At 51.0% G+C, this 51,984-nt stretch overlaps 2 protein-coding genes and 1 pseudogene across 2 annotated transcripts; all 3 read left to right on the forward strand.

Annotated features, from left to right (window-relative positions):
* The first annotated feature begins 451 nt into the window (after positions 1–451).
* Positions 452–13,305, forward strand: Wnt6 (Wnt family member 6). The gene is made up of 4 exons (XM_005330482.4): positions 452–833; positions 10,126–10,346; positions 10,557–10,891; positions 12,492–13,305. The coding sequence occupies exons 1-4, from the start codon at positions 754–756 to the stop codon at positions 12,951–12,953; spliced, it is 1,098 nt and encodes a 365-aa protein (XP_005330539.1). The 5' UTR covers positions 452–753; the 3' UTR covers positions 12,954–13,305.
* A 6,433-nt stretch (positions 13,306–19,738) lies between these two features.
* On the forward strand, positions 19,739–32,517 carry Wnt10a (Wnt family member 10A). Its single transcript, XM_005330483.4, has 4 exons — positions 19,739–20,342; positions 21,335–21,597; positions 28,646–29,025; positions 31,372–32,517. Exons 1-4 carry the CDS (start codon positions 20,230–20,232, stop codon positions 31,867–31,869), a joined length of 1,254 nt encoding a protein of 417 aa, XP_005330540.1. The 5' UTR covers positions 19,739–20,229; the 3' UTR covers positions 31,870–32,517.
* Positions 32,518–39,981: 7,464 nt separating this feature from the next.
* Positions 39,982–41,611, forward strand: LOC101964301 (heterogeneous nuclear ribonucleoprotein F-like; annotated as a pseudogene).
* The last annotated feature ends 10,373 nt before the right edge of the window (positions 41,612–51,984 follow it).

Consider the following 51,984-nt stretch of genomic DNA (forward strand, 5'->3'; position numbering starts at 1 on the left):
TCCCGCGCCCCAGGCCCACTTCCTCTCCTGGTCCCCGCCAGCACAGCATCTCCCTCTGCACAGCTCTCCGCCCCCCCAAACTCCTTCATTCCTGGGAAGTTTTCTCTCTTTACAGTCAACAAACCTGTCAAACGTCTCCCTTCAAGCCAGCCCCCCCTCCCTCAGCTCTTCTTCTTTCCTCCCTCTCTTACCCCTCTCTACTCTTCTTCCCCGCCCCTCCTTGCCCCCGACTCCTAACGGCCCGGGGCGGCGGGGGGCAGCCCGGAGAGGCGGGATGAGGGGGTGAGGCGGGCGGGTCCCGCAGCTAGGAGCGCGCTGCGGCCCCGCCCCGGCACCCGGCTCCCGCCCTCTGCTGCGCTCTGCGCTCGCCGCCCCGGGGCTCTCGCTCCCTCCCGAGAGTCCCGCCGCCTGACTGTCGCAACTGCCACCCCCACGGCCCCCCTGCCCCCCGCCCCCGCCCACGCCCGGGCCCCGTTCCCCTCCTACCCCCGCCCCCGGCTCTGATTTCTTCTCCCGAGCGAGCTCGGCAGGAGACTCAGGCACTGGCTGCCCGGTCCGCTCTCCGCCTCCGCCGCGCCCTCCTCGCCCGGGATGGGCCCCCCCGCCGCCGCCGCCGCCGCCGCCGGCGGAGCCATCGCCTCCAGACCGCCGCCTTAGTCGCTGAGCTCGTCCTGAAGCCCTGGCGGCCCAGCGCACCTACTCGTTCTGCAGCCTCGCCTGCTGCCCGCGCCTGCAGGCGATAGACAAGCCACGATGCTGCCGTCCGTGTCCTCCCTCCTCGGGCTGCTGTTGCTGTTACTCCTGTGTCCAGCGCACGTCGGCGGACTGTGGTGGTGAGTGCTGCATTGGGGCTGTCCCAGTGCGGCTCCGAACTCAGAGGGTGGGGATCCGTGGACCAGTCCAAGGGCTCCGCACTGTACTCCTGACTTTACGGACTTTATCTGCTCGCGGAACCCTGCTGCAGGACAGTGGCCTGGGGACCCTGGGCAAAGGTGCCTGGAGTTCTCCTCACGGTCTCCGCCGGGGGTGCCTTTTAAGTACCACTTTGACGTCCCCAACCCCTGGACACATTCTATTGTGTTTCCTCCTCCCCGGTCCTCCCCTCCCCCAAAGTACTGAGCTCAGTTCAGATCACTAAGAATTGGCGGGTAGGTAGGAAAGAGTTTCTGAGACCGAGATCTGTAATCAGAGATTTGAAGAAAAGAATGAGTGAGGAGGGTTCCGGAACTAGGGGAGGGGGGCTGGATATTGGGCGCTCCCTCCTCAGAGGAAAAAGGTGGGAAGGCAGAGAGTCAAACAGCTGCCCCTCTCCCCTCTTTGCCTACCAGCCCTCCAGCTTCCCTCTGTGCCTTCTTCAGCGTGGGCAGTAGTATAGAGGAAAGGAATGCAAAGGGGGAAACTGAGTCAGGACCCTGACTTTCTCTACTTTCTCCCCCTAACAAGGAAGAGAAAGAAAAGCAAGAAAGGGATCCAGGCCCCTGGCCCTTCCAGATATGAAGGTCATTGATTAAAAAATAAATAAATAAAAGTGCAGCCCAGGAGATGCGGGAGCCGGGAGGATCCTGGTGGAAGGGAGAGGGACCTGGTTTGCCAAGGAACAGGGGACATCTTCAAAGTCTTGGCATCTAGCCTTGGCCTAGGTAGAGCAGACACTAGCCAGCGAAGGTTGCGGGAGTTTTGAGCCTTGAGGGATGGGCAGGGCGAGGAAGGTGGATGCCCGCCTGGTCTGCTCAGAGATCGAAATCCTGAAGTCTCCCCCCCCCCCCACTACCCCTTTTCTTAAGTCTACGGAGCCTCAAACCCGCGGGGAATAGCTCAGCGTTTAGAGGGGAGGGATTTGGACAATAGTGCTAATGGATCATCCAATCCTAAGAAGGCAGAAGGTTCTCTATTTGCATATTACCAATTCATTGGTTGAACTCCCACACTCCAGTCCTCGCCCACCTCGCTGGTTTGGAAGGAGGGGTTAGGCAGGCAAATCCTCTCTTCTGGCGAGATAAAGTAGGATGCCCACACAGCGAGTTGCCAGCGGTTATCTCTTCCGTGATGCGGGAAAGACATCCCTCCTGGGTGTCAATAAGGGGGCAAACTGAGGATGATCATGGTCTCAATTGGGAACATGTGCTCTTTGATCCTAGTTTAGCACAATGCAGTAGCGCAGACAGACCTGAGATCTAATCTCAGCCATTAAATCAGTGATCTTGGGCAAGTCACTTTCCCTCCCAGTCCGGCAAGGTCTTAATTATAAAGTAGGGATAACGATCTTTCTACCTGGAAGGCTCGCTGGGAGGTTTAGTTGGGGAAATGATCTGACATTCAGAAATACCTTTCACAGCCCAGCTTCTCCAGGCCAAGGTCCCCAGGGGGCAAAAAATGTGATTAATTTAAATTCAAAATCTAGAGTCCCAATTAAAACTTAGTGAAGGGATCTCTCCTTTCTCAAACACACCTATCCTAACTCTGCCTTTTCTCGAGGTCTGGGGTCAGGGTTGTTCTCTGGTGGCAGTTGCCTTCCCTCTCCTCCCTTCTCATCTGTCAAATCGTTCTAATCCTTACAGTTAAAATTCCACTTTCCTCCATGAAATTGTCTCTCTGTCCTTCAGTTGCCTTCTCTTTGCTCCCAGTGCCCCAAGCATTGGGTAATTACTGCATTTTACAGACAACCATCTGCTGTGGGGTCTCTATCCTGCTCCTGGAAGTCAGAGTCTTTATATCTTTAGGTGCTGAAGATAGGTTTGTGGAATATTGTCAAACTGGTTGATTAGGTCTTTCCAGGGGTTGGTATCTGTGGGGGTTTCTTTGTTCAAGAGGGACTGCTGGGTGGAAGCCAAGAGGAGCTTGGTCCCTCAGAGACTGACCCTGAAGCTGGGATGCAGGGAGTGGGGGAGGAGCTGAGGAGGGCAGGTGTGGGAGAACACAGAGGCCTTCATGGCACAGCTGCAGGGTGAGCCGGGTGAAGAGTGAGGGGCCTGGGTGATAAGGTGGCTGAGAATGCCTCACTCAGAGGTGCCTCAGAGAGAGCCTGACCCTCCCACCTGCCTCAGCCCCCTCCCTCTCCTGGATTTCTGAAGATTCATTCCTTTGGTCTAAGCCTTGACTCCCATTCACTTGATCTTTCACTCTGCCTACTCCAGTCCCCACCCCACCTCACCACTGCCCTCCAAGGTCAGGTTTGGTGGGTGGTTAGGCTGGTGGGTGGGATCTGGCTCAGTAGTTGGCCTGAGGCTCTTCCTGTCCCTCCCAGCTCACTTTAGCTGGGAGCTTTCAGGTTGTTCTCCGATGTCCAGGACGCGCTCTGCTGGCCTTCTTCTCCTTACTTCTCAGGATGCTGGTCAGAGCTCCAAATGGTAGCCAGGAAAGCAGCAGGACCTACAGCAGCCACTCTGACATACCAGCAGTGGCCAGGCTGGGATCAAAGGGGCCTTGAGGACCTCTGAGTAGAAAGGAGGGTCTAGGCGGAGGGTGACTCAGGCCCTGAAATTGGCTCAGGGACCTGGCTTCAGGTTCCAAAGAAGTTTCCCTTCTGCTCTCCTTTCCTTTCTGCCTCCCCCTCCCCATCTCAATGCATGTATTCTGGACTCTGCTACCAGCTTTTTTCTATCCATCTTGTAACCATTATCTTTGTGAATCTCAGAATCCCAGATTCCAGGACATTGGCCAGGCTTTCTTGAGGTCATCTTGTCCAGCTCACTGCCTTCAGGCCATCCACCTTATGCTCTAGTACCAGTAGTCTGCAGAGTGGGATAGAGAAGGAGAGGCTCTGGCATCCTGGCTCACCAGCTCCCCCCTCTTACCCTGCTCCTCTCCTGCTCTCCCCCAGGAAGTTCTTCACAATGTCTGACCCATCTTTATTTATACCTTCAATCAGTAAATGTAGAAAAGAGCTCACTCTTATGGAAGTGCTAAATCAATCTCCCTTCTCTTTTCCTTTCTTCTTTCTGTTTTATTTTTTTCTCTGAAAGAGAAAACTAACTCCTCTTGTTCCACTAGGAAAAACACCACCCAGTCCCCTCCCACATCCCATCTTGCCTTCACCACCCCCACTTCACATATGGAAAGGAAACAGGCACCAGAGGCCTAGGATAGCCTCCTCTCTGGCTCCACAGGGAAGCAGGGAAAGACCTTGGCCTCTTCTAACACCCAAGTTTTCCAGCTGTCACCTCCACCCCAGGCCGAACCTGGCCACCCTTTCCAATTCTGTCTTAATCTGGGACCCCTGACCCTTCATGGTCAGTCCTGTTGCTGGCCCCTGCCAAGCTCCAGGGTCGGGTGGGATGGGGGTAGGGTGGCTATCCATTCCCCACTCCAGGCCTCCCGCCTTGGCAGCTTCCCCAAGGGAGACAATGAGGCTGTGAGCAGAAAAGGGCAGGGGCAGAAGGAGGCTGGCTTGATCCAGGCCAGAGCATGCCCTGGGCCCACCAGAGTCCTGGCACTGTGACATTTCCTGGGGGGTGCGGCCCTCCTGCCCCGTTCTCATCAGAAGAGAGGAGTTGGTGGGGGGAGGTCAGTGGGAGGCCTGCTCACCAGGGCCCAGCAAGGGGGATTCCAGAATGAACACTTTGATGGGGAAGTGCAGCTGTGGAAGGGATGAGGCAGGGCTGGGCAGGGCTGGCAGCCAGGCTGGGGGCCAGTAGAGCCAGAACACTAGGAAAAGACCTATCCTCTGCAACTGGTGAGAGTGGCTCCGGACCTCCATGCCCCAGCTGGAACGCCGGAAGAGTTGAGGGAGAAAATTCTGCCACGAGGTTTTCTGCCTGGTTCCATCAGCTCTGAGTCCTCTGTTTAAACTAGAAGTAGATCTAAAAGGAACTCGGAGATCATCTGGTCCAATATTCATGGTGGGACAGGACGCCCAGGGACAGGAGGTGACTTGCCCAGTGCCCCAGAATACTGGTAGCTGAGAGCTGGGGCTGAGAGTTTGCCTTCTGCTCAGCTCCGTCCTTGCGTGCAGTGGCAGGTGGGCATCAGGAAAGGGCCACAAGGCCTTTCACAGGCCCCTTTGCTCCCCTATCCACCCCCAGATGGGTGCTCCCCACCCTACTGGGGAGAGCAGAAGGTGTGCAACAGACTCCTCGGGCATCCACTAAGAGCCAGTCCACTGCTTTGCCTCCCAGAGCCATGACCAGTAGGAAACCCTTTTATATGGTGAGGTCTCTCAGGGAAGGCAAAGCCCAGGCCTCTCCAGGAGCCGTGAAGAGAGAGGCATTGAGGACAGACAGAGGGAACCAAATTGGGTCAGAGTGGAGGAGGGAAGGAATGGGGGTCACTGGTGGACAGTGGGGAGGCAGGGGTTAATGGAGCTGGGGCATCACTGGCTTTGATGTGGTAGTTGGGGTGGGGGTAGGGACTGGGGGAGGGGGAACAGTAATTACTGAGTTAGACAGAGCAGGACAGGACAGGCGGGCGGGCACAGGCCCGGCAGCCTCAGCAGCCGTCAGGCAACATTTTTCTGCCCCTTCTCCACCACCCACCTCCTCCACCTCCATACAGCCCCCACCCACAGCCCCAGGGCTCAGGGCTCCCTCTGCTGGCTCCTGGCAGGTGGGGTCAGTCTAGGGACCTTGGGGGGGGGGCGGGAAATACAGGAAGGCCTGCTGTGAGACCCTCCAGAGGAGGCTGGGCACCCATATGGACTGTGGGCCTTTTGGCCTCAATGATCCCATCAGGAGTGCTTGCTGAGGAAGAAGAGGGGCCCTAGAGGGTACTCAAATACCTGGGCAGGGCTGGATGAAGGAGGAGGTGATACAGATCCAGGCTGAGAAGTGAGGCAGGGAGTTGGAGAAAAGGGTGTTCTCAGGAAACCAAACAGACCACCTGCGCTGTGCAGACCCAAGAGTTAGATGAAGTGAATGGGATGACCAGAAGTCCTTGTCTCAATCCATCCTCTGGACAGGTCTTTGGCACAGGTAACCAGGCAAGGAGGTAGGCATTATTATTTACGTTTTCCAATTGAGGAAACAGGAGCAGAAGGGTAAGTTTTATCATCCACTCAACAAATACTAAGTACCAGCATCACATGTTGGGGACTCACTCAACCTCATAGAACAAGCAAATGGCAGAGCCCAGATCCCACCCCAAGTCTGATCAATCCCCAAAGCCCTGATGGGCCCTGCTGATGACACCATGTCCTTTGTGAGATTTTTGTCTTTTATGAGTTTTCTATCTAATTGAGAGATAAAACAAGCGAATTTGCTTGCAAACCAGTAAACACCCCCAGGTGAGTGACCGCTAGGACACTTGGGGTGATGAGGAGGTGGAGGGCAGGGACTCAGGGGAGGCTCCTCAGGGCCCAGTGGGTTCTGAGTTGAGCTTGGAGAGATGCTGGCAAGGATTTTGACGACTTAGGGGTACACAGATATTGGCTCTGAGTCTAGAAATTAAGTGGTATGGTCTGGATGGATTCAGAACCCTGCTAGGAGGAAGAGGCGTGGGGAGGAAGATGTGAGAGGCCACCTGGGGTCCTCCCATACCTCACAAAAGTCATTTCCTCCAACCTTGTTTAGATTTTTATGTCATCTAACTTTTCTTGCAGTGGGGAAACCTCCAGTGAGTGGCCAGGGCCTGACCCTTATCTGTGTAACAGGGGTGAGGTGGCTAGGGGTGGACTAGTTTCTTTGACCCTCTAAATAAAGGTGAAAAGATAAGTTGGAATCTAGAACCCTGGGGCTTCTGGAGCTTAGGTCTACAGAGGCTACCAGTAGAAACTGGCTGACCTCTGATAGCATCTTCCTGGGCATTGATCCTACCAACCATGGTCCATGGGAGAGAGACTTTAGTGTGATCCAAGTGGCCAAGCTCTTAGACCTTGATCCTTCTTGACTCAATACTGAATTATTTTAGGGACAAGCTCTTTTCTAGTAATGGTAGTTGATTAGAACTGCAGATTCTATATATTGAATATTCCTACCACCACTGCCCTCCAGACTCTAAGACATGCAAATTCCCCAAAGAAACATATATTTTCTGGGCTGATCCAGAGGCCCAAAAAACAGAGTTTAATCCAAATCTCCTGATGGGATCATTGAGGAAGCAGAAGGGAAGGAAGGAAGGAAGGAAGGAAGGAAGGAAGGAAGGAAGGAAGAAGGGACACTGGGGAGAGAGGCAGTTAGTCCTGGATCTGGAATCAAATGTTAAATTTGGGGGTGGGAGGATGAGGCTTTCCTTCTAATTCATTTTTCTGAAGCCCCAAGTGGGAACTGATCTGTTCAGAGTGGCTTAGCTCACACAGAGCTGGCAGAATTCAGGGTTCAGAAGCTCTGTACAGTGTTTTGCCTGGGGTGCCCCTGCCATGCCTCTTCTGTTTCATTTCCTATGTCTCTGGGATGGAAGCAAGGATGGGAAGGCAGGGAGTAAGTTGGTCCCTTGGGATTCTAGCTGCTATCACTGCCCATCCCGCCTCCTGACCAGCTCGTAAACAAGTCCAGTTCCCAGGAAGCCAGCCAACCCGGGAGCCAGACCCAAACCAGGAATGGCTCTGAGGCGGCCCCTGGACCTTGTGAAGGGCCAGCCCCATCTCCTGGAGGGCCCTGCCCTGAAGACTCCCCACGATTCCTCTCCTATCTCTAGCTCCTGGGAAGCAGACAAGGTCAAGAGGTTTCTGCCTTTCTCCCTTGCTTGTTCCCACTCCTTCCTGCCTTCCTAGGAGGAGGAGGAGGAGGAGGGAGAGGAGAGGGATGGGGCAGAGTGACCTTGGAAGATAAGTCCAGTCAACCTTGGGAATGGGAGTCAGCAAAGGGCAAGAGTGGGGGGGGGCTGGGAAACTTAGCAGCAGGGGCTGTGGAGAGTTCGCAGAGCCTCACCCAGCCAGTAGGAAAAAAAAAATATGTCAGGAAGTGAATCAGGAGCCATGAAATAACACATGCACAGTGGCCTGGGCTCAGGGGAGGATTTCCTCCTTGGGAAGATGGTCATTCATTTATTCAGAAACATGTATTAAATGGTATTCATTATTGTATTATATACTACATATGTTATTCATATGTAACATGATTCATAATATGCAAATTTTCATAGTTAACATTGGGGGTAAATAGAAATTAGGCATCTGAAAATCTGCTAGAGAAAGGAAAATGAGACTGTCATAATTTTCATAGTCTTAGCTGCTGACCCTGTATTAGCTATGCTGGAGGCTGCTCAGATTCTTTTTATAACGAGGTGAGATAGGTGAATGGAGAGAGGATAGATAAATTGATAGATGGGTAGATACATAGAGACTGATCAAATCTCCAGGGTCACTGGCATTAAGAACCAGCTTGGGATCTCCAGCTTTTGTCTACTCCCTTCTGCTCCGCCTGTCCCTTCTCTGGGATTGGGGAAAGAGAGGGGCTGGTGTTGGGCCGGTCCTAAGCTCAATGGAAGAGTTGTCTGGAGTAGAAATCTTTCCATTGAAAAGATAGTTCCTGAACTATCCCTGTGTGAGTAGGGATAATGACAGCAACCTAATCCTACCTGAGAGACAGAGGTAGATGATAGACAGATAGATAGATGGATAGATAGATAGATAGATCAAGCGATCATAGATAGAGTGTTAGGAAGCCTTAAAATACTGAGCTTACATATCTTCCTACAACACCTCATCCTTAGTGCTGAGTTCTACCTTAAGACCTAAATTCCTCTTGCTGCTATTTAAGATCATTACATCTCAGAACATGCCTGGGCAGCCTGTACTTGTGGAGCAAATGGGGACAGTGGGGCAGATATGTACTCAAGCAAAGCTGAAAAGTAGGTCACCTTGACCTTTCACCCATCTGCCATGATTCTCCTCTACATTTTCTCTGGAGACCCTTCTTCCCAACCAGTCTATCTCTGCCCTTTGCAGAGGGCTTTGGGATGGTCTCAAATTACCCTTCCAAGTGCTGTGTCCCCATATTTCTTTAAGACAAGGATCCCAGTTAAGTGTTCAAATAGGGGCCATTTGATTAAACGGGTTCCCCCCAGGTGTGAATTCTTGGCTGACAACCTATGGAAACTAAATGTCAGCTCTCTCCTCAGATGGAATGAAGGCAAGGGCGGAGGGATTTCTGAAAGTGTGTGGAACTTCCCTTGAGGTCTTTACCCACCAAGCCAAACACACCCCCATTGCCCAATTGGATATGTCACCCCAGGGCATAGGCCTTGGCTTGCTGCCATCCTGCTCTGGGAAAGCCACAGACCTTGGAGCTGAAGAAGAGTCAGTGTTACCTACTCTGCAGAAATGCTGCAGAGACTCGGTCCCTATTTCTTTCCTTCTGCTCTTCAATTCAGGGAAACGGAGGATATGGGGGTAGTTCTAGGCTCCCACCTTAGAGATCTAAGCCTACCTCTCCCGTTCTACAAAGGAGATACCTGGGTTAAACCTCCCCGGAGGTCCCTTCCCTAGCCATTCTAACATCTCATGACCCTCTATGGCCCTGGGATGGTGCCTCCCTTTCATTTGGTCTGTCCAACATATCCATCTTGTGGTCCACTAAGACCAGATCCTTCCTTGATGCTGTTTACTTTTCTTTGTGTGCCGTCTCTCCCCCTCCTCTCCTCTCTCTTCCCCTCTCCCTCTCTGTGCTAGAGATAAACCCAGGAGTGCTCTACCTCTGAACTACATACCCAGCCCTTTTTTAAATTGTTTATTTTGAAACAGGGTCTTGCTAAGTTGCCCAGGCTGGGCTTGAACTTGTGATTCTCTTGCCTTAGCCTCCCAAGAAGCTGGGATTACAGGTGTGTATTACCATACTGGCTCTTTGGTGTCTCTTTCTGATGTATGCTTTCTTTGACAGCCTTCTTGATCTTTCTTTTGCTAATTTCTTCCTTGTCTCCCTTTTGGGCTAGGCCTGTTGAATTTTAGCCTTGGCCTACCTTGTGCCAACTGCCTTCATCTTGAGTCACGTTCCCATAAGAATTTGTTAATTAAGATGTACACAGAAGGATGAGTGAGACTGCATCTTGCTCTTTAGCAATTTTCAGTCTAGAATGCAGTCAAGAGAGGACACAGACATGGTATGGTAAGGGAACCAGATAGGACAACCTTCATCTCAGCTGATAGGGAGGTACACCATAGCTCCTGGCTATGGGCTGAGTGGGGTTGGTCTCACTCTCTTCCAGGCTTGCTCTTTTCTGAGTTACTCCCCTGACCTGCTGTTTTATGATCCCCAGGGCTGTGGGCAGCCCCTTGGTCATGGACCCCACCAGCATCTGCAGGAAGGCACGACGACTGGCAGGGCGGCAGGCTGAGTTGTGCCAGGCTGAGCCAGAAGTGGTAGCAGAGTTAGCCCGGGGCGCCCGGCTTGGGGTGCGAGAGTGCCAGTTCCAGTTCCGCTTCCGACGTTGGAACTGCTCCAGCCACAGCAAAGCCTTTGGGCGCATCCTGCAGCAGGGTCAGTGTGGGGAGATGGCCTGGTGGGAGAGGGGCTGCTTCCTCTCTGCTGGAAAGCTGGAGGAGAGGGGAGAAGTTTGGGGGAGGATGCCTGAGTCCGACCTCCCCGCTGATCTTGGGCTCCCTGGCCCACCTTGCCCCTCCACACCCTGCATAGACCCTGTCTCCCAGGCCTCTCCCTGCCACTTGACTGTCCCTCCTTCATCCACAGACATTAGGGAGACCGCCTTCGTTTTTGCAATTACGGCTGCTGGCGCCAGCCACGCGGTCACACAGGCCTGTTCCATGGGCGAGCTGCTGCAGTGTGGCTGCCAGGCCCCCCGGGGTCGGGCCCCGCCTCGGCCCTCCAGCCTGCCTGGCACCCCAGGGCCCCCTGCACCCGCAGGCTCCCCAGACGCCACCGCTGCCTGGGAGTGGGGAGGCTGTGGTGACGACGTGGACTTTGGGGATGAGAAGTCCAGGCTCTTTATGGATGCCCGACACAAGCGGGGACGAGGAGACATCCGAGCGTTGGTGCAACTACACAACAATGAGGCAGGCCGGCTGGTGCGTATGGGGAGGGGTGTGCACGGGGTCAGTGTGGAAATGGTGTGCTGGCGAGTACAGTGTGGGTGGCAGCATGTTTATGGAAGTGTGGGCGTGAGTGAAGAGTGTCGGTGAAGGAGTGTGTTGGTGAGAGTGAACAGGACAGAGGAGGCACTTGGGAAGGTTGGGAGGGACATGGATGCCTGTGGAAGGTGAGAGGAGAGGTGTCCAATCCAGAAGTGGACAGGGCTTCGGAGGGCCTGAGGCTGGCTGATAACTCAGAGAACAGCAACCAGGGTCTTTAGGAACCCAAGGTGGGAGAGGACCTCTGACACAAGACAGGTGAGGCAAAGCTGGGGTGGGTAGAGATCTGGATGCCAGGTCAGGAGCAAGAGAAGGAGACAAAGACGGAGGATGGAAGCAAGAATCGAAGCAGGGACAAAGGTATGGGGTCTGGAGGCAGGGAAGTGAGGGAGGCCCAGAAAGGACCCAGAGCAGGCTGGAAGGGAAAGCAGGTTTGGAAAGGAGTGAAGGACCAGAGGCCCAACCTGGCAGAGGGAGGAAGGGGTCAGGTGGAGGCCTGGAAAGCTCTGTTTCTGGGCATTCCAACAGGTTGCCCAGTAACCCCAGATCAGGTCTCACAAGCTCAGAGCCATGGCAGCCCCACCCTACTATTCCCCCTCTGCTGTGAAGAGGGTCCCAGGACTATTGTTGAGGGATAAGAAACCTACCTGGGTCGGATGGTTCTAGAAGTAGGGCAGGTGAGGGTCAGGGAGAGAGAGGTCACACAAATCTGTAGGTCAAGTTAGCCCCTGACCTCTGAGCTTTACAGTTGATTTTCATGGGCCATCTGACTGGTACATGTGGGATTATGGCTCTTAGACCCCAGCCTCAGACCAAACAACAAAGAAGAGGGAAGCCTCCTTGGTTCTGTTCTCAGTAGTGTATTCACTGGGGCCCTCCTGCGTCCTGTGCCCCAATCCTAGAGTGTTCTAGGGAAACACACACACACACACACACACACACACACACACACACACACACACACACACTGTGCGTCCCTTAGGGTTCCAGCCTGAGGCATTGGGCAGGGAAGGAGGAGGGGGCCAGGAGAGGAATGTCCGGACAGGCCCGCATACCTGTCAGGAGGGTTGGGAGGGGTGGTGGGGACAGACGCCCAGGCGGGCTCTGTGTCTGCTCAGCCCAGCCTGGGGCCCTGAGAGGCTGGAATGAGAAGGCCAGGTTGGCAGGAAGGCTAAGCTTCCACAGCTGCCCCCTCTCCCCGCCTCTCCCCTTTTCCAGTGAGAATTTCACCCTTGGCGTCTGTCCATTCTGCTTTCTCCCTGGCTTTGGACGCTGGAATCTCTATGGAACTTACTGTCCCCCCAATTTCCACTTCTCTTACTTCTCCGTCCTGTCATTCTTCCTCTCGCTTCTCGCTGAGCTGTCGCTTCCTCAATTTTCTCCTCCTCGCTTGGCATTCTCCCTTTTTAAATTGTTTTTTAATCCTCCATTCGGTTCACACCTCCTGCCCCCAATCTTTTTTCTGTCTTTCTTATGGGCCTTTCTTTCCCCGCCCCGTGCCCCTCATTTGTCCCCATCCCTCCCCTGCTCCCCTCAGGCCGTGCGGAGCCACACGCGCACCGAATGCAAGTGCCACGGACTGTCCGGCTCCTGCGCACTGCGCACCTGCTGGCAGAAGCTGCCCCCGTTCCGCGAGGTGGGAGCGCGGCTGCTGGAGCGCTTCCACGGCGCCTCACGAGTCATGGGCACCAACGACGGCAAGGCTCTACTGCCCGCGGTTCGCACGCTCAAGCCGCCAGGCCGCGCCGACCTCCTGTACGCCGCGGATTCGCCAGACTTCTGTGCCCCCAACCGGCGCACCGGCTCGCCAGGCACTCGCGGCCGTGCCTGCAACAGCAGTGCCCCGGACCTCAGTGGCTGCGATCTATTGTGCTGCGGCCGTGGGCACCGCCAAGAGAGCGTACAGCTCGAGGAGAACTGCCTGTGCCGCTTCCACTGGTGCTGCGTGGTGCAGTGCCACCGCTGCCGCGTGCGCAAGGAGCTCAGCCTCTGCCTCTGATCCGCTGCCCAGCTCACCATTTACGCAGAGCCGCCTTTCGCCTTTCGGCACCAGCAGGACCTCTGGGCTCCAGTAGGGAGCGCTGCCTGAGCCTAGCCTTTCCTTGGGAAATTCCACCTCCCAGGCTTAGGGAAATTGGAGACAGTGGCCTGGGGTATGCATCCGCCCACGAAGGCCAAGTGCGCCGGACGGATTCTGGAGAGGCGCTCTGGGAGTTTCTGGGGGAGTCTATACAAACCCTCTAGGTGGAAACCAAAAAGGCGGTCTCTAGGCCTCTGGAGAGGGGCTCCTCAGAACCACTGGCCATGGGATGGATGGGTGAGTTTAGCATCAATAAAGATATTTAAACCAATAGGACTAGATGCATGGTTTGAGAGGAGGACTTGCCTCCCTCAGGCTGCCAGAAGGCTCGAGAAGGAGTGTGTAAAGGGAGATGGTTTTGATGGAACTAGCATCTTAAAGGTTGTCACCTGGGTACCTGTATCCTCTGCCACCGTATTGGACTCTCCTGGAAATCCTGAACCTTCACACTTTTACCCTTTTTGTCTCACAATGGGAGCCTCCACTTTAAAGGGACGAGAAGGTCCAGGAAAGGGAGACAAGAAGCCTCTGGTGTGCTCTGCTCTGGGGCCAGCCCTGTCCATCATATTTAGGCATTGTGTTTATTTCTGTGGCCCCTGAGGAATTCAAGGGTAGGCTTTTGGGGCCAGCCAAATCCATGAGATTAAAGCAGTTTATCAACTGTAGAATATGATGAAACTAGGTGATTAGCAACACCAGCTTCTTCTGTGGTCAAAACTAACCTTACCCCTATTAGCACTGAAAAGACTGCCCACACATTTCTAGTCCTGCTTGGAGGGGAAAAGAGTTTTTTCTTGGCACCCAACCACACCACCTTCCTTCTGGCTCCTTTGAAAGTTGGGGGTAAAGGGATGTGAGCAGTTCTGGAGAAACCTGGGGGAATTGTGGGTATTTGAAGTCCTCACTTTCCCCCGTCCAAATAATGCAATGTAGGACAAAGGATGAGCTTTGCATTCAAGAGCTCTGAGTTTGAAGCTGCAACTGCTTAGTTTATAACATAGGCTAACCTAGCCTCAGTTTATGTGCCTATAAACAATGGGAATATCACCCCATTTCAATTATCCCTTGCTGCATAATGAACAATTCCAAAGAAATTACTTCTCAGGATTCTTCAGGTCAGACATTCTTTGGAACTCAGGTGGGTGGTTCTGCTCCATATGGTAGGCCCTCAGGTTGGGGGCTGAGCTGGGCTGGACTGCCTAAGAGTCTTCCTTCCCATATCTAGGGCCTCAGAGCTTCTTTTAGTATTCTTTTGATGTGACTGTCTTGGGCTTCCTCCCAGCATGGTGGCCTTAGGGTTACTCAGATTTCTTACATAAGGCTTGCTTTCTAAGAGAGGGTGTCAAATTAGAAGCAGAAATTGTGTCTTCTTAAAGTCCAGAATCACTGGCACTCTGTATCGGTCACAGTAAGTCATAGAACCAGCCAAAATTGAAGGGGGGGGGGCGGCAGCAAACAGACTCCACCTTTTAATAGGAAACATGGCAAAGAATTTGCAGCCATCACAATACATCCAAAACAGTTGCCTGGAAGGCTTTTATTTATTTTCTTTAGATAGAAAAAACACTTAGTTCAGCTTTTTTCCTTTTTTTTTCTTTCTTTCTTTTTTTTTTTTTTTGGTGGGGCGGGGGGTGGTACCAGGAATTGAACTCAGGGACTCTTGACCACTGAGCCACATCCCCAGCCCTATTTTGTATTTTATTTAGAAACAGGGTCTCACTGAGTTGCTTAGCATCTTGCTTTTTGCTGAGGCTGGCTTTGAACTTGCAATCCTCCTGTCTCAGCCTCCCAGGCTGCTGGGATTACAGGCATGCTCCACTGCACCCAGCTTAATACAGCATTTGATGCATAATAATTTCCTTGAAACTTGCATTTAAGAAATGGTAGCTACTGTGAAAATGGGAATAGAGAATTTATGCTTTGCAGATATTAGCCAGGTCCTGGAGCTGGGGGGTGTGGCTGAGCCCTTGCCTAGCCTATCATGCAAGAGACCCTGGGTCCAATGGAGGAGGAGGAGGAGGAGGAGGAGAAAAAAAAGGGAGGAAGAAGTCTATCAAGTACAGGCTCTGATTGCAAGTGAGAAAACTAACTTTTAGATTAGGCTAAAGGGAGTTAAAGAATGGAAAATCCATCAAGTCTGAATTTAAGCACAGCTGAGCCCAGGGGCTCAAATGGTGTCATAGGTCTCTCATCTCATCAGTCCCCTTCCTCCAGCATCTGCTGTTTCTGCGTATCTCTGCTTCTGTTTGCATACTGCCCTCATCCTCCCCTGCACCCTTTCTCTAATATCACAGCTCTCCTAAAGCTGGGGGTCCAAAAAAGAATAGCCTTCCCAGTTATCCCCAGGAGAAATCCCAAGGAAGACCCTGCCTAGTTGAGCCTAGTCATTTGCCTGACTGAACCAATAACAGTGTCCATGGAGATGTAGTACCATGACTGGGGTTGACAGCCCCCTACGACCACTGAGAGGAGAGCAGAGTTCTTCAAGTGGTACAGAAGGAAGGGGTCCTCATCCTGGATGTGAAGAACCCTAGCCATGGCTTCCAGTACATCCACCATTCCCCCAAAGTGCCTCTGCATCCACTCTGTGATCTAGCCAGGCTCAGGCTTCCAGTTTTACAGTGACAGGGTGTTGAAGGAGGGTGTGCAGCAGGCTGTGGTGGGAAGGAAGGGGCATCTGGTATTCTTTCCTGCCAGCTTCCTCAGATCAAATGCCTGGGATTTGGGAAAAGGTCGTGGAGAATTTAGACACATAACCTCTCAACCAAAGTAGGCTCAGTCAACTTTCCCAGGAGAAGAGTGGAACTGGCATTCGGGCCACACCAAAGAGAAATGAGGCTTCCTGAGTGGCAGTGATTATAATTCACAGCTCTGCCTTCCCCAGAGCTCTACACCGCACTTTTTAATCTCCTGCACCTCTCTCATAGACCACCAGGGGGCAGGCAGCGCCCAGCTTCCCTATTAACAAGGACAGACCCAAGGAGCAGGACATCTGGGGAACTGAAAGCCCTTGGCAGAACTAGAAGGAAGCAGGAGACCTATGGACATCTTAGGTCAAGCTGCCAGTGTTCCAGATTGTCTGGGACCTATGGGCTTGCCAGACCTAGGGCTGGGATGCCAGTCTCCCAGTCTCTACTGTTGCCTGGACCTGGTGGTGAGATGGGTTGGGGTGATGCTGGGTATCTTTCTCCATGATACCACAGAAGGAAATTTGGGACAGTGGCATGAACCAATACTATCACAAGCAGGTTGAAAGTAATTCCAAGGAACTCGTACAACATAGTGAAAAAGACCTAGTTTACAAGCTTAACTTTGGTTGGTCAGTTAACCTATCTGAGTCTCAGTCTTTCCATCACAAAATAGGGCTTCTTAGCACATTGTGAGAGTTCACTGCAATCTGTAAACTGCTAGTCAACTGTCAGTGGCCCATTTTCTGCAACCAAGCTAGCAGGGGTCTGGAAGCTGTTTCCTGTGACTGGTGACAGTGAAGCCTCAGGAAGCACCATTGGGATAATTAGTCTAGTTCTCTTCAAGCCCAGAGATGGCTCTGTGTTCTGCACTGTTGCCTGGGAAGGGGTCAGAAGCAGAACTTGGAAGTGCCCCCGACACCACATTTGCTCACCCAGCTGCTCAGCCCCAGGCACAGTCAAGGTCCCCTGCTGGCTGAGTGGCGTGGGACACGTGGTACTGGGGAGATGGGGGAAGATCAGAGAGGCACCCCAGATGTTTGCGTGACCACACCAGGAAAAGGCAAAATGCAGGCATATGAGTAAAGAAGCCTGGTAGAAGACCCAGGATCAGCCTGAGGCCAAGGACTCTGAAAACATCTCCCTTTCCCTTCAATGGCCAAACTTTAGGAGCTTGGGAAGATGGGAGCAGCAAACTCCCCCCGGCCTAGCTGAGTTCTGGGCAACAGGACAAAGAGCCCCCTTATCGATCTGGGGATCCTTCCCTCTCTTCACCAAGACAAAATTTTACAACTGATCAAGGGGACTGGATTGGGTCAGGCTGGGGCTGTGAGGGTTCCACCTGTTCTCACCCTCGTGCCTCCCTTTCCTCAAGCTCCTCCAGAGCAGCCACAGCTGGAACCATTCTCCAAGCTGCCTTTGATCCTCCGTGCCCCCCCCACCCCCAGTGGCCCTGTAATTGTGGTCTCAGGCAGCGGCTGCGGGGGCTGGGGCTGGGCTGAGGGCCAGGGCTCAGGGCAGGGCGAGGGTGGGGACTGGGGGCTGCTGATAGGGGCTTGGCCATGGCGTGGAGCATACAGGGCTGGGCCTCAGTTACACACTCTCTCTGGGCCTCATCTACCTACAGGTCAAGGCCTTGTGCTCACATACAACACAACACATCCTTGGACTGAGGAGGGGTGCCCCAGATTTGGGCACTCCTAGACATCAGGCCTGAGCTGTGCCAGGAGCAAGATCTTGAGAATCAGTATTTGCCTCCTGGGGTTTTCAAAGAAAAGGTCTTTCTCCTTTGTACCTCCATATTTCATGGATAGTGGAGGTGGCAGGGCACAAAGAGACCTTCGCTCATCAGAGGCAGGCCAAAGGGGGGGGAAATCAGCTGCTCAACCAGGTCAGCAGCATTTCCCAAAGGTGCCCCACCAAAACACTTGGGTTAGGGTGAGACATGCAGACCCAGAGCCCTTGGGCCTGGAAAGGCTGGTTCCGTCACACGGGGTCTGGAGTCTGTACTTTTTTTTTTTTTTTTTTGGTACCAGGCATTGAACTCAGGGGCACTTTTCCACTGAGCCCCATCTCCAGCCTTTTTTATATTTTATTTAGAGACAGGGTCTCCTCACTAAGTTGCCTCACTAAATTGGTGGGATTGACTTTACTTGCGATCCTGATCCTCCTGTCTCAGCCTCCTGAGTTGCTTCACTGACCCCAGTGGCCCCCCTCAGAGGAGACAGGGTGCATCAAGCATGGGAAACACTAGTGTGAGCACTGGGCAGGGAACAAGGAGGTCTGTAGCCTAAGGGTGGTCTTGTCGCCTGCATTGTGTTGGGCCTGTTCTGAAACCTTTCTGGGCCTCAGTTTTCCCAACAGCTAATGGGAGCTTGACCCCCTGCCACCTGCAAAGCCCTCTCCCACCTTGGGCTCCTGTTCCTTCCTGTGTTGAGAGTAGTCTTACCCAGCCCCTACCTCCTTTCCAAACTGTAGTCCCAAGCAGTCCCTATCCCTGTCCCCACAGCATGGTGGGGGAGAGTGGGGAGGACAGGGGGTGGCTAGGGTCAAACCAGGCTCTGGCTGACGCAGTCTGCTTCCTGCCCGGGGCTGTTTTCCTGCTGTCCAGCCAGACTGCTCCCCCATTGCCCCACCCCCACCCCCAGCAGCCTCCAGCCCTTAATTCCTGACAGCTGCAGTGGCTGCCGGCAGAGATTGGGGGGCGGGGAGGGAGTGTGTGCCGTCAGCCTGCTGTTGCTCAGGCCACCCCCACCACCTGACAGTGTGGGGACAGGAACACCCCTCCTCTCTCTTCCAATTCCCCCAGGATGGGCAATTCCAGGAATGGGCCCCTTTTGTCTCTGAGCCCAGAGGCTCCAGCAGTTCTGTCTCTAAGCCAGGAGGGGCTCTCTTCAGAAAGAGGGGGCACTGGGTGGAAGGGGTGTGTATGTGTAGAGTGGGAAGCTTGTGCCCACTTTACAGAGGAAGATGTGGAGGCCACAGCAGGAGTAGGAAGTATCAGGGCCCAGATCAGAACCAGAAACAGAAACCACAGACTCTTCCCCCAGCTCTCTGGTTTTCAGGCCCTTGCCTGGGCCAAACACACTTGCCCCATATGAGGAGGGGCCTGGTGTTCAGCCAGAGCCCGGAGGAAAAAAAGTGGTCCCAGAGGGCCATGTGTGGACAGGGCCAGGGCACACTCAGAGCATCAGTAGGCACAGGCAAGCAACACTCAGTGTAGGGGCCACAGCTGCTGTGCTGGGAGTCACGAGAACTGAATTCAGTTCCCATTGTTCCACTAATAAGCTGTGTTACCTTAAGGAAGTCATGACCCTCTCTGAGCTTCAACATTTTTTCATGACATAATAAGATGACCTCAAAACCCACTTCTTGGATTAAGAGATTTTAGAATCCCTTTTCCCAGCAAGTGCCACCCCCAAGGTGCTAGGCTTCCAAACGCCTGGCATTTTCTCCTTTCCTTGGCTCATTGAACACATGAGGTGGACCTCCTTACCCTCAGTTGGTAAAGGGGCAAAGGGTGTCTCCAGGAGCCGGAGGCACCTGTTTAAGCCAAGCAGCAAAGGAGAGAAAGAGCCAAAGGCTGCCAAACCCCTCCGCAGGACCCCGGCCTGCCTCGCAGGGCAGGCTCGGGGAAGTCCCTCCAGAAGTAGGGGAGGGTGAACCCGGGAGAGGACAGCCCCTCCCATCTCGTCCCAGCAGGTGTGTGCTGGGGTGGGGTGGGGCGCTCCCGGCAGCTGCGTCTCTGCGGGCACACACCTCGCGGTAACACACCTACCCCGCACAAACCAGCGCACTCTGCGCACAGGCAACTCTCTGCGCGCAGGGCGCACAGACCCCGACGCCTCTCCTTCCTCCGCCCTCAGCACGCCCTCTCCCACCGCCCAGTCTTGAACCGACGCGGTGGCTTCGGGACTCGTCCACGCCTCCACACCACCCCTGTCGTGACGTCACGTGGGGTAGAGCCCTTAGACACTACACGCGGCGGGGGGGGGGGGGCAGAAAGGGAGGCGGCAGCGCTCCCTGAGCCGGGACAGTCACTTACTCTCCAGGCTGTGGGGCCAGGCACAGCGCCGCCCCCCGCCCCCGCCGCCTGCCTCGCTCACCTCGGAAGTACAGGCTCGCGGCGCTGCGCTGGGGTGCTCCCCGGCACCCCGGCCTCGAGTCCCCACCCGCTGTACCTCCGGGACCCCCCTCACTCTCGACAGGCACCAGGAGTTGTCGCAAGGGGGCCTTGGGAAATTCCCCGGACCCCTGTGCCAGGAGGTGCCCGGTTCGCCCGCTCCCCCCCCCACCCCCGAGGGCGGTGCCCGGGGGTGCTGCCCCATGGAGCAGGGAGGCGGGCGCCGTCTGCTCTCGGAACCGTGACCCGAGTCTTGTCGGAGCTGTGTGTCGCGTGTCGCAGACGCCCCGACCCCAGCTGATCATGCGCCGCCGCCCCTGGCTCGCCAGGCCCATCGGGCTGTGAGCCCCCCACTCCCGGCCCTTCACGGCCCGGCCCGCGCGCCATGGGCAGCGCCCACCCTCGCCCCTGGCTGCGGCTCCGACCCTGGCCCCAGCCGCGGCCCGCGCTCTGCGCGCTCCTGTTCTTCCTACTGCTGCTGGCTGCTGCTGTGCCCAGGTGAGCCCTCACCTCACGCTCCGCCCTCCTGGAGAGCTGGGACCCCCGGGGCAGGGGCCTCTGGTGCTCTTGCTGGGGCAGGGACCCTGGAATGAGGGAGGGACAAGGCCACTGGAAAGTGCGGGTGCCCCAGCGAAGACAGTGAGCTCTCTCCTAGGAAGGGATTGGACTGGTGATAGAATATGGGCAGTGCAGGGAGACAGGGCAGTGCTCAGAGGGTGATGGCAGTTAGGAGAGGTGTATGTGAGGGGAGCAGGGCCAGCCTGGAGAGTCACTCTGGGGGAGCGCACCCGCACCCCCACCCCTACCCCAGCAGAAAATTCAAACTTCCTCCTTCCACGTTGCAAATCCCCTATCCCTGAAAGAGTAGGAGTTGGGGGGCTGGGAGGAGGTATCCCAGGTGGGGTCAGTGAGCGACTACAGCTGAAAAGACTGTGTCATAGAGTGATCCTAGCAAGCTGGGCTGGTAAACAGCAGTAGTGTATGTGTGTGTGTGAGTTCACAGGTATGTTAAGACAAACATGTGTGGATGTGTGTGTGTAATTATGTCTGATGAAGTGTGCATGTGTGTAAGAGTTCCTGGGTCTGTATGTTCACCACAGTGTGTGCAGAAAGTGTGTCTATGTAATTGTGACCATCTGGAACATGCTCTAAGAGTGGGCTTCTGGTGCGCCCTGTGTAGGCAGGCATCTGTGCCTAGGGATGTACTCATAAAATATTGTGTGCAAAGGCATAGCCAGGCATAGCGGATGTGTGTGCATTTACACATGTTTGCCTGTGTGGGTGTGCAGCTGGGTGGGTTGCATTGGAAGGATGATGGTGAGGAGGTCAAGGAAAGGAAGATGTTTAGGAGTGTACTGAGGGGCCCAGTCTTTAGAAGTGGGAGTTCAAGCACAGAGTGATTATGACCTTTGGGAGACAGTGTGTATTATTAAATAGGGTCCTTAAGGTTTCCCCAAAACGCTTACCCACCCCACCCCACATGCCTGCAGATCAGCACCCAACGACATCCTGGGCCTCCACCTTCCCCCGGAGCCTGTGCTCAACGCCAACACAGTTTGCCTGACATTGCCTGGCCTGAGCCGGCGGCAGATGGAGGTGTGTGTGCGTCACCCTGACGTGGCCGCCTCAGCCATCCAGGGCATCCAAATCGCCATCCACGAGTGCCAACACCAGTTCCGGGACCAGCGCTGGAACTGCTCTAGCTTGGAGACTCGAAACAAGATCCCTTATGAGAGTCCCATCTTCAGCAGAGGTAGCTGCCACTCACCCCTGCTCCCCTTCCTGTCCCATCCAGCACCTCCATCCCAGAATCTATCCAAAATCTACACTCTCAAGCTGGTAGTCCCTGACCTCTCACATCTGCCAGCCATGCTACTTTTCTGCCTCTTTCTAGCCTCAGAAAAGTCACGGGGTGGACAAATGGGACAGATGTGTCTCTGGCCAATGGTGGCAGGTTTCATTCATAATAGGGAACTAGACTCCTGGGTTATCTGGCCTTGTCACTAACACCAAAATCCCTCAAGTCTGGGAAATTGCACTGTCACCTGCCTCAATTTACCCTCTACTTTAGTAAACTACACTTAGAATGGAGAGCCTGTGAGAAGGTACTCAGCAGTGGCATGAAGAAGGATGACATTCTGCCAAATAGTGCGGGTCGGGAGCCTGGGCAGGTAAATCAATGGTCTGTACTTATGCAGAAGCTCTGCTGGCCGGGTACACCATCAGCCTCTGTGTCATCCTCACCACCCCCCAAAACCCTCTCTGAATCAGAGCTCTGGGTGTGTGCTTACTTGTGCGCGGTGGCTCCAGACCAGCAAGCCTGACAGCTCTGCCAACCCCTATTCCCCTCACAGCTCAGGCGAGTGGCAGCCCATTCCCTGTCCTCTCCTGACTTCTGAGTGGCTCAGAGACCACTTCAGCTTGGGCTGAAGACAGCAGGTGGTTTTATTACTCATTTCGGATTCCTCTCACCTCTGGCCTGGCATCTGGGGCCAGAATCAGGTCCTTGGGGGCAAGATGGAGGCCCTGGTTCCTGGATTTGCCTAGCTGGGTATGTGTCTCTCCTCTCAGCAGCCTGCATAGGACAGTGTGGGGACCCTGTGACCCTAGTTCCTTGGGCCTTGTCCAATTCTAGCTGATGGTGGATGAGAAGGGGTACCCTTATACCTGGAGTCCGGGGCTTCTGGAGGAGTCAGGCCCCTAGGTACTCCAACTTAGGACCTTTGGTTTTCACCAGGACTCCTGCATGTGTCCCCTGGGCCTCCAAGTCAGGGCCACCCCAACCTCCCCCAGCCCAACCCCGGCTGCCCGCCCCGCCCCCGCGCGCTCCCTTTTCCCTCCCCCGCGCGCCCGGGGCGCTGTTTCTCCCCGGCGGAGCCCAGCCCGGCGCGTGTGGCGGCATGCAGCCGCGAACTAATCCCCGCGGGCCGCAGCAGACGGCTCCCAGCCCCAGCCGCGCCGCTCTCCAAGAGGGCGCCCCCCTGCCCCGCACGCCCTCCCTCCTGTCCCGCGCCCGATCTTTCCCACCGTCCAGGGGCGGCTGCTTGGGACCCCCAGCCCACAACTGGCCCAGCTCCCACCGCGCGCCCCGCCCGGCCCCGCCGCCCGCGCTGGCTGACCCCGAGTGGCGGGCCTCAGTGTCTTCCCGGCCCCGGCCAGGCCCGGCCGGCGCTCACCGCCCCGCGTGCCCGCTCCCGCAGTCCGGTTGCTAGGTCCCCCGCGCTCCCGCAGCCGCGTACTCCCCAACCCTCGGCCCTGGAGGAGAGGGTCCGCACCCCATGCTTGGGTTTCCGCTCACTGGGGGCTTGGCCAGGCGCTGAGGTTCTCACCCCTGACGCTTTGGGCGAGGCGAGGCAGGGCAAGCTCTTCAGCCCTCTCCCCGGCCTCGGGTCCCCTCTGGTCCTCCCGTGCCCTCTAGACTGAGTGAACCCAGGCGTCCTGGTTGCTTTCCGATCAGGCCTGTGAGGCCTGATGAAGAAACTGGGGTCTCTGAAACTGGGGGCGAGTTCGGAGTGGTGGAACCGCGCTGGGTTGGCGAGGGGCCAAGCGCTCCTGGGTTCACCCACAGTTTAATAAGCAGGAGGTGAGCTGGGGGGACGGGTGGGGGGAGAGGTTAGGAGTGGAGGGGGGAGACTTGCCGGGGCTAGCCGGGCGGGGCGGCGCCCAGCGCGGGGAGGGGGCGGGGCGGTGGCTTCTGGGCCCCGCCAGAGGGGCTGGGCTTCTTGCCTGTGCCGCCCTACCTCCGTCGCTTCTGCAAAACCCCCGCCCCCCCACCCCTCACTGTCCCCCCTCACTGTCCCCCCCCCCAGCCCCGCACACAGTCGTTGCTCATTTCTATCTCTCCCTCTCCGGAGGAAATGAATCTGAGCTTCCGGAAAGAAAACTGCCACTCCCCCACCTCACCTCCATTTGGCCTCCACTAGCCCCTGTTCCACTTCACATCTGGATCCACCCTCCTCTAGGGTTATTTCCTGGTCCATCTTGATCTGTCTCCTCCAGGACTAGCTAAATTTGTATCCTAGGAGGCCGCTTGTGGTGGCACCAGCCCCTGGTGGTCTGGTTCTTATCTGAGTCTCCTTTTCAGGGTCCATTGAGAGTCAGGTGACTTCGGTTTCCCCCAAGTGGAATATAAGGGAGCTGACCCCTTTTCTGACCCAAGCTGCCAAAGGATTTCTTTTAAAGTGGATTTTTTTTTTTTGGACAAGTTTCAATTTCAGAGACTGCTTGGGGTAGGTGGTTCCTTGGGTCTTCTTTACTGCTGCTACTGTCCTCCTGTGGTTCTGTCATCTTCCCTGAGATGGGTTGTGCTGGTGGGATGGGACTGATGAAGGAGGGAGGGGAAAAGGTACATCTGGGTTCAACAAGCCTGGGAACATACCCAGGCTTTACCTAGCCAAAGAGAGGTGCTGCAGCCTGGTGGGAAGATGGGACAGGAATAGAGGCCTCCAGGGAGCTAGAGAGGGTCAGAAAAAAAGCTGCACCTATGGAGAATATAAGCCCATGTTGGCAGCTTTGCCCAACCCAAGGGCACCAATGATCTAATTAATGAGGGCACTGGTACCCCCCCCCCCAGCTTTTTTACTGAGGACCCAGACAGGCTGGTGCCTGGATGGGGTGCTGAGTATAATACCTGTTACATGAGGCATTTCTCACTCAGGAGGTGGGGAGAGGAAGGAGATGTGAGGTGGGAGCTCCTGAGCTCAGGCACAGGGAAGGGGAAGGATGGGAGGTCAGGGAGAGGCTAGATGGAAGAGAATGTAGTAGATTCACAGAGAAGATCCTGAGAACTCCCACACAGTTTGGGCACTGCCTTCCCTAAGGCCCATACCCACTTGGAATGGTTGCATAGAGGGGGCATGAGGCCTTGCAGCTAGCCAGGCTCCAGCCCCAGGGAAACCAGTAATGTAAGTGTCCAACCTCTCATCTCCAAGTTCTGACTTTCTTTTCCCACCTACCTTTAATATTCATCCTCTCAGGGAATCATGGTTTTACATCCAGGCCTCCAGGGCTTGGAGCATGTGTGCAGTGGCACTCATATGGGGAAACTGAGGCACAAACAGGATTAACTATTATTCTAATTCTATTATTCTAATGACACCCAGTAAATTAGCCAGCATGTACTAAGTATTTGCCGTGTGATGGGCATTGTTCAAAGCACTTTATCCATGCTGAAGAGTCCTCAAACAGTCCCCAGGAGGTAAATCCTATTAGCCTTATTTTACAAATGTAAAAGAGAAGTTGGATAACTTGTCATTAGTCACACAGCTTATAATCGAGCAGTACAGCCAGGACTCCATGTAGCCAGCTGACTTTAGAGTGTGCACCCAGCCTCCTACCATACTGTCTTCCAAGCTCCAAGGCCAGTGTGAATTCCCACTTGTGGCCAAAGATGAGTTGGTGCAAAGAGAGTATATTCTTTTTTAAAAAAATATTTTTAAATAGTTTTTTAATTGTCAATGGATCTTTATTTATTATTTATGTGTGGTGCTGAGAATCAAACCCAGTGCCTCACACATGCTGGGCAAGTACTTTACCACTGAGCCACAATCCCAACCCCAATGAGAGTGTATTCTAAGAAATTAAAATGTCATGTGCACGCACAAACACACACATATACACCTACCCATGTTTGTGCAAATGTGTAGCCCCATTGAGTGTCATGCCTAAGTGTTGCCACATGCACTCTATTCATTCTTGCTCTATCACTGTCTCACTCTGCCCAGGCATAAGAGCAAGCGCAGATTATTTGCATGGAGGGGATGCAAACCAGACCTTTCCCTTCTCCTCCTTCTTTGACTTGGATGGTCAGGGCTCGGGCTTCTCTAACCCCTCCTAGTTCTCACTGCCCTCTGGCCTCTAAGACTCCCTGTATCCAGCCCCTTCCCAGGCCTTGGCTGCAGCCTGTAGCAGCAGCTGACTCTACTTACATGCTGGCAGTCCCTGTCCCAGATCAAAGGCAGGGCGGCTAATTGTGCATCTTAACAAGTCCCCCCCTTCTGCTTGGGGCAGCCCAGCTGGCCATGGCCCCACCCCTTTCCCCCTCCAGCTGGCCAGATGGCACAGTGCCTGCGTCTGCCCCAGACAGTCGGGGCCAGGACCGAAACTGGGGCCCTAAACAGGAGCTGGGGGCAGGCTCAAGTAGGATGGATTTCTTTGAGGCTTGGATGCCTGCAGCACAGGGTGGCCATTCAGGCCCTGCTTGGTCACTTCTGCACGTGGCTGTGACAGCTGTCATGTGGGGGAAGGCATCTTGAACTGCATGGGACAGGGATGTTCTTTTAGGGCTATGGGTTGCAGTTCTCCAGATTCCTATGGGTCTGCTCTTGAATGTGGCAGAGCCTGGGGGATGGTGGTTGACCCTGCACATGACCCCAAATCAGCCTTGTGCTCTTTCCTAGTGCCAAGTGTGCACAAGGTCTTAGGAACTGGAAACTGGGTTACCTGGGTTTCTTTCTAAGCATCAAGACTTCCTTGGAGCTAGTGTCCTTCAGCAGAAAGTTGTCACTACTGGAACTGGATCCAGCTTCATAACCCCTGTGACCTTGGGCTTTTTCATTTTGCATAGTGCATGTGTATTTGGTGGTGGCTGTGGTGTGTGGAGGGTGATTTCTAAGTTGCTCTGGAGGCCTGAATATTGCCATGTGTCCTAGACTGGGCCAATGACTCCTCCGTAATAAGGGAAGTGCTCAAAGTTCCAAAGATAAAAGGCAAGGGATAAATGCAGGGTGTGCTTCCCAGGGACTTTGGTCCATCCTCCTTCCCCAGGTCCCTCCAACCCAAAGTAGTTTCTGCTCCCCTGCCAATTCCCAGCATCCCCTTTGAAGTCTCCAGCCCAGTCCCCATCCCTTTCTGTCTGATCATAGCTAGGCTCCTTATGAAAAAACATACTGAGATGCCATGAGCTGGAAATAGATTATATAGAGAGGGAGCTTCATGAGCTGCTAGTAGCCCAAATGATTTATTTTAGAATGGGTTATGAACTGCTAGGCTCTGTCCTTGAACAGGGGGAAACAAAGAATAGTTACCTGCTGCGTGGGGTGGCACATGCCTAAAATCCCAGTGGCTCAGGAAGCCACTTGCAAGAGGATTGCAAGCTTAAGGCAGCCTCAGCAACTTAGTAAGGCTCTGTCTCAAAGCATTACATTTAAAAAAAGAACTGGGGATGTGATACAGTGGTTAAACACCTCTGGTTTCAATCCCTTGTACTAAAAAAAAAAAAAAAAAAAAAAAAAAAAAAAAAAAGACCTTAAAATGCAGAAGTGAGTGAAGTCAGACTGTAGGAAGACCTTCTCAATAATAGCTAATGTTGTTTATGTAGTACCTAATATGAATAAGGCACTATTTTAATTTAATTCTTGGATGAAGCAAGTCTATTTTACAAGTGAGGAAACTGAGGAGGTTAAATCACATGGTCAAAGTCACATAGCTTGAACCCATGCAATCTGACTCCAGAAATCAGTTCTTAACTACTAACCATCTTATCTTATCATCATCATCATTTAGGCAAGAAGAGGAGGAAAGTGCTCTGTGATACAGGGGTAAGAGTTAGAGGAGGAGTGGTCCATCCTGATTGGTTCTCCAGTGTCTGTGAGGCTGCACAGAGAGTAGAAGGACCCAGACAGGGTCTTTGTTTCCTCTGAATCTCTGGCCTCTGCTGAGGTCATCAGCCTCCTGCCAGGTTGTGGGCTTCTTAGTGGATCACAGTAGCACTGGTGGATTTTCCTCCCTGGGTGGGGGCTATTCTTGTTCTTGGCTTCTCTCACTCCTAACCTCTCTCTGAAGTTCAGAGACTGGTCCATCTTCTCCTTTCTCAGATGCAGAATAAGCAAGAAATAGCCTGCAGATATGAGATCTAGTAGGTCTCCCTCTGCCACAGGCACTCCAAGAGGAAGGCTCAGGCTGGAACACTGAGAGGGAAAGCAGTGCAGACAAGTAAATGGCCTGGATCTGAGCCACTGAGAATACATGGGTCAGGAAGGGCCTTGATGTCTCCTGAGCACCTAGCAGAAGGTGTCTTCCCCTATACCATATGCCAGACCCCAGTTAAGACGCTGGACTTGCCTCTATCATCCCTCAAACATCTTTAACTGATCTAAAGGATTTTTTTTTTATGTTGGTAGTGGGGACAGAACCCAGGGGCTTCATGTACCTTAGGCAAGTGCTCTACCATAGGCAGAGCAGCTGGGGGGTATCCATTCTTGAGTGATTGTGTGTCCTGTAGACAAGGATGGGGAGCATCAGGGAGGGTTCTGGGCTGGGTCTACCACGGGTGCACACTGGCAGGCAATCTGGGGGAGATCACTTTAGGAGCAGACCATCTTCTCTTACTTATCCTCCTGCCCACTGGCATCCCTGGGGACTGGAATTCCATCACTGGTCATGTATTCTTTAGGTTAAACTTTGCAGAGTAGTTTATGCAGATATCACCATGAAAGGCAATAGATGAAATCCCTGATCTTAAAAAGAATGTGTTTACCAGGTATTTTCTGCCCTACAGGAGAAATTTAAGCACAAGAATTCTGAACTTGCTTGGGTGATGTTAATGAAAAGGGAAAGGCAGTGCAACAAGTGTGTTATCAAGGAGAACTATCCCTTTCACCTTGAATCCTGTGTGGCGAAGGCCTGGCTTCTGCTATAATTTCTGCTGGCCCTCCCTCCCTCCCTCCCTTCCTCTGTGTCTTTATATCAGACCCTCCATACTGGGACTCAGTTTCTCTGTTTGATGCTAAGGTTGGGCAGGCTGGGCAAGCTGGGCAGGGGGATTGGATGGCGAGGCCGCATCAGAATTTGTTTTCTCGCAGGTTTCAGAGAGAGCGCTTTTGCCTACGCAATCGCAGCAGCTGGGGTGGTGCACGCCGTATCCAACGCGTGCGCCCTGGGCAAACTGCGGGCATGCGGCTGCGATGCATCCCGGCGCGGAGACGAGGAGGCCTTCCGTCGCAAGCTGCATCGTCTGCAGCTGGACGCGCTGCAGAGGGGTAAGGGGCTGAGCCACGGGGTCCCGGAACACCCCGCCCTGCCCCCTGCCAGCCCTGGCCTGCAGGACTCCTGGGAGTGGGGCGGCTGCAGCCCTGACGTGGGCTTTGGGGAGCGCTTCTCTAAGGACTTTCTGGACTCCCGGGAGCCTCACAGAGACATCCACGCGCGCATGAGGCTCCACAACAACCGAGTTGGGAGGCAGGTGAGAGCCCTGACCCCTAGACCTGCTCCAAATCCCTTTACCTATATCCCACCTCCCCCCCCCTCGCCAACTTTCTTCCCTGGGACCAGCTCAGCGACCTTTTCTTTGCCCCCTCCTAATTCAGTCAGCAAGCATGACTTGAGGACCTACTTTATGCCAGGCACTGGACTTGGCTTGGGAAATACAAGGATGAACCGACCTTGCCCCCTGCCTGGGATCAGCACACCCCTGCTGAGCAGTCTGTTCCTCCCATTTTCTCCAGTATCACCTGACAGGACTGAGCTGGCAGTCAGGACCTCAGGGATCTAGGCCTGGGCTGTCACCCTTTCTACGCCCCTGTAGAGTCAGAAGGTTGGACTAGATCATTGTCAGGTCCCCCAGCTCTAATGTTTCATGGTTCCATGTGACTCTGACCTCCTCTCCCGGTCCATAATGGGGGATTCCTGGAAAATGAGAGGGATAAGAGGTTTCTAGGGGCCCTTTGGACCTGTGTTATGATTGCCTTCATCCCTTCTCCCCTCCAATATTCATTGAAAATAAATTAAAGAAATACATGAAAAAAAATAAAAAGGAGAAGGAAGGAAAAAAAGGAATAGGAGCCTACATTTATTGAGTGCCTACTGTGTGTTAGGCCCTGTCCTGGGCACCTTATTACATGTTAGCCCATTTAATCTGTACAACCACCTATGATGTGAACACTATTATGAACCTCATGTTCAGATATGGGAACTGAGGCACAGGTAGACAAAGAAGCTTTGCTAGAGCTGATGTAACTAGTGGAGAAAGTGGTAGAGGCAGGATCCATGCCCAGGCAGTTGAGCTCTGAACCTGTGCTTGCTTGTTCTATGGAGTGGAGTCTACTCTCTGGACACATGGTACACTCAGTGTGAACTCTATACTCTGTACATGTTGTACACTCCGTGTGAAGTCTACACTCTGATGCCTCCTTGGCCCTCATGGTGGCCCAGCACACTCCTCTCCTGGCCATTCTATCCCCACTCCGTCTCTGGACTCTGCTCAGTTTGCTCCAACCTTGTTCCTGCCCTCTTCTCAACTCTATTGGGGAGCATTCTCTACTTCACTCCCCTTTCCCTTTAACTTTTAGCCTTCTCCAGTTCATCTTCTTCCTCCACAAAGACTCCCAGCTGATCTAGCAGTTCCCATCTTCACTTAGAGGTGGGGTAAACTGAGGCACTCCCACCCTCAGATCCCGTCCAGCTCCCACCCAACCCTGCCCTGTGCATGAGGCTCTTTCCCCAAGCTTCCATACCATCCCAGCCTGTACCAACAGTGCCTCCTCCTCGTCCTCGTTAAACTGTTTAATTAATGGCTGCTGCCTGTGGGAAGCAGATGTTCTGGAGTTGTTGGCCTGGGGAGGGGAGGCATGGGGCTGGTTCTCATGTGGTGCTGACACCACATGCAAGCTGCACAGCCCTATAAGGCCCGAGGGGCAGGGTCCCTCACTTTTGGCCCTCCTGCCCAGCCATAGGGCCCCAGATCCTTGCTGTCCCTGCCTGAGAATATGTCTTGGGATGAAGTGGGAGCCACCTTACTGGGGGGACAATGCCAAGGAGTTCTTTGGGAGGGGATCCTAGACTAGTTAAGAGTTAGGCAGCAGGTATGTTCCTCTAAGTACCTCCCCTGGAGGCCTGGCAACCTCTCTCCACTTTCACAGGACTGAGAGCCTGGCCCTCTCTGGGGTTCCTTCTGTATTCAGGTAGAACTTTGGCCTCTGGTGGCACTCAGCACAAGACTGAATGAGTCCCAGTCAGCATAATGGGAGGGGTGGTCTCCCAGGTTCCTGTCCCCTCGCTTTGGATCCTCCAAAGACCTGGGGACGGTGGCAGTGGAATGGGGCTTTCTCAAACTCACTGCCAGCCCGGCTCACGGTCTGGAGTGAGGCCAGAGGCTTTGGGGCTGGCATTCAGTGGGACTGGCACCCCCCCTTTTCCTGGCCCCTACCCCAGGAATGGAAGAAGAGGGAATTTCCCTGAAGATCTGGGATCCCCTCCCTCAGGAAGCAAAAGCCTCCTGCCCCAAGGGCTCCCTGCAGCTGCAGGAAAGGCTGGCAGGAGAGGAGGGGAGCAGAGGGGACCAGGAAGGACAAAATTTTCCCATGGCCTAGCCTGTTGGAGGTGGATGGGAGCAGAGCAGAGAAGCCGGCAGAGGAATTCTGATTGCTTGACTTGGGAGTTGTGGGGCCCCTACTTTGGACCTCAGTCTTTGCTTCTGTACAATGGGAGCTGGTTTCAAAAGCCTCTGAGATTTCGAAGGCCAGTCTCGGCAGTGGGAGGAGGGCAGGGGTCTGGCCGCCAGCGTCACTCCTCACGGTGCCTCCTTCCGCAGGCGGTGATGGAGAACATGCGGCGAAAGTGCAAGTGCCACGGCACGTCAGGCAGCTGCCAACTCAAGACCTGCTGGCAGGTGACGCCCGAGTTCCGAGCAGTGGGGGCGCTGCTGCGCAACCGCTTCCACCGCGCCACGCTCATCCGGCCGCACAACCGCAACGGCGGCCAGCTGGAGCCAGGCCCCGCGGGGGCACCCTCGCCCGCCCCGGGCACTCCTGTGCCGCGCCGGCGAGCCAGCCCCGCCGACCTGGTCTACTTCGAGAAATCGCCCGACTTCTGCGAGCGCGAGCCGCGCCTGGACTCGGCAGGCACCGTGGGCCGCCTGTGCAACAAGAGCAGCGCGGGCCCGGATGGCTGCGGCAGCATGTGCTGCGGCCGCGGCCACAACATCCTGCGCCAGACTCGCAGTGAGCGCTGCCACTGCCGGTTCCACTGGTGCTGTTTCGTGGTGTGCGAAGAGTGCCGCATCACCGAGTGGGTTAGCGTTTGCAAGTGAGCGGCACAGGTTTCCCCGGGCCCCGAGAAAGGCTCCCCTCCTGGAACCTGGCCTCCGCACTTGCGATTTGGCCCAGGGCACCTTGGCTTCCTGGGAGAGACTGGACCACAGGATCTCAGAAGGACTCCCAGTTCTGCAATCAAGGGACAGTCCAGGGCTTCCAAATCAACCCCTCTGCTCAATTCTGTGGGCTTTAGGATTGATTGGCCTCCCTCCTTCCTGTCCTCAGCTCACACAGCTCAATTGGGCTGAAGACTGCCCCATACCTTAGGACACACACGTGTCAAGCAGGCAGCCCAGCCCCTCAGGCCTGTCTGTGCCCATCCTTTCTCCCCTTCCCCTGGAGTGGGAGGGAATGGATGGAAGCTGATGGGCAGGGGGAGGAAGATTAAAAAGAAGAACTGGACATGACTGAGCTGAAGTAATTCTATAAAGGCCCCAGTCATCCTCACCCACTGGCCTCTGCCCCTTACCATTTCCCTCATCATTCATTTAACAGATATTTATTTTGCACTCTCCTTGTGGCACTCTATGGGAAGGGAGTTCTGGGATACAGGTGTGCATAAGAGAGAGACACAGCACCTGCCCTAAAGGAGTTTACATTCTTCTTGAGGGAGATGAGCAATAAACCAGGAAACACACAAACAAGGTCATTTCAGACAATGCTATGTGCTGGGTGTACAGTGATGTGGAGAGGGGGACCCCTTCTGATAAAACCAGGGGTCAGGGAAGGCCTCAGAAGTCATGGTACTCATGCTGAGATCTGTGAGGTAGAAAAGGGAGCCTCTCGGAGGAGGTCGAGGGGAAAGGCTTTCCAGGCAGAGGCCTGGGGAATGAAAAGTTCCAAGAGGAAAAGACCTCTGCTTATTGGAGGAACAGCAAAGAGTCCACTGCAACTAGAGTGAAGAAATCAAGGGACTGATGGGCAAGAGAGGCGCTCAGAGGGTGGGCAAAGGTCACATCATGTGTCTTTCTAGGCCTAGTTAAGGAGTTGGAATTTTATTTTCGAGGAATGGGAACCTGCAGAGAGTCTTAAGCAGGGGGTGTCATGGTCTGGTTCCTACATGGATTGTTCTATGCAGAACTGGGGGACAAGCTGACAGCTGGAAGGCCACTTCCAAACCAGAGATGAGACCTGGACTGGATGGAGGCAGTGAAGATGTAGGAAAGGGACTGAATCCAGGCAGGGTCTTTTGTGCCAGAGTTCTAACCGCCCACTTTGTGCCTGAGCCCTCTGCCACAAGCCAGGGCGAGTGGCTGTGCCCAGCAGCAACCGTCGGCAGAGACAGGAGGCACTCTGAGAGGAATAATCCTGGGCAAGACCCAGCTCAACCCAGCCCAGCGCCTGGGGGAGCAGGTGGGGCCAGGAGGTGCGGCTGGGAAGAGGGTGGTGGGGGAGGGCTGCAGACTCATTGTCTGGATCTCTGGGCTCTTGAGTGCGCAGGAGGAGAGGCAGGGTATGTCAATAAGGATCTGGGGGACCATCTTTCCTGGGCCTTGGTGCCCTCAGAGCCCCAGCTCAGGGTGCCCCTTGGCAGGTCAATAATCCCTCTTAGTAGGTCATGCCCCCATCAGGACACTGCTGAGCTGGCAGTTTGAGTACAGGGTTGTATTCTTCTTTTGTAGATCCGATGATTTTCTGGAACAGACCCTCAGGATGTCAGGGAAAGAACAATTTAACTATTTCAGCCAGGCTTCCTTATGCTCACAGTTAAGGACCCTGCTGGCTGCCTGTTTTTCGCAAATGGCATCCCTCTTGATAAAACAGACAAGGACAAAATCTTGTTCCCCAATTGTTAGCCTGCAAAAATCCCCCACAATTCCCTACCTCTGCTCCATGTCTCCTTACTCATGGGTGGAGTAAAAAAGAAAAGGAGGTTATCAGGGTGATGCCCATTGTGGGCCCTCCAACTGGGAGATTTGCCTTCCCTAGCTGGCCGCAGCTCCCTGTGCTTCCTCTGCTGGCACCCCAGCAGCTCCCAGGCATGCCCAAGGCAGGAGACCCTTCCAAGGGCTCAATTCCATTGCCTGGGTGGAGAATAGGGTTTCTCTCCCCATCCCCCCAAAGACAGGCAGGCCTGTGAGAGTCCCCAGGGAGGAGGGGTAGGCAGGAGCAGCCAGACACACCTGCCTCATTCCTTTCCTCTTGTTCACTCCAGAGAGGGCTGTGGGGGCTGGGTTCCCTGCCCCCTTCCTCCCTCCCATCCCAGGAAGGAGAAGAAGCAGGCTGGGGGAATTGCAGTCCCTAGGGCCCTGCGGGGGGGGGGGGGTTACCCCCACCCCTAGTAGTGTCCAGTAGGGCATTGGCCTTGACCTCACCCTCTGCTGCCTCCCAGCCTTATGCAGGACAGACCTGGGTGTGGGGCATGAGGCGTGGGGGGGACGGACTGGAAGTGGGAACTCTAGGATCAAGTTGGGGGAATAAGGTAGGAGCCCCAACACTGTAGAACATGCTGCCTTGGAGGCAAGGGTGGGTGGCAAGGGGGACAGGGGGCTGGATACTGAGCTGTAGGGGAGGGGACCTGTTCTAGGCGTGAGGTCATGGTGATCTATGTCAGCCTGAGCCATAAAGAAGGGGAGGAAAAGTTCAGAAAGAGACAGTATAGGGTGTTGGTCATCCTCCCATCCTCTCCCTGGGCCAGAAGTTGAGTCCTGGGACCAAGGCTAGAGTCACAATGAAAAGGCGTGTGTGGGACTTTGCAAGGGTCCTAAAGGGAGACATGAAAGTGATGGGGCATGGGGAAATGGGGCCTGAGAGGCACTGGGCTTATGCATACTGGCTGAAGGGTATTGATGTACATATTGGAAATACGGGAAACAGGCTGAAATTAAGTGGGAAGGTAGAATTGAGATGAGGGGAACTTAACCAACAGCTTGGGGAGCATCAGGGTGAGCCTTAGAAATAGGAACAGAATATGGCTAGAGATCATTCAGAGGAAAAAAGAACCTCTTTTACCCCCAATACATTTCACCTGGTGGACACTAGGTCACGCCCTTGTGGGCAGAAGTAGTAGTAGATCCTACTGAATCTAGATTGTCTCCAAAGGAGTGAGGGAGCAAACGGAATGAGTGTGCTGGACAGATCAGCAGGCAGTGCCGGGGTTAAGGGTCAGGTGGAGATAGTCAGGCTGAGTAGGATCAGAACCTAGGCTTCTTGCTTTTCAGGCACCCAAGGAACCTGGGGGAGGAGGGGAGAGGCATTCAAAGGTAGGCCATGGGAATGCCATGGGAATGCCCCATGAGAAGCAAGGTCAGGGTCATCCAGGCTTCCCTCCTTCCCCCGAATTAATGCATACCCAACTAGCCCCCCCCCCGCAGGGGGCCTTCCGCGCGTTGGAGAGTGCCTAGGCCCTAGTCTCGTGGCCCAAGTCCTCCCCTCTTACCCCCCCTTCTCATGTGGTTGCCGGCAGCTGCCTGCGGTCGCCCCAGCTCCTGCACGGGGACTTTCCAACAGGGGAAAAAATGACTTAATGAGAGTGGGAGCTGGGGGCGGGAGGGACAGGTCCCTGTAATCACCGCTCTGCTGTGGGGCCAGCACGCCTCCGGGCTCTTCCCTGGCTTCCTGCTGCCAGCGCCCCCCTTGGGTTCTGCTGCGGGAGGGAGACAGAGCTGGCGACAGGGGCTCTCTTTCCAGGTTCCAGGTTCTCTGGGACCCTCTGGCTGCCTGTTTCTCCTGGACTCGCCTCTGGAGTCCTAGAGGCCTGGACACTCCACTATCCCTCTCTGGACCTTTTCCTTGAAATTGGGGAGGGGGTGTCTTTCCCTGGAGCTGGGGTCCCCTGCTGGTGTGGTAGAAGGGTAAGGGGTAGTGAAGAGAGCCCGTGTCCATTTTGCGGCTGCGTACTTCCAAACGCCACTGGTTGCTGTGGCAACGAGGACAGCCGAGGTGTGTCCACCGCTCTGGGAGGCGCTCCCCCCCACCACACGTACACTTTGCAGCCCGCTGGGCCAGGCCCCGCCGCTGTGGTACGCGGGGGTGGGGGTGTGCCGTTACCATGGCAAGGGTGCGCTAGAAGGGCACATTCTTCCCTAGGGTGGGAGCGCCCTGGGGATATGAGAAGGGGGGTGACGGGGGCGGCAGAAAGGGGAGCAGCGGTGGTCAGAACAAGGGAGGAGTCTCGGTCAAGACGAATGGGGCTTCTGAGGTTGGGGTGGGAAGTCTGCAATCGGTCCCCGTCCTGCAGCTCTTGCCAGGCATTCTCCCTCCCTCACTGCCCCCCACCCCACACCCTTGCTGGGGTTCAACGCCCCAATTCACCGTTTGCAGATAAGGGATCCCCAACTACCAACCCAAAAGGTTTCTTCCAAGGCCGAGCCTGCGGAGCTTCTGGGCCTGTCCCCTCCCCCCAGGTGGGGTTGCGGCCCAGACTGCTTGCAGAAGCCCTGCAATTAAGCCCCTCGCCCGCCCCTGCACCGCCCGCCTGTCCTCCGCCAGGCCCGGTCTGCACCACCAATTACTGCAGAGCGCAGCAGCTGATTACCCTGGAGCCTGAGGAGTGGCTGGGGGTGGGGACAACAGGCAAGTTAAGGGGTGGGGACCCTGGGGTTGTCACTGGTCCTAGGGTCGTTAGCTGTGGCCCTCTAGCCCCACTTCTCAACTCTAGAGGATAGGGAGGAAGGGTCTCTCAGTGCTCGGTCCTGCAGAGCCTCAATTTTTCATTCCGTGAATGTACACGGTACCGAGGGCAGACAGAGCTCTGGGAAGATCTGGTGCGCGCGCTCACGCCTGCGTGCATGTACGTTGGAGCGTCTGGAATCTCAGGTTGCGTACTCAAAAAGTTCAAGGCCCTCAAGACCAGCTTTCTTTCCCGCCGCCGACTGCCGCGTGGGTCTCTCCTGGTCCCGCGCCCCGCCCATTGGACCCAATTAGGTCTTGCTGAGCCAGCCCCGGGCTGCTGCCAGCGCCTTTTGTGGGAATCAGAAAACGGCGCCCTCTTTGGGAAAGAAGCTTCCCATTTCTTCAGAAGACAATCCGGGAGTCTACAGAGCAGCGACAGTGGATTTTTCTACCACCACCCTTGTCCACTGCTGTCCCTTCTTCGTTCTGTCCCTGCCGGCTAGTCTGCAGGGACTCGGGTAGAGCTTCGCGCCTACCGCAGTCCAGCTGTCCACATCTGGCCGACAGCTGGGAGCCGCCCACCACAAACTGATGAGGACACGGCGCCCTCTGTTGGTGCAGAGCTGCAGCGCACCAACTTCAGGGCCTGGACTTCCCTCCAGCTGCGGCGGGGGCTGGAGGTCTAGCTCCAGTCAGGTGGGTCTCGGATTCCACCATTCAGTGTCTTTGCTCTAGGGAACTACCCGCTCTCTGCCTCGCTTGCAAGTCACAGGCCCTGTGCTCTCCGCCCGTCACAGCTTTGTTGATCCTCTTTCCTTTGTCCCTGCATACTTAAAACCCTGTTCAGCGACCTAACAGTTCCCAGACCTCCCAGCTTCTTTCCCTAGACGTCGGAGCGCGGACCGCACATTCTGCGAACCTTCACTCCGCGCCCAACGTAAAAGTCCTAAAATAGGAACATGATTACATAAGACACCGCCCGTTTGCTCAATGGAATTCCTCGTGTTCTTAAAAAAAAAAAAAAAAAAAAGAGGTGGTTGAAGTATATTTAGTGACTGAAACAGTGTTTGCTCTACATTGGGGAGGAGGATGCTAGGCACATAAGATAGCACAGGGCAGGATCCCTCTTTTACTGCAACAAAAATGTATAGATGCGATTTCCATTTTAGAAGTCTAAAATAGGCATCAAATGCTAATAAATTATTTTGGATGGGAGATTGTAGGTGATTTAAAATGTGTTCTCTATTTGCATTTTCCTTTGTCTATAATGAACCCATATTACTTGGGCACAGCAATGATTCCATGTGCAGAACATTTTGACCCAAAATGGAGCATCAAATTATTAGAATATTTTTAAAACTAGGTTTTGGAAAATCTGGTTGATAAGAGCTATGATTATGCTATTGGAATTTTCTTTTAAAAATAACAATGATTTGTAGTGAGAAGTCCTGAATTCCTGCACCAGAAAAGCCAAGAAGCATCCTCAAACCCATATGCACATCCAGTACTATGGGTCGTTATAATAACTGATTTATTTTTTATTGTACTACTTATGTACGAAGATGTTGCCATGATTAATAATACATAAAATTTATAAAAATTTTAACACCTTTTTCTCAGTTCCAGTCCTTTTCGATGTCTTTGCAACATTGCATATCTGTAACCACTCTATCCTTGGGTGTAGGCAATCCTTCCACCACCTTGAATGAATGATGTATCACCTAGTCCTCCTCATTCTCCACTGCCTCAGAAACTTCATTCACTCTTTGTCTTTGTCTTTTTGTGTGTGTGTGTGTGGGTCAGCTCCATTTAATTTTATTCATAACCCACATAACATATTAAGCTGAATGTGAAGAAATAAAAACTACATTTGCACAATGATCTAAAAATATGGACATTTCTCTAATACACAATATAAAAAGCAAACAGATGAGTTTGATGGTGACAATAATTGATATGGAGCACTGTTTGTATTCTTATGAATTTAATTAGGTTGACTACCTTCCATATTTTTCACCTTTGACTTTAATATTTGTACCAAGCACAATGTGTCTAGCTGTGAGTGTTTTTTGTCTTTTTCTTTTGAAATAATTTTGAAGATACAGAAAAGTTACAATGGTACAAAGAACTTCCCATGTCCCTGAACCACATAAGAGTGAGCTGCCTACACAATGCCCCATTACTCTTTAATGCTTTAATATATGTTTCCTACAAATAGATATTCTCCTTCATTACCTAATACAATACTCAAAACCAGAAAATTAACATTTATGCATTAGTACTATCTAATGCCTCTAAGATGTTATTCCATGTTCAGCTGTTAGCCCAATAATATCCTTTATAATAAAATTCTAGTCTAGAATTTTTTTACATTTAGTTATTATGTCTTTGTAGTCTCTTCCCATCTGACACACTTTCTAAGCCTTCCTTTATGTTCATGACCAGGACAGTTTAGAAGATTACAGACCAGTTATAGGATGATGTCCCTCACTTTGGGTTTATCTGTTGTTTCCTGATTTAATGTCGTCATGTGTCTTTGGCAACAATATCACAGATGTTGGGTGTTTTGCTCATTGCCTTATTATTGGTTCTAGAGCTAAAATTTCCCAGTTTAGTTCCAGTGCAGCCAAGTCCTGTCTCAGGAGCTTTCTGCTTTGGGAGCTACAACCCATGGGCTCTAGGGGCTGTGGCTCCTTAATTATAAATAGTCCTCTGCCTTCCTGGTTCACTTACTGAAGATTCAAAGTTCTAAGTGGGAACATTGATTTGGCTATGTCCTTTCTGCTCAGGATCAGGGGAGCAAATATTTGACTTCCCACTAAGACTTATTCTAAGGAGGATCCACCAACATAGGTAAGGGGCTCAGATGCTGTTCAGCTAAAGACCCCAGTGCATATTCACATACAAGTTCCTGAGAACATCACTGAGACCTCCACCATCTGCCATTATCACCCCTCTCTTTCTCCCTTGCATGCCATGTTCCACTGAAACATGACTGCATGCAATTCCCTTCCTGCCTTAGCCTCTGTAACAATTAGCCTTCAAAGATGAGCCCAATGAATCATGTGTCATACCTCTGTATTGTCCCCTCCCCTTGGATCTGGGCTGGTCCTGTAATTCATTTTCATTGATACAGGCTGTGGAAATGGTCCTACATGACTTCTGAGAAGAGTTATTAAGAATTCTTGCAGTTTCTGCTTTAGTCTCTTAGAATGTTCCTTTGGGGGAAGCCAGTCACTATGTCTGAGTTCCATCTACCTAAGACCATCATGCTGTGAGAAAATTTAAGCAAGTCACATGGAAAGGCTGCTTGGAGAGAGAATAATGTCTGGCCAGTCCCCATCTGTTTCAGCCAATTCAGATGAGGTGCGAGACACACGATTAAAAAGAGTTATCTAAATTGGAGGATCAAAAGTTTGAGGTCAGCCTGGGTAACTTAATGAGATGCTGTCCCAACTTCAAAAATAAAAGGAGGGCCTTTTCTTCCTCCTCGTGGTGGCGTGTGTTCCCAGAGCGCCAGTCTCTGCGTTTGTCCGGCTCCTAGAGGTTAAGAACAAAAAAGATGCACCTGGACTTTCCCCAGAGCCTTCTACTTTCTAAGCGTCGGTGGAATTTGAAGTATTCTGGCTGCGAGCCGCTCTTACTATATGAAAGAAAACACCCCTACCTTCCTCAGTGGACAATTTGTTACCTACTTTAAGTGTCTCCCACTGAAGGCATCCATCTTTCCTTGAGCCACAGAAACCTGTGCCCAAGCTTGTCTGACATCTGCCTTGTCAAGTGTCCATGATGCTGGGCCCTGAGGGAGGTGAAGGTTTTGTGGTCAAACTCCGAGGCCTACCCTGGTCCTGCTCAACTGAGGAAGAGCAGAACTTTCTCTCCAACTGCACGATTCACGATGGGGTTGCAGGCATCCATTTCATTTACACTAGAGACGGCAGGCAGAGTGGTGAGGCTTTTGTTGAACTTGAATCAGAAGATGATGTAAAAATGGCCCTGAAAAAAGACAGGGAAAGCATGGGACACTGGTACATCCAGGTGTTCAAGTCACACAGAACCGAGATGGGTTGGGTGTTGAAGCACAGTGGTCCAAACAGCGCCAACACTGCCAATGATGGCTTCGTGCGGCTTCGGGGACTCCCGTTTGGATGCACAAAGGAAGAAATCGTTCAGTTCTTCTCAGGGTTGGAAATTGTGCCTAACGGGATCACACTGTCTGTGGACCCCGAGGGCAAGATTATAGGGGAGGCCTTCGTGCAGTTTGCCTCACAGGAATTAATTAGCTGAAAAGGCTCTAGGGAAGCTCAAGGAGAGAATAGGGCATAGGTATATGGAAGTGTTTAAGAGCAGTCAGGAGGAAGTTAGGTCATATTCTGATCCGCCTCTGAAGTTCATGTCTGTGCAGCGGCCGGGGACCTATGACCGGCCAGGCACAGCCCGGAGGAGGTACATTGGCATCGCGAAGCAGGCGGGCCTGGAGAGGATGAGTTCTGGTGCCTACAGTGCAGGCTATGGGGGCTATGAGGAGTACAGCGGCCTGAGTGACGGCTATGGCTTTACCACCGACCTGTTTGGGAGAGACCTCAGTTACTGTCTCTCGGGAATGTATGACCATAGATATGGAGATGGTGAATTCACAGTGCAGAGCACCACTGGCCACTGTGTCCAGATGAGGGGGCGGCCCTACAAAGCAACAGAGAACGACATTTACAACTTCTTCTCTCCACTCAACCCTGTGAGAGTCCATATTGAGATTGGCCCTGAAGGTAGAGTGACAGGCGAAGCAGATGTTGAGTTTGCCACCATGAAGAAGCTGTGGCAGCTATGTCAAAAGACAGGGCCAACATGCAGCACAGATACATAGAACTCTTCCTGAATTCAACAACAGAGGCCAGCAATGGGGCTTATAGCAGCCAGGTAATGCAGGGCATGGGGATGTCAGCTGCCCAGGCCACCTATAGTGGCCTGGAGAGACAGTCAGTGTGTGGCTGTTGTGCGGCCGGCTATAGCGGTCAGAACAGCATGGGTGGATATGATTAGTTTTGTAGTAACATTTGAGTTATTTCAATCAAATTTTTACAGGCAGCCAACAAGCAGTGAAAAGCAGTTTATAACTAGAGAAAGCTGTGGGACCCATTTAGCACCATGAGTTTGTGAAATCTGGATTAAAAAATTACCTCTTCAGTGTTTTCTCTTGCAAACTTTTCTTCTAGCATGTGATATTGAGTAAACTAAAAACTATTTTCTTCCGCTTTTCTTGATTAACATTTTGGTAGTATACTTCAGAGTGATGTTATCTGAGTTAAAGTAGTTTTAAGTATGTTAAATGTGGATCTTTTACACAACACCACAGTGAACACATTGGGGAGATGTACTTTTTTGGAGAACTCAAAGGTGCTAGATCCATAATTCAAAGAGAAACATTTCTCATGTTTGTTTGTTCTATTTTTTTTTCTTCTTCATTTAAAATTTTTAGGTTAAGATTAAGCTTTTTAAAGTTAGTTTTGAGAACTGAGACACAATACTAATACTGTAGGAATTGGTGAGGCCTTGACTTAAAGCTTTCTTTGTATTGTGATTTCCTTTTGGGTGTATTTTGCTAAGTGAAACTTGTTAAATTTTTTGTTAACTAAATTTTTTTCTTAAAGACTTTTTCACACACAATAAATAAATAAATAAAAGGAGGGCTGGGGATGTAGTTCAGTGGCAAGGTGCCCTTGGATTCAATCACACATACTGAAAAAACAAACAAACAGACACAAACAAAAATACCAACCCTACCTTTGACAGTCAAGTTGGTGGACCCTTCAGATCTTTAGATAGTCCAGTACCAGCTTCCATCTAATTGTAACTGGTTGAGTTCCCCCCAAGTAAGATCTGCCTAGCAGAATATAGTCAACCCATGACTGTGAGAGATAATAAAAAAATATTTTAAGCCACTAAATTTTGGAGTGGTTTGTTACTCAGTAATGTTACCCTTTTGTGGTACATGTTTGGCTTTCTAGGGAATGTTGTCCCACTGTCCTGTCCCAGACACATGATCACTTATATCTTTGCTTGTCAAAATCCTTCTGACTAGTGTGGCACAGAGCAGTTGAAAGAGCCAGGGTTTGAAATCAGCCTGTGGCGTAGAAGGGTTGAATCAGTTTTATCTCAGTTTTGCTGGAGGGGAAAAGGGCAGACTGAAGAGTTTCTTCAGAATAATATGAGGCTGGGCATGACCTTGGATTTCCATATCAGCACCTGCTATATGGTAATAAAAACACCTCTCTCCTCGAATTGTTTTGAGGATGAGCTATAACATATATGTTATCTACCAGTCTATTTTTTTTGTCCCTGTTAGTACCATTGAATGATGATACCCAGACTTCTAGACCTGCATCGAATGGCACGCCCATCATCTAAGAATTACATGGCTTTAGACAAATCCCTTAAACTTCTCTGAGCCTTACCCTCCTCTTGTTACATGGATTTGATGATAATATCTGTGTAATGGGGTTTCTGGACAGGACTGCCTTGTGGTGTTAGGCAACACTGCCCTCTTGAGGCAGAACACTCACACCCTTAGGCCATATCCTTTAACACCATGGCATCAGGAATCCTTCAGGTGTCCACCATTGGGGCTCCAGCATGAACAGACATGTCTGGTGGGCTGGGGTACTGTGGTGAACACCAGAATGCAGACAGGATCAACAGAAGCCTCAAGAGCTCATTACCCTGAGGGAAAAGAGGTTTTGCTGCAGGGGAAAGGGGCAGACAGAAGAGTCTTCTTTGGAATAACATGAGGCTGGGCATGACTATTCCCACTTCCTCGGGGCTTTCTTGATGGAGAAGGAAAAATTTGGGGTAGGTATGAGGGCAAGGGAGGGTCACTAGGACATAGTTGTCTCTGTTGTAGGAACTCCTTATGAAAGAGTTGAGAATAAAAAGCTTAAGGTGCTTTCTCACCTTAGGTGGTGAGAGAGACAGAGAGACACACTAAAAGGGAAGTATGCCAGACTGCTGGCCTCTGGCAGGCAGAGAGGCAGTAGGTGATAGTGATGAAGAGATGGGTGGCATTGGGCAACAGACCTGACCTGGTGAAAGGCAACTCTACTGGTTTATTTTTGGACTTCCTCTGATGGATTTCTGGGATGTGATGGGAGAGTGCAGGCTGTAGGATTCCAGTTAAATCCAAAGCAAAGTCTGGCAAAACTAATGTATGCTGTTATAAGGCAAGAGAGTGGTTACCCATGCAGGGGAAAAAGTGACCAGAAAGGGGATTCTGGGAGCTGATAATATCTTGTTTCCCCATCAGGCTCCTACTTACACTGCATTCATTTGGTTAAAAACTTAAGTGCCCTTAAAATGTGTGCACTTACTATTATATTACTACTTCTTGTATTTAATATGTTACTTCAATAACAGATTCATATTCTTTCTCCACCCCACCCACACCATTATTTGAGAAAAGAATGATGAACAGACATTTATCACTGGAAGCCCTTTCAGATAGTACTACATCCCAGAAGAGATTAATGGTTGGAGGTGAGGACCACCTAGTGTCTGGCCAGAATCATGTTTTCCTCCATTCATTCACTTATGGTTTACTAAGCACTTCCTACACATTGAACAATGTACAACATGTAAGAGAATTAAAAGATAATTAATAACCATAGTTTCCAATTACTGGGAGTTTATTATGGAGTAGATCTGAATATACATCTAACCTTCACAATAATTCTATGATGTATTATTATTATCCCATCTATCGGCTGAAGAATGAGTCTCAGAAAGGTTAAAAAAGTTGTCCAAGGTCACAGAGCAAAGGACTTATTTGGATTTTCATATGCACCCAGTCTGTGAGGACCCAAAGCCCAGGTATTTCTCACTGAGCTTCAGGTCACCCAGGAATCTAGGGGGTGAAGGTCCTGTAGTGAAGTTGCTCTATCTCAGAAATGAGGCCTTAGAGCCGGAGCGAGTCTGAGTTCGAACCTAAGCAACCTCGTTTTCTCTGCTTCTTGGCAGGTTTTTCTTTTGAGACTCTTTCCCCAGTTGTATAACAAGGGTTAAAAAAAAAATCATGCCTTTCTCTTGGGATCATTGTGGGCACCAAGGGAAGCGGTACAGCCCGGTGCTGCGCACACAGTGAGCGCCTAGAGCTGGAAGTCACTGGCATCTGTGAGACCTTGGATCACCCCTGCAAGGCAGAGCCCCACGAGGGCAGCGGTCAGGCTCGACGCTCCCCACCTCTCGCCTCCCGATCGGAACCTTTCGGGCTGGGTTCAGTTGAAAATGAACCGGTGGCCTTGATAGCCATGTTTGAGTTGCTCCAAAACCGGCCAGGGAACGAGACTCGACCCTAAAGCCAGTGGAGGAGCCAGCACCCGCAGCCCCGCGTGGGCGTTGTTCTGGGTGGCTCCCTCGGGAGAGAAGACACGCTATCGCGAGATCTAACGAGATCCAAGGTAGCGCAGACCGGAAGTGAGGGGCGGGCCCCAGAGAGCGCGCTCCTTTTGAAACTTGAGACCAGACGGGGGTCCGGGTACGTCGGAGGTCGCGGTCCTGTGTGGGGAAAGAGTGGGAGCCGCAGGTGGGCAGAGCTGGGTCAGCGGGGACCCTTCACGGGGGTTTGGTTGGGAGAACAGCATCATGCCTTGGGCAGCTCCCTTGGACCTGCGTGTTCTGGGAGGCAGGTTGGCGAGGCCTCACTTTGCCCCGGCATAGGTCCCGAACCAGGGAAACGCTCCAGCTCAGCCCAGCCTCTCTCCTCTCTATAACACCCCCTCCGTTTGGCTCGGCTTGTTAAGAGTATTCGTGACCCAAGAAATGTTTTGCCCCAACGCTAACGTAGCTACAGCTTCTGACCCTCTAGTCCATGCCCCTTCCATGGCCTTGGGAAAGGGTCTTAGCAACTTACTCAACATGGTTATATTTATAGAAAACTAGCAAAACGAAGATACTTTATTCCAAATCTGCTAACACCACTGCCTCTTTCATTGTGAATTCTCCTATCTAGGGGCAGTTGATGTGTCTGTGGATGCTTTTTAGGTATTTGGGGGTAGAGAATACTCTGAATTTGAGTTTAGTGGGATGAATTCATATGGCTCCTGTGTATACTTAAGTTATTATTTTTACTTTTCCAATGGAAGTACTCCCTAATCCACTTTGCACTGAATTACTAACGTGGTAACCTAACATCCAAGAGGTTCTTGGTCCTAGGACTTCCAGCATCACAAGAATTGGGAGCTGTAAAAGAGTTGCACTCCATGGGACAAATATGGAATTCCCTGAAATTATAGCTCATAGGAAAGCTTCATAGAAATTACTACTCCAAATTTGGCAACCTTCCTAAAATAAGGAGTAGAGGGACTGAAAGAATTTTTTCTGAACTAGCAATACATTAATTCCCACCCCCTTTATCCCATTTGCTCAGTTTTAGCTGCCTGTGGACAATTGTGGTTTTAATATTAGTGGAAAATTCCAGAAATAAACAATTCAGTTTTAAATATCTTTTATTATAGTATATTATAATTGTTCTATTTTGTTATTACTTATTGTTGTTAATGCCTCTCTTTCTTCCCCTGCCCACACCCCAGAACTGGAGATTGAACTCATGGATTCTACTATAGCTACATCGCCAGTCCTTTTTGTTTTTTATTTTGAGACAAGAACCTGATAAATTGCTCAGGCTGGCCTGGAATTTGCAATCCTCCTTCCTCAGCCTTCAAGGTAGCTGGAATTACAGGCATATGCTGTCATTCCCCAGTGTTAGCCTCCTACTGTGAGTGATTTATAACTTTATCATAGGTACATATGTATAGGAAAACAGGGTTTGGCACTATCTATGGTTTTGGGCATCCACTGGGGGTCTTAGAACATATCTCCCGAAAATAAGAAGAAACTACTTTAGTGAACAAATTTTGACCAACCATGAGAGGAAAGACTAAATGAGCTTCCTATTCTCTCCATAGAAAATTGTTGCTGTTAAAGAGGCATTGAAAATATATACATAATCAAGCCCAGCCTCATGGACACATCTGTAGTTCCAGCTACCTAGGAGGCTGAGAGGGGAGGATCACTTGAGCCCAGGAATTTGAGACCAATCTGGGCAACATAATGAAATCCTATCCTGCCACTTCTCCCAAAAATATGCAGCCAGAAATGTAGGGAGGAAAATATATAGTGGCATGCCAAGCATGGTAGTTTGATATAATTTTTTTCCTCAAATATTCACATTTGTACCTACGTGTGTGTGTGTGTGTGTGTGTGTGTGTGTGTGTGTGTTGCTGGGGATTGAACCCAGGGCCTTGTGCATGCAAGGCAAGCACTCTACCAACTGAGCTATATCTCTAGCCCCAGTACCTATTTTTGTATTTTTAATTTTTAATTCTTTTTCTTTATGAGCTCCATGAAATTACATAAGCTCTGGCCTCAAAATATCTAGATTTGCCCTTGCTTGGTTGTTGCTTCCTCCTAACTACTCTGATTAGGGCAGGGCATATATTTCTTCTCTTACTTGTTGAGAAGATGTAAGCCTAGAGTAGTTAAGTTGCTTGTGCCTGGCTTTCCCACTGTGAGTGGCAGAATTAAAGCTAGAACATAGCTCTTTCTGTTCTCCTTTCAGACATCTAGTCACACCAAGGGCAAGTGCCCTATTCCAAAGCTTCTCACTGCCTTTCAGTGGGTAGGGCTTGAGTGTGTCCATTTGGTCTGCTTTGGGTTCTGGGTTGTATGTGGTCCAGATGAGAAGCCTGATAAAGCTAAAAGGGAAACAAGTGTGATTTTGAAGTGCTTTCAAATCACAAACCATAGTGACCTTTGTCTATACCCTTGCCCATCCTTCTCATGAAGAAAGGCTACCATAGGGCTAAAGAACTATAGCTATGGGTCTTCCTTCTGTGTTAGGGTGAGAAGTGTGCAATCCTTGAACAGAATCAGAATCCACTGGTGAACCGGCTGTGTGTGAATATGCATGGGAACATGTCTTTTGTTACTTCTTAAGCCAAGTATATTTTTGGTCTGTTTCCCTGGAAACTTATAGGGAATAGGGAGAGACCTTACCAAATGTAGTATAATTTTACCATTTCTACTTCCTTTCCAATTCTCCGAATTAGTCACCCCATCTCTACCTGGACTGATTTTTCCAAGGTCACTAACAACTTCTTTGTTGCTAAATCCAACTTTTCAGTCCTTAATCGATTCTCCTCTGCTTTCAGTGTTATTTTCAAATGTAATCTGATCCACCTCCATTTAAAATGCTTCAGTGGTTTCCTCACTGCTTTTAGGAACAGTAGGACCTATTCTACAATGTCATTCCAGTCCATACATGTTGATCTTTGATTTTTCCAATGGGCCATGCCCTGTCCTGATACTATTTAAACCAACTATTTGCCAGCCATTGTTTTAGTATTGGAGATACAATGGGGAATAAATCAGGCAAAAATTCCTGCCATTCTGGAGCTCACCTTCTGATTATTTTTTTGGATTTTTTTGTTGTTGTTTTGCTGAAATGTCCCTTTCCTTTAAATTTGTGTTTTCATGGTAGAGAGTTTGAGATTTGTTGATGTTTAAATAAATTTATTTATGTATGATTCACAATAATTTAAATTTCAAGAGGCTGGTAGATCACTCGTCTAGCACATGTGGGGCACTGGGTCCTATTCTCAGCTGGGAGAACTGGAACTGGAAATCCATATGCAACAAAATGAAATTGAATCCTTTCTCTCACCTTGCACAAAAGTTAACTCAAAATGGATCAAGGAACTAGGAATTAAACAGAAACTCTGTATCTAATAGCAGAAAAAGTTGGCTCTAATCTCCATCTTGTGGGGACAGGCTCCAAATTCCTTAATAGGACACCTATAGCACAAGAGTTAAAATCAAGAATCAACAAATGGGATGTATTCAAACTAAAAAGTTTTTTTCTCAGCAAGAGAAACAATAAGAGGTAAATAGGGAGCCTACATTCTGGGAACAAATATTTACCCCTTGATAGAGCTCTAATCTCTAGAGTATACAAAGAACTCAAAAAATTAAACAACAAGAAAACAAATAACCCAATCAACAAATGGGCCAAGGATCTGAACAGACACTTCTCAGAGGAGGATATACAATCAATCAACAAATACACGAAAAAATGCTCACCATCTCTAGCAATCAGAGAAATGCAAATTAAAACAACTCTAAGATACCATCTCACTCCAGTGAGATTGGCAGCCATTATGAAGTCAAACAACAAGTGCTGGTGAGGATGTGGGGGAAAGGGTACACTTGTACATTGCTGGTGGGACTGCAAATTGGTGCGGCCAATTTGGAAAGCAGTATGGAGATTCCTTGGAAAGCTGGGAATGGAACCACCATTTGTCCCAGCTATTCCCCTTCTTGGACTATTCCCTAAAGACCTTAAGAGAGCGTGCTATAGGGACACAGCTACAACAATGTTCATAGCAGCACAATTCACAATAGCTAGACTGGAACCAACCTAGATGCCCTTCAATAGATGAATGGATTAAAAAAATGTGGCATTTATACACAATGGAGTATTACTCTGCACTAAAAAAATGACAAAATCATGGCATTTGCAGGGAAATGGATGGCACTAGAGCAGATTATGCTAAGTGAAGCTAGCCAATCCCTAAAAAATAAATGCCAAATGTCTTCTTTGATATAAGGAGAGCAACTAAGAACAGAATAGAGAGGAAGAGCATGAGAAGATCACCATTAAACAGGGATGAGAGGGCGGAGGGAAAGAGAGAAGGGAAATTGCATGGTAAAGGAAGGAGACCCTCATGGTTACACAAAATTACATATAAGAGGAAGTGAGGGGAAAGGGGGAAAAATAAACAAGAGAGAAATGAATTACAGTAGATGGGGTAGGGAGAGAAGACGGGAAGGGAGGGAAGGGGAGGGGAGGGGGGATAGTAGAGGTTAGAAAAGACAACAGAATACAACACACTAGTATGGCAGTAGGTAAAAAAGTGGATTTGTAACCAATGTGAATCTGCATTATGTATATAGGGTAAAAATGGGAGTTCATAATCCGCTTGAATCAAATGTATGAAATATGATATGTCAAGAACTTTGTAATGTTTTGAACAACTAATAAAAAAAAAGGAAAGTTGGGAATGGAACCACCATTTGACCCAGCTATTCCCCTTCTCGGACTATACCCAAAAGACCTTAAAAGAGCATACTACAGGGCCACAGCTACATCAATGTTCATTCATAGCAGCACAATTCACAATAGCTAGACTGTGGAACCAACCCAGATGCCCTTCACTAGATGAATGGATAAAAAAAATGTGGCATTTATACACAATGGAATATTACTCAGCACTAAAAAAATAACAAAATCATGGCATTTGCAGGAAAATGGATGGTATTAGAGCAGATTATGCTAAGTGAAGCTAGCCAATCCCTAAAAAACAAACTCAAAACAGCAGGGAGGAAGAGCATGAGAAGAAGATTATCATTAAATAAGGACAAGAGGTGCATGGGAATGGGAGAGAGAAGGGGAATTGCACTGGAGATGGTAGGAAACCCTCATGGTTATGCAAAATTACATATAAGATGGTGTGAGGGGGAAGAAAAAAAGAAACGGGTCACAGTAGATTGGGTAGAAAGAGGTGATGGGAGGGGAGGGGAGGAGAGGGGGGATAGGAAGGGTAGCAGAATACAATAGACACTAGTATGGCCCTATGTATAAACGTGGCTGTATAATTAGTGTGATCCTGCAATCTGTACACGTGGAAAAATAAGATTAAGAACCCCATTTGAATCAAATGTATGATATGTCAAGATCATTGTAATGTTTTGAGCAACTAATAAAAAAATTAGAAAAAGAAAATAAATATTGTTTCCATCTACAACTAAAAATATTTTTTAAAGTGTGCAATTCATTTTAGAATATTCAGCATCATGCTTCCATCACCACAATCAATTTTACATCTCTGTGTGTGTTTGTGTATGTATGTATTTTGCTGTGAATAGAACCCAAGGCCTCCTATGTGCTATGCAAGCACTCTACTATATCCCTAGTCCATCACAATCAGTTTTAGAACATTTTTACCACCCATTAATAGGCACTCTTCCTTTCCTCCCAGTTCCTCAGCCCTAGGCAACAAATCTACTTTTTGACTCCATGGATTTGTCAATTCTGAATATTTCATATCACTGGAATCATGTTCTTTTGTTATTGGCTTCTTTCACTTAACATGCATTTATGTGCTTTGTTGTATTGCCAAATAATATTCCATTGTATGATATACTATAACATTCTCTATCCATTTATCAGTTGAAGGACAATTGGATTATTTCCACTTTTGATAATTATGAATGATGCTGCTATGAATGCTTCTGTATACCTTGTATGAGCATGTTTCCGTTTGGGGGGGTATAGAATTAGGAGTGAAATTAGGGTTAAAAGGTAACTATGTTCAACATTCTGAGAAAATGCCATTCTGTTTTTAAAAGTGGCTGTACTGTTTTACATTCCTACCAGCAAAATATGAGAGTTCCAATTTCTCCACATCCTTGCTGTTATGGTTGAATTGTATCATCCATTCATACGAAGTGCTAACCCCAAGTATGTCAGAATGAATTTATTTGGAAATAGGATCTTTTTGCTGTTGTTATTTCCCACCTTTTTTATTGCTGCATTATAGGTGTACATATTGATGGGATTTGTTGTTACATATTTGTAAATGCACATAATATAGCAATATAATTTGGCTGATATCACTCCCCAGCATTTCCCTCTTCACTTCCTGCCTCCCACCCCTTGGTCCCTTTCCTCTACTGATCTCCCTTTGAGTTTTAGGAGATCCACCCCCAACTTTCTTTTCCTTTTTCTCTCTAGCTTCTGCAAATGAGAGAAAACATGCAATCCTTGACCTTCTGATTTTGACTTATTTTGTTTAACATGATGGTCTCTAATTCCATCAATTTTCCTGCAAATGCCACAATTTCATTTTTCTTTATGGATGAATAAAATTCTATTGTGTATGTATACCACATTTTCTTTATTTATTCACCTGTTGGTGGACCCCTAAGCTGGTTCCATAGTTTTTCTATTGTGAACTGTGCTGCTATAAACATGGGTTCGCATTCCTCACTACAGTAAGATGACTTTCATTCTTCAGGATAAATACTGAGGAGTAGTATACCTGAGTCATATGGTACTTTCATGCCTAGTCTTTTGAGAACCTCTATACTGATTTCCATAGTGATTGTACTAATTTTATAGTCCCACCAACAGGGTAAAAGTGTTTCTTTTTTTCCCTACATCCTCTCCAGGATTTATTATTTGTATCTTGATGACTGTCATTCTGATTGATGTGAGATGAAATCTCAGTGTAGTTTTGATTTGCATTTCCTTAATTACTAGTGGTGTTGAACATTTTTTCATGTATTTGTTGGCCATATGTATTTCTTTTTGAGAAGTATCTGTTTAATTCACTTGCCCATTTATTAATTGGGTTATTTGATTTTTTTTGGTGTAAAATTTTTTGAGCTCTTTATATATTCTAGATATTAAGCCTCTGTCAGAAGAATAGCTAGTGGAGATTTTCTCCCAT

Source organism: Ictidomys tridecemlineatus, chromosome 7, assembly GCF_052094955.1.
Source record: "Ictidomys tridecemlineatus isolate mIctTri1 chromosome 7, mIctTri1.hap1, whole genome shotgun sequence".
In the NCBI taxonomy this organism is placed as follows: Eukaryota; Metazoa; Chordata; class Mammalia; order Rodentia; family Sciuridae; genus Ictidomys; species Ictidomys tridecemlineatus.

Excerpts from the sequence above, each read along its gene's own strand:
- Wnt6 (XM_005330482.4), top strand. The coding sequence starts at position 754 with ATGCTGCCGTCCGTGTCCTCCCTCCTCGGGCTGCTGTTGCTGTTACTC. Across the intron at positions 10,347-10,556 it reads TGGGCGCATCCTGCAGCAGG|ACATTAGGGAGACCGCCTTC; the intron begins GTCAGTGTGGGG and ends CTTCATCCACAG. Across the intron at positions 10,892-12,491 it reads ACAATGAGGCAGGCCGGCTG|GCCGTGCGGAGCCACACGCG; the intron begins GTGCGTATGGGG and ends TGCTCCCCTCAG.
- Wnt10a (XM_005330483.4), top strand. The coding sequence starts at position 20,230 with ATGGGCAGCGCCCACCCTCGCCCCTGGCTGCGGCTCCGACCCTGGCCC. Across the intron at positions 20,343-21,334 it reads CTGGCTGCTGCTGTGCCCAG|ATCAGCACCCAACGACATCC; the intron begins GTGAGCCCTCAC and ends ACATGCCTGCAG. Across the intron at positions 29,026-31,371 it reads ACAACCGAGTTGGGAGGCAG|GCGGTGATGGAGAACATGCG; the intron begins GTGAGAGCCCTG and ends CTCCTTCCGCAG.